The 69,907-nt window shown below is 50.8% G+C and overlaps 1 protein-coding gene and 1 long non-coding RNA gene across 5 annotated transcripts; one reads left to right on the forward strand and one right to left on the reverse strand.

Moving 5' to 3' along the window:
• The first annotated feature begins 6,343 nt into the window (after window positions 1-6,343).
• Window positions 6,344-55,094, forward strand: LOC308178702 (uncharacterized protein). 4 transcript variants are annotated; one of them, XM_080557696.1, is made up of 18 exons: window positions 6,344-6,438; window positions 6,694-6,932; window positions 7,522-7,782; window positions 13,178-13,272; window positions 14,356-14,644; window positions 17,388-17,482; window positions 18,566-18,854; window positions 22,473-22,567; window positions 23,651-23,939; window positions 26,683-26,777; window positions 27,861-28,149; window positions 33,580-33,674; window positions 34,758-35,046; window positions 37,790-37,884; window positions 38,968-39,256; window positions 52,290-52,384; window positions 53,470-53,673; window positions 54,546-55,094. In XM_080557696.1, exons 3-18 carry the CDS (start codon window positions 7,749-7,751, stop codon window positions 55,089-55,091), a joined length of 3,183 nt encoding a protein of 1,060 aa, XP_080413822.1. In that variant the 5' UTR covers window positions 6,344-6,438; window positions 6,694-6,932; window positions 7,522-7,748; the 3' UTR covers window positions 55,092-55,094. The 4 variants fall into 4 exon arrangements, with proteins under 4 accessions (XP_080413822.1, XP_080413823.1, XP_080413824.1 ...); XM_080557697.1 differs by lacking the exon at window positions 54,546-55,094 and having other exon boundaries at window positions 7,522-7,810; window positions 38,968-39,228; window positions 53,470-53,622; XM_080557698.1 differs by lacking the exon at window positions 54,546-55,094 and having other exon boundaries at window positions 7,522-7,810; window positions 38,968-39,210; window positions 53,470-53,622.
• Window positions 35,152-50,630, reverse strand: LOC308178709. Its single transcript, XR_013939933.1, has 4 exons — window positions 48,786-50,630; window positions 42,849-44,596; window positions 40,197-41,101; window positions 35,152-36,862 (listed from the first exon to the last, which is right to left on the reverse strand). It is a non-coding gene; the product is annotated as an uncharacterized lncRNA (long non-coding RNA).
• Window positions 55,095-69,907: the final 14,813 nt, after the last annotated feature.

A 69,907-nucleotide genomic window follows, 5' to 3' on the forward strand; every position in this document is an offset into this window, starting at 1 on the left:
CGTGCAATTTGAGGTAATCCGTGAGAGCTACAGGACATGCAGACACAGGCAGGTAACAAATAAGAGACGGGTATGCTGCTTTTCCAGAACTAACGCAGGTAAGGCAAAATTTTCCCTAAGTACAATGTGGTGGAGGCAAAGGTAGCTAGCGGGCATGTACCAACGTCCAAATTAGCCAGAATTCTCTGTTACCTAGCCTAGAGGGATCCGAGTTTAGTATCCTCAAAGAAAAAATCTCTCTTGGAGGAAGCCAAATCTTTTTTCTAGAAGCATGCCAAGGTGAGAAGGCAAGGGAAGCTACCAGGCATACACTTCCCTCTAAACTTGGCCAAACCTGTGGTGTCCGTACCCTGAAGGGCTTTGCAGCTGGTACCCAGAGCTAAATGTGTCTCAGGCAGAATCCCAAACATCTTGAGCAGCTTTTGTGGAGGAAGCAAAGGTAGCTAGCAGGTATGGAGCTATGTCCAAAGTAGGGCCAAAGTTGAGAGAGATGTAACGTGGAGGGGTCTTCAGCTGGTATTGAGAAGCAGTTGTGTATTTGGAGCTAGCCCCAAAGTTTTGGAAAAGAAGATGAGCGAAGGGAAGTGAAGGTACCCAGGCAGGTACCTCCTTCTCAAATTGGGCAAAGGTGTCAGGTACCTCCCCTGAAGCGATCTGAGGAGAGGATCCCAAAGGAAATCTGTATGTGGAGGTAGGCACAAGGTTTTGGCAAACCAGATCATCCAGAGGCAAGAGAAGCCTCTTGGCATGCACCTCCCTCCAAATTTGGCCCAAGTCCTCAGGTACCTAGCCTGAAGGGTTCTGCGGACCGAATCCACAAGTCCCTCTCTCTCTGGGAGAGGCCAAAACATTTCAGAAAGTATGCCTGGGAGGAGGAATGGGTAGCTACTGGGCATGCGCATAATTCCCAATTTGGCCAAACTTCAGGTAGCTACCCCAGACGGGTACGCTGCTTTTGTCCAGAACTGCCGCAGAGAGGCAAAATGGTTTGAAAAGTACAATGTGGCGGAGGCAAAGGTAGCTAGCGGGCATGTACCAACGTCCAAAGTAGCCCAAATTCTCTGTTACCTAGCCCAGAGGAATCCGAGTTTAGGATCCTCAAAGAAAAAATCTCTCTTGGAGGAAGCCAAATCTTTTGCAGAAGCATGCCGAGGTGAGAAGGCAAGGGTAGCTACCAGGCATACACTTCTGCAGAATGCTGGCCAAACGTGTGGTGTCCCCACCCTGAAGGGCTTTGCAGCTGGTACCCAGAGCTAAATGTTTCTCAGGCAGAATCCCATACATTTTGAGAAGTTTTTGTGGAAGAAGCAAAGGTAGGTAGCAGGCATGCAGCTACCTCCAAAGTAGAGGCAAAATTGTGAGGGACTTAATACGGAGGGGTCTTCAGCTGGTATTGACAAGCAGTTGTGTATTTGGAGCTAGCCCCAAAGTTTTGGAAAAGAAGATGAGCGAAGGGAAGTGAAGGTACCCAGGCAGGTACCTCCATCTCAAATTGGGCAAAGTTGTCAGGAAACCTAACCGGAAGCGATCTGAGGGCAGGATCCCAAAGGAAATCTGTATGTGGAGGTAGGCACAAGGTTTTGGCAAACCAGATCAGCCAGAGGCAAGAGAAGCCTCTTGGCATGCACCTCTGTCGAAAATTGGCCCAAGTTCTCAGGTACCTAGCCTGAAGGGTTCTGCGGACCGAATCCACAAGTCCCTCTCTCTCTGGAAGAGGCCAAAACATTTTACGAAGTATGCCTGGGAGGAGGAACGGGTAGCTACTGGGCATGTGCATAATTCCCAATTTGGCCAAACTTCAGGTAGCTACCCGAGACGGGTACGCTGCTTTTGTCCAGAACTGCTGCAGGGAGGCAAAACTTATTCAAAAGTACAATGTTGCGGAGGCAAAGGTAGCTAGCGGGCATGTACCAACCTCCAAATTAGCCCAAATTCTCTATTACCTAGCCCAGGGGAATCCGAGTTTAGGATCCCCCAAAAAAAAATCTCTGTTGGAGGAAGCCAAAGTTTTGCAGAAGCATGCCAAGGTGAGAAGGCAAGGGTAGCTACCAGGCATACAGTTATGCATAAACGTGGCCAAACTTGTGGTGTCCGTACCCTGAAGGGCTTTGCAGCTGGTTCCCAGAGCTAAATGTGTCTCAGGCAGAATCCCATACATTTTGAGAAGCTTTTGTGGAGGAAGCAAAGGTAGCTAGCAGGCATGCAGCTACGTCCAAAGTAGGGCCAAAGTTGAGAGAGACGTAATGTGGAGGGGTCTTCAGCTGGTATTGAGAAGCAGTTGTTTATTTGGAGCTAGCCCAGAAGTTTTGGAAAACAAGATGAGGGAAGGGAAGTGAAGGTACCCAGGCAGGTACCTCCGTCCCAAATTGGGCAAAGTTGTCAGGTACCTCCCCTGAAGCGATCTGAGGGCAAGATCCCAAAGTAAATCTGTATGTGGAGGTAGCCACAAAGTTTTGGCAACCAAGATAAACGGGAGGCAAGAGAAGCCTCTTGGCATGCCCCTCCGTCGAAAATTGGCCCAAGTTCTCAGGTACCTATCCTGAAGGGTTCTGCGGACCGAATCCACAAGTCCCTCTCTCTCTGGAAGAGGCCAAAACATTTCAGAAAGTATGCCTGGGAGGAGGAACGGGTAGCTACTGGGCATGCGCATAATTCCCAGTTTGGCCAAAATTCCGGTAGCTACCCCAGACGGGTACACTGCTTTTGTCCAGAACTGCTGCAGGTAGGCGAAACGTTTTCAAAAGTACAATCTGGCGGAGGCAAAGGTATGCTACGGGGCATGTACCAACCTCGAAATTAGCCCAAATTCTCTATTACCTAGCCCAGGGGAATCCGAGTTTAGGATCCCCAAAGAAAAAATCTCTCTTGGAGGAAGCCAAATCTTTTTTCTAGAAGCATGCCAAGGTGAGAAGGCAAGGGTAGCTACCAGGCATACAGTTATGCATAAACTTGGCCAAACTTGTGGTGTCCCTACCATGAAGGGCTTTGCAGCTGGTACCCAGAGCTAAATGTATCTCAGGCAGAATCCCATACATTTTGAGAGGCTTTTGTGGAGGAAGCGATCGTTGCTAGCAGGCATGCAGCTACGTCCAAAGTAGGGCCAAAGTTGAGAGAGACGTAACGTGGAGGGGTCTTCAGCTGGTATTGACAAGCAGTTGTGTATTTGGAGCTAGCCCAGAAGTTTTGGAAAACAAGATGAGCAAAGGGAAGTGAAGGTACCCAGGCAGGTACCTCCGTCGGAAATTGGGCAAAGGTGTCAGTTACCTAGCCTGAAGCGATCTGAGGGCAGGATCCCAAAGTAAATCTGCATGTGGAGGTAGCCACAAGGTTTTGGCAAACCAGATCAGCCAGAGGCAAGAGAAGGCTCTTGGCATGCACCTCCGTCGAAAATTGGCCCAAGTTCTCAGATACCTAGCCTGAAGGGTTCTGCGGACCGAATCCACAAGTCCCTCTCTCTCTGGAAGAGGCCAAAACATTTCAGAAAGTATGCCTGGGTGGCGGAACGGGTAGCTACTGGGCATGCAGATAATTCCCAAGTTGGCCAAAATTCCGGTAGCTACCCCAGACGGGTACGCTGCTTTTGTCCAGAACTGCCGCAGGGAGGCAAAACTTTTTCAAAAGTACAATCTGGCGGAGGCAAAGTATTCTACCGGGCATGTACCAACCTCCAAAGTCGCCCAAATTCTCTGTTACCTAGCCCAGGGGAATCCGAGTTTAGGATCCCCAAAGAAAAAATCTCTGTTGGAGGAAGCCAAATCTTTTTTCTAGAAGCATGCCGAGGTGAGGAGGGAAGGGTAGCTACCAGGCATACAGTTATGCATAAACTTGGCCAAACTTGTGGTGTCCCTACCCTGAAGGTCTTTGCAGCTTGTACCCAGAGCTAAATGTATCTCAGGCAGAATCCCATGCATTTTGAGAGGCTTTTGTGGAGGAAGCGATCGTTGCTAGCAGGCATGGAGCTACGTCCAAAGTAGGGCCAAAGTTGAGAGAGACGTAACGTGGAGGGGTCTTCAGCTGGTATTGACAAGCAGTTGTGTATTTGGAGCTAGCCCAGAAGTTTTGGAAAACAAGATGAGCGAAGGGAAGTGAAGGTACCCAGGGAGGTACCCCCGTCGGAAATTGGGAAAGTTGTCAGGTACCTAGCCTGAAGCGATCTGAGGGCAGGATCCCAAAGGAAATCTGTATGTGGAGGTAGCCACAAGGTTTTGGCAAAGCAGATCAGCCAGAGGCAAGAGAAGCCTCTTGGCATGCCCCTCCGTCAAAAATTGGCCCAAGTTCTCGGGTACCTATCCTGAAGGGTTCTGCGGACCGAATCCACAAGTCCCTCTCTCTCTGGAAGAGGCCAAAACATTTCAGAAAGTATGCCTGGGAGGAGGAACGGGTAGCTACGGGGCATGCGCATAATTCCAAATTTGGCCAAAATTCCGGTAGCTACCCCAGACGGGTACGCTGCTTTTGTCCAGAACTGCCGCAGGGAGGCGAAACGTTTTCCGAAGTACAATCTGGCGGAGGCAAAGTATGCTACGGGGCATGTACCAACCTCCAAATTAGCCCAAATTCTCTGTTACCTAGCCCAGAGGTATCCGAGTTTAGGATCCCCAAAGAAAAAATCTCTGTTGGAGGAAGCCAAATCTTTTTTCTAGAAGCATGCCAAGGTGAGAAGGCAAGGGTAGCTACCAGGCATACACTTCCCTGTAAACTTGACCGAACTTGTGGTGTCCCTACCCTGAAGGGCTTTGCAGCTGGTACCCAGAGCTAGATGTATCTCAGGCAGAATCCCATACATAGTGAGAGGCTTTTGTGGAGGAAGCAAAGGTAGCTAGCAGGCATGCAGCTACATCCAAAGTAGGGCCAAAGTTGAGAGAGACGTAACGTGGAGGGGTCTTCAGCTGGTATTGACAAGCAGTTGTGTATTTGGAGCTAGCCCAAAAGTTTTGGAAAACAAGATGAGCGAAGGGTAGTGAAGGTACCCAGGCAGGTACCTCCATCGGAAATTGGGCAAAGTTGTCAGGTACCTAGCCTGAAGCGATCTGAGGGCAGGATCCCAAAGGAAATCTGTATGTGGAGGTAGCCACAAGGTTTTGGCAAAGCAGATCAGCCAGAGGCAAGAGAAGCCTCTTGGCATGCCCCTCCGTCAAAAATTGGCCCAAGTTCTCGGGTACCTATCCTGAAGGGTTCTGCGGACCGAATCCACCAGTCCCTCTCTCTCTGGAAGAGGCCAAAACATTTCAGAAAGTATGCCTGGGAGGAGGAACGGGTAGCTACTGGGCACGCACATAATTCCCAATTTGGCCAAAATTCCGGTTGCTACCCCAGACGGGTACGCTGCTTTTGTCCAGAACTAACGCAGGGAGGCGAAACGTTTTCCTAAGTACAATCTGGCGGAGGCAAAGTATTCTACCGGCCATGTACCAACCTCCAAAGTAGCCCAAATTCTCTGTTACCTAGCCCAGGGGAATCCGAGTTTAGGATCCCCAAAGAAAAAATCTCTGTTGGAGGAAGCCAAATCTTTTTTCTAGAAGCATGCCGAGGTGAGGAGGGAAGGGTAGCTACCAGGCATACAGTTATGCATAAACTTGGCCAAACTTGTGGTGTCCCTACCCTGAAGGGCTTTGCAGCTGGTACCCAGAGCTAAATGTATCTCAGGCAGAATCCCATACATTTTGAGAAGCTTTTGTGGAGGAAGCAAAGGTAGCTAGCAGGCATGCAGCTACGTCCAAAGTAGGGCCAAAGTTGAGAGAGACGTAACGTGGAGGGGTCTTCAGCTGGTATTGACAAGCAGTTGTGTTTTGGAGCTAGCCCAGAAGTTTTGGAAAACAAGATGAGCGAAGGGAAGTGAAGGTACCCAGGCAGGTACCTCGGTCCCTAATTGGGCAAAGTTTTCAGGTACCTCCCCTGAAGCGATCTGAGGGCAGGATCCCAAAGTAAATCTGTATGTGGAGGTAGCCACAAGGTTTTGGCAAACCAGATCTGCCAGCTGTGTGGCATCCAGGGCAGCTGTGTGGCATCCATAGCACAGGCAGTTTGTATGTGGTCTTGGAGACTAGCTACGTGTGTCTTTATGCTGTCTGGGAGGCTACAGATAAGGGGGAGTTAACCTTGCCAGATCAATCAGGGCTAGCCTTGGGGATCTCCGGAAGAGATCCTTCTCCTGCATTGCTTGTATGCATGCTGGTTTTTGAACAGATGCAGCCAAATGGGAGAACCCTGAGGTCTTCATGACAAGGGATTGTCCTCTTTCCTGTGGGTCTATTCCACTGACCTGATAGGCAGCTAAAATGAATCTATGCCCCTAACCTCTAGGCAGTTAATATGTTTATTTAACGTATAAATGCTATCGCAGGTATTCCTCACCAAAGTGAAGGTGAAGGTGCAGAGCTTACCAAGGAGGTGTCCCTGTCTTGGTGGAGAAGGAGCACAGAACATCGCCTGCCTCTTGTAGGTTTTCAATTTTTCTTCTGCCCCCCAACCCCCCAGCTCTCCCTTTTTTCCTCACTCTAGGGTTTTGCTGTCATTAACTTTTTTACCACTACCTCCTAACACTTTTATATCCTAAGCTTATCTGTCCCACCCTGGGATGACAATGAGCATATTTTGGGCAAAATGTTGCGTATTATAGTCTTCTATGTTTAGCATGTACTTCCTTAATCTCATTATCTCCTTAAGAGTTAACTTTAATGTTTATTTTATAAGGAATGAAGAAAAAGGTTTCACTTTGGGCACGGCAGACTTCAAGATTCTGTTCTGATGCGCAAAGAGGGTTTGTCACAGCCTGGGTATGCTGCTTTTGTTCAGAACTAAGGCATGTAGGCCCAACTTTTCCAGTGTGCTCCAGGCACCTGGCAGGACCCCCTGGGGCAGGACAGCCCAGCCGTGAGCTTGAGAGAGCTGGGCCATGGACGTCGTGGGTGTGGAACTTCTCAGGGGCACAGGTATGGTGGAACCAAAAGAGAGTGTTCAGCTCCAGGGGAAGAGAGAGAAGTCCACCCTGTGGCACTTGGGACTCCTGGACTCGCACATCCAGCACCTCGCTCAGGACCAAGCATGGGGACGCAGCTCCTTGGGAAGCCAAGGACAGGGACCGTGACCACATGGCAGCCCTGTGCTGTCAGGGGCAGTGCATATTGTGACCCAGAGTGGTGCTAGGCAACCGCCATGTCCCACTGCAGGGCTGACAGGCACAGCCTCAGTCAGCCCCAAGGCAGAGCTGGCCCCAGCCCAGACGTGCGGCTCCCAACAGGGTCCTGGGGCACCAGTGCAGGTGGGCTCGAGCTGGATGGTCTTTAAGGTCCCTTCCAACCCCAGGCATTGTAGGATTCTATGAGGGAGGCAGTGCACAGGGAAAATGGGGTGGGGTGCTGATGTCTGAAAAAAGCAAAGAAACAACAAAACTAAGAGGAGGATTCAAACTAACAAAAGTGGTAGGACTGAAGGAAAGACCAAAGAAAGAAAAGGTCATAATGAAAAGAAACAACCAGACAAAAGAAAATGAAACAAAGACTGTCTATTCCATTGCTGCAGGGTTGGGAACGTACACCGATGGACACAAAGGAATTAGAGCAACAGCCTTGGAGGAGTTTGAGGCAGCAAGCCGAGGTTTCAGCTGTGTTCGGAGAATGCCAAAAGGAAAGGCTCAAAGAGATGCTTGGAAAGAGCCTTAAGGGTCAAACAGGAGCAGACCTCAACAAATGGAGAAAAAAGTGGGGAACCTCCGTGCAATTTGAGGTAATCCGTGAGAGCTACAGGACATGCAGACACAGGCAGGTAACAAATACCAGACAGGTAAGCTGCTTTTCAAGAACTAACGCAGGTAAGGCAAAATTTTCCCTAAGTACAATGTGGTGGAGGCAAAGGTAGCTAGCGGGCATGTACCAACGTCCAAATTAGCCAGAATTCTCTGTTACCTAGCCTAGAGGATCCGGGTTTAGGATCCTCAAAGAAAAAATCTCTCTTGGAGGAAGCCAAATCTTTTTTCTAGAAGCATGCCGAGGTGAGGAGGGAAGGGTAGCTACCAGACATACAGTTATGCATAAACTTGGCCAAACTTGTGGTGTCCCTACCCTGAAGGGCTTTGCAGCTGGTACCCAGAGCTAAATGTGTGTCAGGCAGAATCCCATACATTTTGAGAAACTTTTGTGGAGGAAGCGATGGTTGCTAGCAGGCATGCAGCTACGTCCAAAGTAGGGCCAAAGTTGAGAGAGACGTAACGTGGAGGGGTCTTCAGCTGGTATTGACAAGCACTTGTTTATTTGGAGCTAGCCCAGAAGTTTTGGAGAACAAGATGAGGGAAGGGAAGTGAAGGTACCCAGGCAGGTACCTCCGTCGGAAATTGGGCAAAGTTGTCAGGTACCTAGCCTGAAGCGATCTGAGGGCAGGATCCCAAAGGAAATCTGTATGTGGAGGTAGGCACAAGGTTTTGGCAAACCAGATCAGCCAGAGGCAAGAGAAGCCTCTTGGCATGCACCTCCGTCGAAAATTGGCCCAAGTTCTCAGGTACCTAGCCTGAAGGGTTCTGCGGACCGAATCCACAAGTCCCTCTCTCTCTGGAAGAGGCCAAAACATTTCAGAAAGTATGCCTGGGAGGAGGAACGGGTAGCTACTGGGCATGCACAAATTCCCAATTTGGCCAAAATTCCTATAGCCACCCCAGACGGGTACGCTGCTTTTGTCCAGAACAGCCGCAGGGAGGCGAAACGTTTTCCTAAGTACAACCTGGCGGAGGCAAAGTATTCTACCGGGCATGTACCAACCTCCAAAGTCGCCCAAATTCTCTGTTACCTAGCCCAGGGGAATCCGAGTTTAGGATCCCCAAAGAAAAAATCTCTCTTGGAGGAAGCCAAATCTTTTTTCTAGAAGCATGCCGAGGTGAGAAGGCAAGGGTAGGTACCAGGCATAGAGTTATGCATAAAGTTGGCCAAACTTGTGGTGTCCCTACCCTGAAGGGCTTTGCAGCTGGTACCCAGAGGTAAATCTCTCCCAGGAATAATCCCAAACATATTGAGAGGCTTTTGTGGAGGAAGCGATGGTTGCTAGCAGGCATGCAGCTAGGTCCAAAGTAGGGCCAAAGTTGAGAGAGACGTAACGTGGAGGGGTCTTCAGCTGGTATTGACAAGCAGTTGTTTATTTGGAGCTAGCCCAGAAGTTTTGGAAAACAAGATGAGCGAAGAGAAGTGAAGGTACCCAGGCAGGTACCTCCGTCGGAAATTGGGCAAAGTTGTCAGGTACCCAGCCTGAAGCGATCTGAGGGCAGGATCCCAAAGGAAATCTGTATGTGGAGGTAGGCACAAGGTTTTGGCAAACCAGATCATCCAGAGGCAAGAGAAGCCTCTTGGCATGCACCTCCGTCGAAAATTGGCCCAAGTTCTCAGGTACCTAGCCTGAAGGGTTCTGCGGACCGAATCCACAAGTCCCTCTCTCTCTGGAAGAGGCTCAAAACATTTCAGAAAGTATGCCTGGGAGGAGGAATGGGTAGCTACTGGGCATGCGTATAATTCCCAATTTGGCCAAAATTCAGGTAGCTACCCCAGACGGGTACGGTGCTTTTATCCAGAACTGCCGCAGGGAGGCGAAACTTTTTCAAAAGTACAATGTGGCGGAGGCAAAGGTAGCTAGCAGGCATGTAAAAACCTCCAAACTATCCCAAATTCTCTGTTACCTAGCCCAGGGGAATCCGAGTTTAGGATCCCCAAAGAAAAAATCTCTGTTGGAGGAAGCCAAATCTTTTGCAGAAGCATGCCGAGGTGAGAAGGCAAGGGTAGCTACCAGGCATACAGTTATGCATAAACTTGGCCAAACTTGTGGTGTCCCTACCCTGAAGGGCTTTGCAGCTGGTACCCAGAGCTAAATCTCTCCCAGGAATAATCCCAAACATTTTGAGAAGCTTTTGTGGAGGAAGCGATGGTTGCTAGCAGGCATGCAGCTAGGTCCAAAGTAGGGCCAAAGTTGAGAGAGACGTAACGTGGAGGGGTCTTCAGCTGGTATTGAGAAGCAGTTGTGTATTTGGAGCTAGCCCAGAAGTTTTGGAAAAAAAGATGAGGGAAGAGAAGTGAAGGTACCCAGGCAGGTACCTTCGTCCCAAATTGGGCAAAGTTGTCAGGTACCTACGCTGAAGCGATCTGAGGGCAGGATCCCAAAGTAAACCTGTATGTGGAGGTAGCCACAAGGTTTTGGCAAAGCAGATCAGCCAGAGGCAAGAGAAGCCTCTTGGCATGCACCTCCGTCGAAAATTGGCCCAAGTTCTCAGGTACCTAGCCTGAAGGGTTCTGCGGACCGAATCCACAAGTCCCTCTCTCTCTGGAAGAGGCCAAAAACATTTCAGAAAGTATGCCTGGGAGGAGGAACGGGTAGCTACTGGGCATGCGCATAATTCCCAATTTGGCCGAAATTTAGGTAGCTACCCTAGACGGGTACGCTGCTTTTATCAAGAACTGCCGCAGGGAGGCGAAACTTTTTCAAAAGTACAATGTGGCGGAGGCAAAGGTTGCTAGCGGGCATGTAAAAACCTCCAAACTATCCCAAATTCTCTGTTACCTAGCTCAGAGGTATCCGAGTTTAGGATCCCCAAAGAAGAAATCTCTGTTGGAGGAAGCCAAATCTTTTGCAGAAGCATGCCGAGGTGAGAAGGCAAGGGTAGCTACCAGGCATACAGTTATGCATAAAGTTGGCCAAACTTGTGGTGTCCCTACCCTGAAGGGCTTTGCAGCTGGTACCCAGAGCTAAATGTGTGTCAGGCAGAATCCCATACATTTTGAGAGGCTTTTGTGGAGGAAGCGATCGTTGCTAGCAGGCATGGAGCTACGTCCAAAGTAGGGCCAAAGTTGAGAGAGACGTAACGTGGAGGGGTCTTCAGCTGGTATTGACAAGCAGTTGTGTATTTGGAGCTAGCCCAAAAGTTTTGGAAAACAAGATGAGCGAAGGGAAGTGAAGGTACCCAGGGAGGTACCCCCGTCGGAAATTGGGAAAGTTGTCAGGTACCTAGCCTGAAGCGATCTGAGGGCAGGATCCCAAAGGAAATCTGTATGTGGAGGTAGCCACAAGGTTTTGGCAAACCAGATCAGCCAGAGGCAAGAGAAGCCTCTTGGCATGCCCCTCCGTCAAAAATTGGCCCAAGTTCTCGGGTACCTATCCTGAAGGGTTCTGCGGACCGAATCCACAAGTCCCTCTCTCTCTGGAAGAGGCCAAAACATTTCAGAAAGTATGCCTGGGAGGAGGAACGGGTAGCTACGGGGCATGCGCATAATTCCAAATTTGGCCAAAATTCCGGTAGCTACCCCAGACGGGTACGCTGCTTTTGTCCAGAACTGCCGCAGGGAGGCGAAACGTTTTCCGAAGTACAATCTGGCGGAGGCAAAGTATGCTACGGGGCATGTACCAACCTCCAAATTAGCCCAAATTCTCTGTTACCTAGCCCAGAGGTATCCGAGTTTAGGATCCCCAAAGAAAAAATCTCTGTTGGAGGAAGCCAAATCTTTTTTCTAGAAGCATGCCAAGGTGAGAAGGCAAGGGTAGCTACCAGGCATACACTTCCCTGTAAACTTGACCGAACTTGTGGTGTCCCTACCCTGAAGGGCTTTGCAGCTGGTACCCAGAGCTAGATGTATCTCAGGCAGAATCCCATACATAGTGAGAGGCTTTTGTGGAGGAAGCAAAGGTAGCTAGCAGGCATGCAGCTACATCCAAAGTAGGGCCAAAGTTGAGAGAGACGTAACGTGGAGGGGTCTTCAGCTGGTATTGACAAGCAGTTGTGTATTTGGAGCTAGCCCAAAAGTTTTGGAAAACAAGATGAGCGAAGGGTAGTGAAGGTACCCAGGCAGGTACCTCCATCGGAAATTGGGCAAAGTTGTCAGGTACCTAGCCTGAAGCGATCTGAGGGCAGGATCCCAAAGGAAATCTGTATGTGGAGGTAGCCACAAGGTTTTGGCAAAGCAGATCAGCCAGAGGCAAGAGAAGCCTCTTGGCATGCCCCTCCGTCAAAAATTGGCCCAAGTTCTCGGGTACCTATCCTGAAGGGTTCTGCGGACCGAATCCACCAGTCCCTCTCTCTCTGGAAGAGGCCAAAACATTTCAGAAAGTATGCCTGGGAGGAGGAACGGGTAGCTACTGGGCACGCACATAATTCCCAATTTGGCCAAAATTCCGGTTGCTACCCCAGACGGGTACGCTGCTTTTGTCCAGAACTAACGCAGGGAGGCGAAACGTTTTCCTAAGTACAATCTGGCGGAGGCAAAGTATTCTACCGGCCATGTACCAACCTCCAAAGTCGCCCAAATTCTCTGTTACCTAGCCCAGGGGAATCCGAGTTTAGGATCCCCAAAGAAAAAATCTCTGTTGGAGGAAGCCAAATCTTTTTCTAGAAGCATGCCGAGGTGAGGAGGGAAGGGTAGCTACCAGGCATACAGTTATGCATAAACTTGGCCAAACTTGTGGTGTCCCTACCCTGAAGGGCTTTGCAGCTGGTACCCAGAGCTAAATGTGTGTCAGGCAGAATCCCATACATTTTGAGAAGCTTTTGTGGAGGAAGCAAAGGTAGCTAGCAGGCATGCAGCTACGTCCAAAGTAGGGCCAAAGTTGAGAGAGACGTAACGTGGAGGGGTCTTCAGCTGGTATTGACAAGCAGTTGTGTTTTGGAGCTAGCCCAGAAGTTTTGGAAAACAAGATGAGCGAAGGGAAGTGAAGGTACCCAGGCAGGTACCTCGGTCCCTAATTGGGCAAAGTTTTCAGGTACCTCCCCTGAAGCGATCTGAGGGCAGGATCCCAAAGTAAATCTGTATGTGGAGGTAGCCACAAGGTTTTGGCAAACCAGATCTGCCAGCTGTGTGGCATCCAGGGCAGCTGTGTGGCATCCATAGCACAGGCAGTTTGTATGTGGTCTTGGAGACTAGCTACGTGTGTCTTTATGCTGTCTGGGAGGCTACAGATAAGGGGGAGTTAACCTTGCCAGATCAATCAGGGCTAGCCTTGGGGATCTCCGGAAGAGATCCTTCTCCTGCATTGCTTGTATGCATGCTGGTTTTTGAACAGATGCAGCCAAATGGGAGAACCCTGAGGTCTTCATGACAAGGGATTGTCCTCTTTCCTGTGGGTCTATTCCACTGACCTGATAGGCAGCTAAAATGAATCTATGCCCCTAACCTCTAGGCAGTTAATATGTTTATTTAACGTATAAATGCTATCGCAGGTATTCCTCACCAAAGTGAAGGTGAAGGTGCAGAGCTTACCAAGGAGGTGTCCCTGTCTTGGTGGAGAAGGAGCACAGAACATCACCTGCCTCTTGTAGGTTTTCAATTTTTCTTCTGCCCCCCAACCCCCCAGCTCTCCCTTTTTTCCTCACTCTAGGGTTTTGCTGTCATTAACTTTTTTACCACTACCTCCTAACACTTTTATATCCTAAGCTTATCTGTCCCACCCTGGGATGACAATGAGCATATTTTGGGCAAAATGTTGCGTATTATAGTCTTCTATGTTTAGCATGTACTTCCTTAATCTCATTATCTCCTTAAGAGTTAACTTTAATGTTTATTTTATAAGGAATGAAGAAAAAGGTTTCACTTTGGGCACGGCAGACTTCAAGATTCTGTTCTGATGCGCAAAGAGGGTTTGTCACAGCCTGGGTATGCTGCTTTTGTTCAGAACTAAGGCATGTAGGCCCAACTTTTCCAGTGTGCTCCAGGCACCTGGCAGGACCCCCTGGGGCAGGACAGCCCAGCCGTGAGCTTGAGAGAGCTGGGCCATGGACGTCGTGGGTGTGGAACTTCTCAGGGGCACAGGTATGGTGGAACCAAAAGAGAGTGTTCAGCTCCAGGGGAAGAGAGAGAAGTCCACCCTGTGGCACTTGGGACTCCTGGACTCGCACATCCAGCACCTCGCTCAGGACCAAGCATGGGGACGCAGCTCCTTGGGAAGCCAAGGACAGGGACCGTGACCACATGGCAGCCCTGTGCTGTCAGGGGCAGTGCATATTGTGACCCAGAGTGGTGCTAGGCAACCGCCATGTCCCACTGCAGGGCTGACAGGCACAGCCTCAGTCAGCCCCAAGGCAGAGCTGGCCCCAGCCCAGACGTGCGGCTCCCAACAGGGTCCTGGGGCACCAGTGCAGGTGGGCTCGAGCTGGATGGTCTTTAAGGTCCCTTCCAACCCCAGGCATTGTAGGATTCTATGAGGGAGGCAGTGCACAGGGAAAATGGGGTGGGGTGCTGATGTCTGAAAAAAGCAAAGAAACAACAAAACTAAGAGGAGGATTCAAACTAACAAAAGTGGTAGGACTGAAGGAAAGACCAAAGAAAGAAAAGGTCATAATGAAAAGAAACAACCAGACAAAAGAAAATGAAACAAAGACTGTCTATTCCATTGCTGCAGGGTTGGGAACGTACACCGATGGACACAAAGGAATTAGAGCAACAGCCTTGGAGGAGTTTGAGGCAGCAAGCCGAGGTTTCAGCTGTGTTCGGAGAATGCCAAAAGGAAAGGCTCAAAGAGATGCTTGGAAAGAGCCTTAAGGGTCAAACAGGAGCAGACCTCAACAAATGGAGAAAAAAGTGGGGAACCTCCGTGCAATTTGAGGTAATCCGTGAGAGCTACAGGACATGCAGACACAGGCAGGTAACAAATACCAGACAGGTAAGCTGCTTTTCAAGAACTAACGCAGGTAAGGCAAAATTTTCCCTAAGTACAATGTGGTGGAGGCAAAGGTAGCTAGCGGGCATGTACCAACGTCCAAATTAGCCAGAATTCTCTGTTACCTAGCCTAGAGGATCCGGGTTTAGGATCCTCAAAGAAAAAATCTCTCTTGGAGGAAGCCAAATCTTTTTTCTAGAAGCATGCCGAGGTGAGGAGGGAAGGGTAGCTACCAGACATACAGTTATGCATAAACTTGGCCAAACTTGTGGTGTCCCTACCCTGAAGGGCTTTGCAGCTGGTACCCAGAGCTAAATGTGTGTCAGGCAGAATCCCATACATTTTGAGAAACTTTTGTGGAGGAAGCGATGGTTGCTAGCAGGCATGCAGCTACGTCCAAAGTAGGGCCAAAGTTGAGAGAGACGTAACGTGGAGGGGTCTTCAGCTGGTATTGACAAGCACTTGTTTATTTGGAGCTAGCCCAGAAGTTTTGGAGAACAAGATGAGGGAAGGGAAGTGAAGGTACCCAGGCAGGTACCTCCGTCGGAAATTGGGCAAAGTTGTCAGGTACCTAGCCTGAAGCGATCTGAGGGCAGGATCCCAAAGGAAATCTGTATGTGGAGGTAGCCACAAGGTTTTGGCAAACCAGATCAGCCAGAGGCAAGAGAAGCCTCTTGGCATGCACCTCCGTCGAAAATTGGCCCAAGTTCTCGGGTACCTAGCCTGAAGGGTTCTGCGGACCGAATCCACAAGTCCCTCTCTCTCTGGAAGAGGCCAAAACATTTCAGAAAGTATGCCTGGGAGGAGGAACGGGTAGCTACTGGGCATGCACAAATTCCCAATTTGGCCAAAATTCCTATAGCCACCCCAGACGGGTACGCTGCTTTTGTCCAGAACAGCCGCAGGGAGGCGAAACGTTTTCCTAAGTACAACCTGGCGGAGGCAAAGTATTCTACCGGGCATGTACCAACCTCCAAAGTCGCCCAAATTCTCTGTTACCTAGCCCAGGGGAATCCGAGTTTAGGATCCCCAAAGAAAAAATCTCTCTTGGAGGAAGCCAAATCTTTTTTCTAGAAGCATGCCGAGGTGAGAAGGCAAGGGTAGGTACCAGGCATAGAGTTATGCATAAAGTTGGCCAAACTTGTGGTGTCCCTACCCTGAAGGGCTTTGCAGCTGGTACCCAGAGGTAAATCTCTCCCAGGAATAATCCCAAACATATTGAGAGGCTTTTGTGGAGGAAGCGATGGTTGCTAGCAGGCATGCAGCTAGGTCCAAAGTAGGGCCAAAGTTGAGAGAGACGTAACGTGGAGGGGTCTTCAGCTGGTATTGACAAGCAGTTGTGTATTTGGAGCTAGCCCAAAAGTTTTGGAAAACAAGATGAGCGAAGGGTAGTGAAGGTACCCAGGCAGGTACCTCCATCGGAAATTGGGCAAAGTTGTCAGGTACCTAGCCTGAAGCGATCTGAGGGCAGGATCCCAAAGGAAATCTGTATGTGGAGGTAGCCACAAGGTTTTGGCAAAGCAGATCAGCCAGAGGCAAGAGAAGCCTCTTGGCATGCCCCTCCGTCAAAAATTGGCCCAAGTTCTCGGGTACCTATCCTGAAGGGTTCTGCGGACCGAATCCACCAGTCCCTCTCTCTCTGGAAGAGGCCAAAACATTTCAGAAAGTATGCCTGGGAGGAGGAACGGGTAGCTACTGGGCACGCACATAATTCCCAATTTGGCCAAAATTCCGGTTGCTACCCCAGACGGGTACGCTGCTTTTGTCCAGAACTAACGCAGGGAGGCGAAACGTTTTCCTAAGTACAATCTGGCGGAGGCAAAGTATTCTACCGGCCATGTACCAACCTCCAAAGTAGCCCAAATTCTCTGTTACCTAGCCCAGGGGAATCCGAGTTTAGGATCCCCAAAGAAAAAATCTCTGTTGGAGGAAGCCAAATCTTTTTTCTAGAAGCATGCCGAGGTGAGGAGGGAAGGGTAGCTACCAGGCATACAGTTATGCATAAACTTGGCCAAACTTGTGGTGTCCCTACCCTGAAGGGCTTTGCAGCTGGTACCCAGAGCTAAATGTATCTCAGGCAGAATCCCATACATTTTGAGAAGCTTTTGTGGAGGAAGCAAAGGTAGCTAGCAGGCATGCAGCTACGTCCAAAGTAGGGCCAAAGTTGAGAGAGACGTAACGTGGAGGGGTCTTCAGCTGGTATTGACAAGCAGTTGTGTTTTGGAGCTAGCCCAGAAGTTTTGGAGAACAAGATGAGCGAAGGGAAGTGAAGGTACCCAGGCAGGTACCTCGGTCCCTAATTGGGCAAAGTTTTCAGGTACCTTCCCTGAAGCGATCTGAGGGCAGGATCCCAAAGTAAATCTGTATGTGGAGGTAGCCACAAGGTTTTGGCAAACCAGATCTGCCAGCTGTGTGGCATCCAGGGCAGCTGTGTGGCATCCATAGCACAGGCAGTTTGTATGTGGTCTTGGAGACTAGCTACGTGTGTCTTTATGCTGTCTGGGAGGCTACAGATAAGGGGGAGTTAACCTTGCCAGATCAATCAGGGCTAGCCTTGGGGATCTCCGGAAGAGATCCTTCTCCTGCATTGCTTGTATGCATGCTGGTTTTTGAACAGATGCAGCCAAATGGGAGAACCCTGAGGTCTTCATGACAAGGGATTGTCCTCTTTCCTGTGGGTCTATTCCACTGACCTGATAGGCAGCTAAAATGAATCTATGCCCCTAACCTCTAGGCAGTTAATATGTTTATTTAACGTATAAATGCTATCGCAGGTATTCCTCACCAAAGTGAAGGTGAAGGTGCAGAGCTTACCAAGGAGGTGTCCCTGTCTTGGTGGAGAAGGAGCACAGAACATCGCCTGCCTCTTGTAGGTTTTCAATTTTTCTTCTGCCCCCCAACCCCCCAGCTCTCCCTTTTTTCCTCACTCTAGGGTTTTGCTGTCATTAACTTTTTTACCACTACCTCCTAACACTTTTATATCCTAAGCTTATCTGTCCCACCCTGGGATGACAATGAGCATATTTTGGGCAAAATGTTGCGTATTATAGTCTTCTATGTTTAGCATGTACTTCCTTAATCTCATTATCTCCTTAAGAGTTAACTTTAATGTTTATTTTATAAGGAATGAAGAAAAAGGTTTCACTTTGGGCACGGCAGACTTCAAGATTCTGTTCTGATGCGCAAAGAGGGTTTGTCACAGCCTGGGTATGCTGCTTTTGTTCAGAACTAAGGCATGTAGGCCCAACTTTTCCAGTGTGCTCCAGGCACCTGGCAGGACCCCCTGGGGCAGGACAGCCCAGCCGTGAGCTTGAGAGAGCTGGGCCATGGACGTCGTGGGTGTGGAACTTCTCAGGGGCACAGGTATGGTGGAACCAAAAGAGAGTGTTCAGCTCCAGGGGAAGAGAGAGAAGTCCACCCTGTGGCACTTGGGACTCCTGGACTCGCACATCCAGCACCTCGCTCAGGACCAAGCATGGGGACGCAGCTCCTTGGGAAGCCAAGGACAGGGACCGTGACCACATGGCAGCCCTGTGCTGTCAGGGGCAGTGCATATTGTGACCCAGAGTGGTGCTAGGCAACCGCCATGTCCCACTGCAGGGCTGACAGGCACAGCCTCAGTCAGCCCCAAGGCAGAGCTGGCCCCAGCCCAGACGTGCGGCTCCCAACAGGGTCCTGGGGCACCAGTGCAGGTGGGCTCGAGCTGGATGGTCTTTAAGGTCCCTTCCAACCCCAGGCATTGTAGGATTCTATGAGGGAGGCAGTGCACAGGGAAAATGGGGTGGGGTGCTGATGTCTGAAAAAAGCAAAGAAACAACAAAACTAAGAGGAGGATTCAAACTAACAAAAGTGGTAGGACTGAAGGAAAGACCAAAGAAAGAAAAGGTCATAATGAAAAGAAACAACCAGACAAAAGAAAATGAAACAAAGACTGTCTATTCCATTGCTGCAGGGTTGGGAACGTACACCGATGGACACAAAGGAATTAGAGCAACAGCCTTGGAGGAGTTTGAGGCAGCAAGCCGAGGTTTCAGCTGTGTTCGGAGAATGCCAAAAGGAAAGGCTCAAAGAGATGCTTGGAAAGAGCCTTAAGGGTCAAACAGGAGCAGACCTCAACAAATGGAGAAAAAAGTGGGGAACCTCCGTGCAATTTGAGGTAATCCGTGAGAGCTACAGGACATGCAGACACAGGCAGGTAACAAATACCAGACAGGTAAGCTGCTTTTCAAGAACTAACGCAGGTAAGGCAAAATTTTCCCTAAGTACAATGTGGTGGAGGCAAAGGTAGCTAGCGGGCATGTACCAACGTCCAAATTAGCCAGAATTCTCTGTTACCTAGCCTAGAGGATCCGGGTTTAGGATCCTCAAAGAAAAAATCTCTCTTGGAGGAAGCCAAATCTTTTTTCTAGAAGCATGCCGAGGTGAGGAGGGAAGGGTAGCTACCAGACATACAGTTATGCATAAACTTGGCCAAACTTGTGGTGTCCCTACCCTGAAGGGCTTTGCAGCTGGTACCCAGAGCTAAATGTGTGTCAGGCAGAATCCCAAACATTTTGAGAAACTTTTGTGGAGGAAGCGATGGTTGCTAGCAGGCATGCAGCTACGTCCAAAGTAGGGCCAAAGTTGAGAGAGACGTAACGTGGAGGGGTCTTCAGCTGGTATTGACAAGCACTTGTTTATTTGGAGCTAGCCCAGAAGTTTTGGAGAACAAGATGAGGGAAGGGAAGTGAAGGTACCCAGGCAGGTACCTCCGTCGGAAATTGGGCAAAGTTGTCAGGTACCTAGCCTGAAGCGATCTGAGGGCAGGATCCCAAAGGAAATCTGTATGTGGAGGTAGGCACAAGGTTTTGGCAAACCAGATCAGCCAGAGGCAAGAGAAGCCTCTTGGCATGCACCTCCGTCGAAAATTGGCCCAAGTTCTCAGGTACCTAGCCTGAAGGGTTCTGCGGACCGAATCCACAAGTCCCTCTCTCTCTGGAAGAGGCCAAAACATTTCAGAAAGTATGCCTGGGAGGAGGAACGGGTAGCTACTGGGCATGCACAAATTCCCAATTTGGCCAAAATTCCTATAGCCACCCCAGACGGGTACGCTGCTTTTGTCCAGAACTAACGCAGGGAGGCGAAACGTTTTCCTAAGTACAACCTGGCGGAGGCAAAGTATTCTACCGGGCATGTACCAACCTCCAAAGTCGCCCAAATTCTCTGTTACCTAGCCCAGGGGAATCCGAGTTTAGGATCCCCAAAGAAAAAATCTCTCTTGGAGGAAGCCAAATCTTTTTTCTAGAAGCATGCCGAGGTGAGAAGGCAAGGGTAGGTACCAGGCATAGAGTTATGCATAAAGTTGGCCAAACTTGTGGTGTCCCTACCCTGAAGGGCTTTGCAGCTGGTACCCAGAGGTAAATCTCTCCCAGGAATAATCCCAAACATATTGAGAGGCTTTTGTGGAGGAAGCGATGGTTGCTAGCAGGCATGCAGCTAGGTCCAAAGTAGGGCCAAAGTTGAGAGAGACGTAACGTGGAGGGGTCTTCAGCTGGTATTGACAAGCAGTTGTTTATTTGGAGCTAGCCCAGAAGTTTTGGAAAACAAGATGAGCGAAGAGAAGTGAAGGTACCCAGGCAGGTACCTCCGTCGGAAATTGGGCAAAGTTGTCAGGTACCTAGCCTGAAGCGATCTGAGGGCAGGATCCCAAAGTAAATCTGTATGTGGAGGTAGCCACAAGGTTTTGGCAAACCAGATCAGCCAGAGGCAAGAGAAGCCTCTTGGCATGCACCTCCGTCGAAAATTGGCCCAAGTTCTCAGGTACCTAGCCTGAAGGGTTCTGCGGACCGAATCCACAAGTCCCTCTCTCTCTGGAAGAGGCTCAAAACATTTCAGAAAGTATGCCTGGGAGGAGGAATGGGTAGCTACTGGGCATGCGTATAATTCCCAATTTGGCCAAAATTCAGGTAGCTACCCCAGACGGGTACGGTGCTTTTATCCAGAACTGCCGCAGGGAGGCGAAACTTTTTCAAAAGTACAATGTGGCGGAGGCAAAGGTAGCTAGCAGGCATGTAAAAACCTCCAAACTATCCCAAATTCTCTGTTACCTAGCCCAGGGGAATCCGAGTTTAGGATCCCCAAAGAAAAAATTTCTGTTGGAGGAAGCCAAATCTTTTGCAGAAGCATGCCGAGGTGAGAAGGCAAGGGTAGCTACCAGGCATACAGTTATGCATAAACTTGGCCAAACTTGTGGTGTCCGTACCCTGAAGGGCTTTGCAGCTGGTACCCAGAGCTAAATCTCTCCCAGGAATAATCCCAAACATTTTGAGAAGCTTTTGTGGAGGAAGCGATGGTTGCTAGCAGGCATGCAGCTACGTCCAAAGTAGGGCCAAAGTTGAGAGAGACGTAACGTGGAGGGGTCTTCAGCTGGTATTGACAAGCAGTTGTGTATTTGGAGCTAGCCCAAAAGTTTTGGAAAACAAGATGAGCGAAGGGTAGTGAAGGTACCCAGGCAGGTACCTCCATCGGAAATTGGGCAAAGTTGTCAGGTACCTAGCCTGAAGCGATCTGAGGGCAGGATCCCAAAGGAAATCTGTATGTGGAGGTAGCCACAAGGTTTTGGCAAAGCAGATCAGCCAGAGGCAAGAGAAGCCTCTTGGCATGCCCCTCCGTCAAAAATTGGCCCAAGTTCTCGGGTACCTATCCTGAAGGGTTCTGCGGACCGAATCCACCAGTCCCTCTCTCTCTGGAAGAGGCCAAAACATTTCAGAAAGTATGACTGGGAGGAGGAACGGGTAGCTACTGGGCACGCACATAATTCCCAATTTGGCCAAAATTCCGGTTGCTACCCCAGACGGGTACGCTGCTTTTGTCCAGAACTAACGCAGGGAGGCGAAACGTTTTCCTAAGTACAATCTGGCGGAGGCAAAGTATTCTACCGGCCATGTACCAACCTCCAAAGTCGCCCAAATTCTCTGTTACCTAGCCCAGGGGAATCCGAGTTTAGGATCCCCAAAGAAAAAATCTCTGTTGGAGGAAGCCAAATCTTTTTTCTAGAAGCATGCCGAGGTGAGGAGGGAAGGGTAGCTACCAGGCATACAGTTATGCATAAACTTGGCCAAACTTGTGGTGTCCCTACCCTGAAGGGCTTTGCAGCTGGTACCCAGAGCTAAATGTGTGTCAGGCAGAATCCCATACATTTTGAGAAGCTTTTGTGGAGGAAGCAAAGGTAGCTAGCAGGCATGCAGCTACGTCCAAAGTAGGGCCAAAGTTGAGAGAGACGTAACGTGGAGGGGTCTTCAGCTGGTATTGACAAGCAGTTGTGTTTTGGAGCTAGCCCAGAAGTTTTGGAAAACAAGATGAGCGAAGGGAAGTGAAGGTACCCAGGCAGGTACCTCGGTCCCTAATTGGGCAAAGTTTTCAGGTACCTCCCCTGAAGCGATCTGAGGGCAGGATCCCAAAGTAAATCTGTATGTGGAGGTAGCCACAAGGTTTTGGCAAACCAGATCTGCCAGCTGTGTGGCATCCAGGGCAGCTGTGTGGCATCCATAGCACAGGCAGTTTGTATGTGGTCTTGGAGACTAGCTACGTGTGTCTTTATGCTGTCTGGGAGGCTACAGATAAGGGGGAGTTAACCTTGCCAGATCAATCAGGGCTAGCCTTGGGGATCTCCGGAAGAGATCCTTCTCCTGCATTGCTTGTATGCATGCTGGTTTTTGAACAGATGCAGCCAAATGGGAGAACCCTGAGGTCTTCATGACAAGGGATTGTCCTCTTTCCTGTGGGTCTATTCCACTGACCTGATAGGCAGCTAAAATGAATCTATGCCCCTAACCTCTAGGCAGTTAATATGTTTATTTAACGTATAAATGCTATCGCAGGTATTCCTCACCAAAGTGAAGGTGAAGGTGCAGAGCTTACCAAGGAGGTGTCCCTGTCTTGGTGGAGAAGGAGCACAGAACATCGCCTGCCTCTTGTAGGTTTTCAATTTTTCTTCTGCCCCCCAACCCCCCAGCTCTCCCTTTTTTCCTCACTCTAGGGTTTTGCTGTCATTAACTTTTTTACCACTACCTCCTAACACTTTTATATCCTAAGCTTATCTGTCCCACCCTGGGATGACAATGAGCATATTTTGGGCAAAATGTTGCGTATTATAGTCTTCTATGTTTAGCATGTACTTCCTTAATCTCATTATCTCCTTAAGAGTTAACTTTAATGTTTATTTTATAAGGAATGAAGAAAAAGGTTTCACTTTGGGCACGGCAGACTTCAAGATTCTGTTCTGATGCGCAAAGAGGGTTTGTCACAGCCTGGGTATGCTGCTTTTGTTCAGAACTAAGGCATGTAGGCCCAACTTTTCCAGTGTGCTCCAGGCACCTGGCAGGACCCCCTGGGGCAGGACAGCCCAGCCGTGAGCTTGAGAGAGCTGGGCCATGGACGTCGTGGGTGTGGAACTTCTCAGGGGCACAGGTATGGTGGAACCAAAAGAGAGTGTTCAGCTCCAGGGGAAGAGAGAGAAGTCCACCCTGTGGCACTTGGGACTCCTGGACTCGCACATCCAGCACCTCGCTCAGGACCAAGCATGGGGACGCAGCTCCTTGGGAAGCCAAGGACAGGGACCGTGACCACATGGCAGCCCTGTGCTGTCAGGGGCAGTGCATATTGTGACCCAGAGTGGTGCTAGGCAACCGCCATGTCCCACTGCAGGGCTGACAGGCACAGCCTCAGTCAGCCCCAAGGCAGAGCTGGCCCCAGCCCAGACGTGCGGCTCCCAACAGGGTCCTGGGGCACCAGTGCAGGTGGGCTCGAGCTAGATGGTCTTTAAGGTCCCTTCCAACCCCAGGCATTGTAGGATTCTATGAGGGAGGCAGTGCACAAGGAAAATGGGGTGGGGTGCTGATGTCTGAAAAAAGCAAAGAAACAACAAAACTAAGAGGAGGATTCAAACTATCAAAAGTGGTAGGATTGAAGGAAAGACCAAAGAAAGAAAAGGTCATAATGAAAAGAAACAACCAGACAAAAGAAAATGAAACAAAGACTGTCTATTCCATTGCTGCAGGGTTGGGAACGTACACCGATGGACACAAAGGAATTAGAGCAACAGCCTTGGAGGAGTTTGAGGCAGCAAGCCGAGGTTTCAGCTGTGTTCGGAGAATGCCAAAAGGAAAGGCTCAAAGAGATGCTTGGAAAGAGCCTTAAGGGTCAAACAGGAGCAGACCTCAACAAATGGAGAAAAAAGTGGGGAACCTCCGTGCAATTTGAGGTAATCCGTGAGAGCTACAGGACATGCAGACACAGGCAGGTAACAAATACCAGACAGGTAAGCTGCTTTTCAAGAACTAACGCAGGTAAGGCAAAATTTTCCCTAAGTACAATGTGGTGGAGGCAAAGGTAGCTAGCGGGCATGTACCAACGTCCAAATTAGCCAGAATTCTCTGTTACCTAGCCTAGAGGATCCGGGTTTAGGATCCTCAAAGAAAAAATCTCTCTTGGAGGAAGCCAAATCTTTTTTCTAGAAGCATGCCGAGGTGAGGAGGGAAGGGTAGCTACCAGACATACAGTTATGCATAAACTTGGCCAAACTTGTGGTGTCCCTACCCTGAAGGGCTTTGCAGCTGGTACCCAGAGCTAAATGTGTGTCAGGCAGAATCCCATACATTTTGAGAAACTTTTGTGGAGTAAGCGATGGTTGCTAGCAGGCATGCAGCTACGTCCAAAGTAGGGCCAAAGTTGAGAGAGACGTAACGTGGAGGGGTCTTCAGCTGGTATTGACAAGCACTTGTTTATTTGGAGCTAGCCCAGAAGTTTTGGAGAACAAGATGAGGGAAGGGAAGTGAAGGTACCCAGGCAGGTACCTCCGTCGGAAATTGGGCAAAGTTGTCAGGTACCTAGCCTGAAGCGATCTGAGGGCAGGATCCCAAAGGAAATCTGTATGTGGAGGTAGCCACAAGGTTTTGGCAAACCAGATCAGCCAGAGGCAAGAGAAGCCTCTTGGCATGCACCTCCGTCGAAAATTGGCCCAAGTTCTCGGGTACCTAGCCTGAAGGGTTCTGCGGACCGAATCCACAAGTCCCTCTCTCTCTGGAAGAGGCCAAAACATTTCAGAAAGTATGCCTGGGAGGAGGAACGGGTAGCTACTGGGCATGCACAAATTCCCAATTTGGCCAAAATTCCTATAGCCACCCCAGACGGGTACGCTGCTTTTGTCCAGAACAGCCGCAGGGAGGCGAAACGTTTTCCTAAGTACAACCTGGCGGAGGCAAAGTATTCTACCGGGCATGTACCAACCTCCAAAGTCGCCCAAATTCTCTGTTACCTAGCCCAGGGGAATCCGAGTTTAGGATCCCCAAAGAAAAAATCTCTCTTGGAGGAAGCCAAATCTTTTTTCTAGAAGCATGCCGAGGTGAGAAGGCAAGGGTAGGTACCAGGCATAGAGTTATGCATAAAGTTGGCCAAACTTGTGGTGTCCCTACCCTGAAGGGCTTTGCAGCTGGTACCCAGAGGTAAATCTCTCCCAGGAATAATCCCAAACATATTGAGAGGCTTTTGTGGAGGAAGCGATGGTTGCTAGCAGGCATGCAGCTAGGTCCAAAGTAGGGCCAAAGTTGAGAGAGACGTAACGTGGAGGGGTCTTCAGCTGGTATTGACAAGCAGTTGTGTATTTGGAGCTAGCCCAAAAGTTTTGGAAAACAAGATGAGCGAAGGGTAGTGAAGGTACCCAGGCAGGTACCTCCATCGGAAATTGGGCAAAGTTGTCAGGTACCTAGCCTGAAGCGATCTGAGGGCAGGATCCCAAAGGAAATCTGTATGTGGAGGTAGCCACAAGGTTTTGGCAAAGCAGATCAGCCAGAGGCAAGAGAAGCCTCTTGGCATGCCCCTCCGTCAAAAATTGGCCCAAGTTCTCGGGTACCTATCCTGAAGGGTTCTGCGGACCGAATCCACCAGTCCCTCTCTCTCTGGAAGAGGCCAAAACATTTCAGAAAGTATGCCTGGGAGGAGGAACGGGTAGCTACTGGGCACGCACATAATTCCCAATTTGGCCAAAATTCCGGTTGCTACCCCAGACGGGTACGCTGCTTTTGTCCAGAACTAACGCAGGGAGGCGAAACGTTTTCCTAAGTACAATCTGGCGGAGGCAAAGTATTCTACCGGCCATGTACCAACCTCCAAAGTAGCCCAAATTCTCTGTTACCTAGCCCAGGGGAATCCGAGTTTAGGATCCCCAAAGAAAAAATCTCTGTTGGAGGAAGCCAAATCTTTTTTCTAGAAGCATGCCGAGGTGAGGAGGGAAGGGTAGCTACCAGGCATACAGTTATGCATAAACTTGGCCAAACTTGTGGTGTCCCTACCCTGAAGGGCTTTGCAGCTGGTACCCAGAGCTAAATGTATCTCAGGCAGAATCCCATACATTTTGAGAAGCTTTTGTGGAGGAAGCAAAGGTAGCTAGCAGGCATGCAGCTACGTCCAAAGTAGGGCCAAAGTTGAGAGAGACGTAACGTGGAGGGGTCTTCAGCTGGTATTGACAAGCAGTTGTGTTTTGGAGCTAGCCCAGAAGTTTTGGAGAACAAGATGAGCGAAGGGAAGTGAAGGTACCCAGGCAGGTACCTCGGTCCCTAATTGGGCAAAGTTTTCAGGTACCTTCCCTGAAGCGATCTGAGGGCAGGATCCCAAAGTAAATCTGTATGTGGAGGTAGCCACAAGGTTTTGGCAAACCAGATCTGCCAGCTGTGTGGCATCCAGGGCAGCTGTGTGGCATCCATAGCACAGGCAGTTTGTATGTGGTCTTGGAGACTAGCTACGTGTGTCTTTATGCTGTCTGGGAGGCTACAGATAAGGGGGAGTTAACCTTGCCAGATCAATCAGGGCTAGCCTTGGGGATCTCCGGAAGAGATCCTTCTCCTGCATTGCTTGTATGCATGCTGGTTTTTGAACAGATGCAGCCAAATGGGAGAACCCTGAGGTCTTCATGACAAGGGATTGTCCTCTTTCCTGTGGGTCTATTCCACTGACCTGATAGGCAGCTAAAATGAATCTATGCCCCTAACCTCTAGGCAGTTAATATGTTTATTTAACGTATAAATGCTATCGCAGGTATTCCTCACCAAAGTGAAGGTGAAGGTGCAGAGCTTACCAAGGAGGTGTCCCTGTCTTGGTGGAGAAGGAGCACAGAACATCGCCTGCCTCTTGTAGGTTTTCAATTTTTCTTCTGCCCCCCAACCCCCCAGCTCTCCCTTTTTTCCTCACTCTAGGGTTTTGCTGTCATTAACTTTTTTACCACTACCTCCTAACACTTTTATATCCTAAGCTTATCTGTCCCACCCTGGGATGACAATGAGCATATTTTGGGCAAAATGTTGCGTATTATAGTCTTCTATGTTTAGCATGTACTTCCTTAATCTCATTATCTCCTTAAGAGTTAACTTTAATGTTTATTTTATAAGGAATGAAGAAAAAGGTTTCACTTTGGGCACGGCAGACTTCAAGATTCTGTTCTGATGCGCAAAGAGGGTTTGTCACAGCCTGGGTATGCTGCTTTTGTTCAGAACTAAGGCATGTAGGCCCAACTTTTCCAGTGTGCTCCAGGCACCTGGCAGGACCCCCTGGGGCAGGACAGCCCAGCCGTGAGCTTGAGAGAGCTGGGCCATGGACGTCGTGGGTGTGGAACTTCTCAGGGGCACAGGTATGGTGGAACCAAAAGAGAGTGTTCAGCTCCAGGGGAAGAGAGAGAAGTCCACCCTGTGGCACTTGGGACTCCTGGACTCGCACATCCAGCACCTCGCTCAGGACCAAGCATGGGGACGCAGCTCCTTGGGAAGCCAAGGACAGGGACCGTGACCACATGGCAGCCCTGTGCTGTCAGGGGCAGTGCATATTGTGACCCAGAGTGGTGCTAGGCAACCGCCATGTCCCACTGCAGGGCTGACAGGCACAGCCTCAGTCAGCCCCAAGGCAGAGCTGGCCCCAGCCCAGACGTGCGGCTCCCAACAGGGTCCTGGGGCACCAGTGCAGGTGGGCTCGAGCTGGATGGTCTTTAAGGTCCCTTCCAACCCCAGGCATTGTAGGATTCTATGAGGGAGGCAGTGCACAGGGAAAATGGGGTGGGGTGCTGATGTCTGAAAAAAGCAAAGAAACAACAAAACTAAGAGGAGGATTCAAACTAACAAAAGTGGTAGGACTGAAGGAAAGACCAAAGAAAGAAAAGGTCATAATGAAAAGAAACAACCAGACAAAAGAAAATGAAACAAAGACTGTCTATTCCATTGCTGCAGGGTTGGGAACGTACACCGATGGACACAAAGGAATTAGAGCAACAGCCTTGGAGGAGTTTGAGGCAGCAAGCCGAGGTTTCAGCTGTGTTCGGAGAATGCCAAAAGGAAAGGCTCAAAGAGATGCTTGGAAAGAGCCTTAAGGGTCAAACAGGAGCAGACCTCAACAAATGGAGAAAAAAGTGGGGAACCTCCGTGCAATTTGAGGTAATCCGTGAGAGCTACAGGACATGCAGACACAGGCAGGTAACAAATACCAGACAGGTAAGCTGCTTTTCAAGAACTAACGCAGGTAAGGCAAAATTTTCCCTAAGTACAATGTGGTGGAGGCAAAGGTAGCTAGCGGGCATGTACCAACGTCCAAATTAGCCAGAATTCTCTGTTACCTAGCCTAGAGGATCCGGGTTTAGGATCCTCAAAGAAAAAATCTCTCTTGGAGGAAGCCAAATCTTTTTTCTAGAAGCATGCCGAGGTGAGGAGGGAAGGGTAGCTACCAGACATACAGTTATGCATAAACTTGGCCAAACTTGTGGTGTCCCTACCCTGAAGGGCTTTGCAGCTGGTACCCAGAGCTAAATGTGTGTCAGGCAGAATCCCATACATTTTGAGAAACTTTTGTGGAGGAAGCGATGGTTGCTAGCAGGCATGCAGCTACGTCCAAAGTAGGGCCAAAGTTGAGAGAGACGTAACGTGGAGGGGTCTTCAGCTGGTATTGACAAGCACTTGTTTATTTGGAGCTAGCCCAGAAGTTTTGGAGAACAAGATGAGGGAAGGGAAGTGAAGGTACCCAGGCAGGTACCTCCGTCGGAAATTGGGCAAAGTTGTCAGGTACCTAGCCTGAAGCGATCTGAGGGCAGGATCCCAAAGGAAATCTGTATGTGGAGGTAGCCACAAGGTTTTGGCAAACCAGATCAGCCAGAGGCAAGAGAAGCCTCTTGGCATGCACCTCCGTCGAAAATTGGCCCAAGTTCTCAGGTACCTAGCCTGAAGGGTTCTGCGGACCGAATCCACAAGTCCCTCTCTCTCTGGAAGAGGCCAAAACATTTCAGAAAGTATGCCTGGGAGGAGGAACGGGTAGCTACTGGGCATGCACAAATTCCCAATTTGGCCAAAATTCCTATAGCCACCCCAGACGGGTACGCTGCTTTTGTCCAGAACTAACGCAGGGAGGCGAAACGTTTTCCTAAGTACAACCTGGCGGAGGCAAAGTATTCTACCGGGCATGTACCAACCTCCAAAGTCGCCCAAATTCTCTGTTACCTAGCCCAGGGGAATCCGAGTTTAGGATCCCCAAAGAAAAAATCTCTCTTGGAGGAAGCCAAATCTTTTTTCTAGAAGCATGCCGAGGTGAGAAGGCAAGGGTAGGTACCAGGCATAGAGTTATGCATAAAGTTGGCCAAACTTGTGGTGTCCCTACCCTGAAGGGCTTTGCAGCTGGTACCCAGAGGTAAATCTCTCCCAGGAATAATCCCAAACATATTGAGAGGCTTTTGTGGAGGAAGCGATGGTTGCTAGCAGGCATGCAGCTAGGTCCAAAGTAGGGCCAAAGTTGAGAGAGACGTAACGTGGAGGGGTCTTCAGCTGGTATTGACAAGCAGTTGTTTATTTGGAGCTAGCCCAGAAGTTTTGGAAAACAAGATGAGCGAAGAGAAGTGAAGGTACCCAGGCAGGTACCTCCGTCGGAAATTGGGCAAAGTTGTCAGGTACCTAGCCTGAAGCGATCTGAGGGCAGGATCCCAAAGTAAATCTGTATGTGGAGGTAGCCACAAGGTTTTGGCAAACCAGATCAGCCAGAGGCAAGAGAAGCCTCTTGGCATGCACCTCTGTCGAAAATTGGCCCAAGTTCTCAGGTACCTAGCCTGAAGGGTTCTGCGGACCGAATCCACAAGTCCCTCTCTCTCTGGAAGAGGCTCAAAACATTTCAGAAAGTATGCCTGGGAGGAGGAATGGGTAGCTACTGGGCATGCGTATAATTCCCAATTTGGCCAAAATTCAGGTAGCTACCCCAGACGGGTACGGTGCTTTTATCCAGAACTGCCGCAGGGAGGCGAAACTTTTTCAAAAGTACAATGTGGCGGAGGCAAAGGTAGCTAGCAGGCATGTAAAAACCTCCAAACTATCCCAAATTCTCTGTTACCTAGCCCAGGGGAATCCGAGTTTAGGATCCCCAAAGAAAAAATTTCTGTTGGAGGAAGCCAAATCTTTTGCAGAAGCATGCCGAGGTGAGAAGGCAAGGGTAGCTACCAGGCATACAGTTATGCATAAACTTGGCCAAACTTGTGGTGTCCGTACCCTGAAGGGCTTTGCAGCTGGTACCCAGAGCTAAATCTCTCCCAGGAATAATCCCAAACATTTTGAGAAGCTTTTGTGGAGGAAGCGATGGTTGCTAGCAGGCATGCAGCTACGTCCAAAGTAGGGCCAAAGTTGAGAGAGACGTAACGTGGAGGGGTCTTCAGCTGGTATTGAGAAGCAGTTGTGTATTTGGAGCTAGCCCAGAAGTTTTGGAAAAAAAGATGAGGGAAGAGAAGTGAAGGTACCCAGGCAGGTACCTTCGTCCCAAATTGGGCAAAGTTGTCAGGTACCTACGCTGAAGCGATCTGAGGGCAGGATCCCAAAGTAAACCTGTATGTGGAGGTAGCCACAAGGTTTTGGCAAAGCAGATCAGCCAGAGGCAAGAGAAGCCTCTTGGCATGCACCTCCGTCGAAAATTGGCCCAAGTTCTCAGGTACCTAGCCTGAAGGGTTCTGCGGACCGAATCCACAAGTCCCTCTCTCTCTGGAAGAGGCCAAAAACATTTCAGAAAGTATGCCTGGGAGGAGGAACGGGTAGCTACTGGGCATGCGCATAATTCCCAATTTGGCCGAAATTTAGGTAGCTACCCTAGACGGGTACGCTGCTTTTATCAAGAACTGCCGCAGGGAGGCGAAACTTTTTCAAAAGTACAATGTGGCGGAGGCAAAGGTTGCTAGCGGGCATGTAAAAACCTCCAAACTATCCCAAATTCTCTGTTACCTAGCTCAGAGGTATCCGAGTTTAGGATCCCCAAAGAAGAAATCTCTGTTGGAGGAAGCCAAATCTTTTGCAGAAGCATGCCGAGGTGAGAAGGCAAGGGTAGCTACCAGGCATACAGTTATGCATAAAGTTGGCCAAACTTGTGGTGTCCCTACCCTGAAGGGCTTTGCAGCTGGTACCCAGAGCTAAATGTGTGTCAGGCAGAATCCCATACATTTTGAGAGGCTTTTGTGGAGGAAGCGATCGTTGCTAGCAGGCATGGAGCTACGTCCAAAGTAGGGCCAAAGTTGAGAGAGACGTAACGTGGAGGGGTCTTCAGCTGGTATTGACAAGCAGTTGTGTATTTGGAGCTAGCCCAAAAGTTTTGGAAAACAAGATGAGCGAAGGGAAGTGAAGGTACCCAGGGAGGTACCCCCGTCGGAAATTGGGAAAGTTGTCAGGTACCTAGCCTGAAGCGATCTGAGGGCAGGATCCCAAAGGAAATCTGTATGTGGAGGTAGCCACAAGGTTTTGGCAAACCAGATCAGCCAGAGGCAAGAGAAGCCTCTTGGCATGCCCCTCCGTCAAAAATTGGCCCAAGTTCTCGGGTACCTATCCTGAAGGGTTCTGCGGACCGAATCCACAAGTCCCTCTCTCTCTGGAAGAGGCCAAAACATTTCAGAAAGTATGCCTGGGAGGAGGAACGGGTAGCTACGGGGCATGCGCATAATTCCAAATTTGGCCAAAATTCCGGTAGCTACCCCAGACGGGTACGCTGCTTTTGTCCAGAACTGCCGCAGGGAGGCGAAACGTTTTCCGAAGTACAATCTGGCGGAGGCAAAGTATGCTACGGGGCATGTACCAACCTCCAAATTAGCCCAAATTCTCTGTTACCTAGCCCAGAGGTATCCGAGTTTAGGATCCCCAAAGAAAAAATCTCTGTTGGAGGAAGCCAAATCTTTTTTCTAGAAGCATGCCAAGGTGAGAAGGCAAGGGTAGCTACCAGGCATACACTTCCCTGTAAACTTGACCGAACTTGTGGTGTCCCTACCCTGAAGGGCTTTGCAGCTGGTACCCAGAGCTAGATGTATCTCAGGCAGAATCCCATACATATTGAGAGGCTTTTGTGGAGGAAGCAAAGGTAGCTAGCAGGCATGCAGCTACGTCCAAAGTAGGGCCAAAGTTGAGAGAGACGTAACGTGGAGGGGTCTTCAGCTGGTATTGACAAGCAGTTGTGTATTTGGAGCTAGCCCAAAAGTTTTGGAAAACAAGATGAGCGAAGGCTAGTGAAGGTACCCAGGCAGGTACCTCCATCGGAAATTGGGCAAAGTTGTCAGGTACCTAGCCTGAAGCGATCTGAGGGCAGGATCCCAAAGGAAATCTGTATGTGGAGGTAGCCACAAGGTTTTGGCAAAGCAGATCAGCCAGAGGCAAGAGAAGCCTCTTGGCATGCCCCTCCGTCAAAAATTGGCCCAAGTTCTCGGGTACCTATCCTGAAGGGTTCTGCGGACCGAATCCACCAGTCCCTCTCTCTCTGGAAGAGGCCAAAACATTTCAGAAAGTATGCCTGGGAGGAGGAACGGGTAGCTACTGGGCACGCACATAATTCCCAATTTGGCCAAAATTCCGGTTGCTACCCCAGACGGGTACGCTGCTTTTGTCCAGAACTAACGCAGGGAGGCGAAACGTTTTCCTAAGTACAATCTTAAGTACAGTTTCCTTAAGTACAATCCTTACAGTTCCTTACAGTTTCCTTAAGTACAATCTTGGCGGAGGCAAAGTATTCTACCGGCCATGTACCAACCTCCAAAGTAGCCCAAATTCTCTGTTACCTAGCCCAGGGGAATCCGAGTTTAGGATCCCCAAAGAAAAAATCTCTCTTGGAGGAAGCCAAATCTTTTTTCTAGAAGCATGCCGAGGTGAGGAGGGAAGGGTAGCTACCAGGCATACAGTTATGCATAAACTTGGCCAAACTTGTGGTGTCCCTACCCTGAAGGGCTTTGCAGCTGGTACCCAGAGCTAAATGTGTGTCAGGCAGAATCCCATACATTTTGAGAAGCTTTTGTGGAGGAAGCAAAGGTAGCTAGCAGGCATGCAGCTACGTCCAAAGTAGGGCCAAAGTTGAGAGAGACGTAACGTGGAGGGGTCTTCAGCTGGTATTGACAAGCAGTTGTGTTTTGGAGCTAGCCCAAAAGTTTTGGAAAACAAGATGAGCGAAGGGAAGTGAAGGTACCCAGGCAGGTACCTCGGTCCCTAATTGGGCAAAGTTTTCAGGTACCTCCCCTGAAGCGATCTGAGGGCAGGATCCCAAAGTAAATCTGTATGTGGAGGTAGCCACAAGGTTTTGGCAAACCAGATCTTCCAGCTGTGTGGCATCCAGGGCAGCTGTGTGGCATCCATAGCACAGGCAGTTTGTATGTGGTCTTGGAGACTAGCTACGTGTGTCTTTATGCTGTCTGGGAGGCTACAGATAAGGGGGAGTTAACCTTGCCAGATCAATCAGGGCTAGCCTTGGGGATCTCCGGAAGAGATCCTTCTCCTGCATTGCTTGTATGCATGCTGGTTTTTGAACAGATGCAGCCAAATGGGAGAACCCTGAGGTCTTCATGACAAGGGATTGTCCTCTTTCCTGTGGGTCTATTCCACTGACCTGATAGGCAGCTAAAATGAATCTATGCCCCTAACCTCTAGGCAGTTAATATGTTTATTTAACGTATAAATGCTATCGCAGGTATTCCTCACCAAAGTGAAGGTGAAGGTGCAGAGCTTACCAAGGAGGTGTCCCTGTCTTGGTGGAGAAGGAGCACAGAACATCGCCTGCCTCTTGTAGGTTTTCAATTTTTCTTCTGCCCCCCAACCCCCCAGCTCTCCCTTTTTTCCTCACTCTAGGGTTTTGCTGTCATTAACTTTTTTACCACTACCTCCTAACACTTTTATATCCTAAGCTTATCTGTCCCACCCTGGGATGACAATGAGCATATTTTGGGCAAAATGTTGCGTATTATAGTCTTCTATGTTTAGCATGTACTTCCTTAATCTCATTATCTCCTTAAGAGTTAACTTTAATGTTTATTTTATAAGGAATGAAGAAAAAGGTTTCACTTTGGGCACGGCAGACTTCAAGATTCTGTTCTGATGCGCAAAGAGGGTTTGTCACAGCCTGGGTATGCTGCTTTTGTTCAGAACTAAGGCATGTAGGCCCAACTTTTCCAGTGTGCTCCAGGCACCTGGCAGGACCCCCTGGGGCAGGACAGCCCAGCCGTGAGCTTGAGAGAGCTGGGCCATGGACGTCGTGGGTGTGGAACTTCTCAGGGGCACAGGTATGGTGGAACCAAAAGAGAGTGTTCAGCTCCAGGGGAAGAGAGAGAAGTCCACCCTGTGGCACTTGGGACTCCTGGACTCGCACATCCAGCACCTCGCTCAGGACCAAGCATGGGGACGCAGCTCCTTGGGAAGCCAAGGACAGGGACCGTGACCACATGGCAGCCCTGTGCTGTCAGGGGCAGTGCATATTGTGACCCAGAGTGGTGCTAGGCAACCGCCATGTCCCACTGCAGGGCTGACAGGCACAGCCTCAGTCAGCCCCAAGGCAGAGCTGGCCCCAGCCCAGACGTGCGGCTCCCAACAGGGTCCTGGGGCACCAGTGCAGGTGGGCTCGAGCTGGATGGTCTTTAAGGTCCCTTCCAACCCCAGGCATTGTAGGATTCTATGAGGGAGGCAGTGCACAGGGAAAATGGGGTGGGGTGCTGATGTCTGAAAAAAGCAAAGAAACAACAAAACTAAGAGGAGGATTCAAACTAACAAAAGTGGTAGGACTGAAGGAAAGACCAAAGAAAGAAAAGGTCATAATGAAAAGAAACAACCAGACAAAAGAAAATGAAACAAAGACTGTCTATTCCATTGCTGCAGGGTTGGGAACGTACACCGATGGACACAAAGGAATTAGAGCAACAGCCTTGGAGGAGTTTGAGGCAGCAAGCCGAGGTTTCAGCTGTGTTCGGAGAATGCCAAAAGGAAAGGCTCAAAGAGATGCTTGGAAAGAGCCTTAAGGGTCAAACAGGAGCAGACCTCAACAAATGGAGAAAAAAGTGGGGAACCTCCGTGCAATTTGAGGTAATCCGTGAGAGCTACAGGACATGCAGACACAGGCAGGTAACAAATACCAGACAGGTAAGCTGCTTTTCAAGAACTAACGCAGGTAAGGCAAAATTTTCCCTAAGTACAATGTGGTGGAGGCAAAGGTAGCTAGCGGGCATGTACCAACGTCCAAATTAGCCAGAATTCTCTGTTACCTAGCCTAGAGGATCCGGGTTTAGGATCCTCAAAGAAAAAATCTCTCTTGGAGGAAGCCAAATCTTTTTTCTAGAAGCATGCCGAGGTGAGGAGGGAAGGGTAGCTACCAGACATACAGTTATGCATAAACTTGGCCAAACTTGTGGTGTCCCTACCCTGAAGGGCTTTGCAGCTGGTACCCAGAGCTAAATGTGTGTCAGGCAGAATCCCATACATTTTGAGAAACTTTTGTGGAGGAAGCGATGGTTGCTAGCAGGCATGCAGCTACGTCCAAAGTAGGGCCAAAGTTGAGAGAGACGTAACGTGGAGGGGTCTTCAGCTGGTATTGACAAGCACTTGTTTATTTGGAGCTAGCCCAGAAGTTTTGGAGAACAAGATGAGGGAAGGGAAGTGAAGGTACCCAGGCAGGTACCTCCGTCGGAAATTGGGCAAAGTTGTCAGGTACCTAGCCTGAAGCGATCTGAGGGCAGGATCCCAAAGGAAATCTGTATGTGGAGGTAGCCACAAGGTTTTGGCAAACCAGATCAGCCAGAGGCAAGAGAAGCCTCTTGGCATGCACCTCCGTCGAAAATTGGCCCAAGTTCTCAGGTACCTAGCCTGAAGGGTTCTGCGGACCGAATCCACAAGTCCCTCTCTCTCTGGAAGAGGCCAAAACATTTCAGAAAGTATGCCTGGGAGGAGGAACGGGTAGCTACTGGGCATGCACAAATTCCCAATTTGGCCAAAATTCCTATAGCCACCCCAGACGGGTACGCTGCTTTTGTCCAGAACAGCCGCAGGGAGGCGAAACGTTTTCCTAAGTACAACCTGGCGGAGGCAAAGTATTCTACCGGGCATGTACCAACCTCCAAAGTCGCCCAAATTCTCTGTTACCTAGCCCAGGGGAATCCGAGTTTAGGATCCCCAAAGAAAAAATCTCTCTTGGAGGAAGCCAAATCTTTTTTCTAGAAGCATGCCGAGGTGAGAAGGCAAGGGTAGGTACCAGGCATAGAGTTATGCATAAACTTGGCCAAACTTGTGGTGTCCCTACCCTGAAGGGCTTTGCAGCTGGTACCCAGAGGTAAATCTCTCCCAGGAATAATCCCAAACATATTGAGAGGCTTTTGTGGAGGAAGCGATGGTTGCTAGCAGGCATGCAGCTAGGTCCAAAGTAGGGCCAAAGTTGAGAGAGACGTAACGTGGAGGGGTCTTCAGCTGGTATTGACAAGCAGTTGTGTATTTGGAGCTAGCCCAAAAGTTTTGGAAAACAAGATGAGCGAAGGGTAGTGAAGGTACCCAGGCAGGTACCTCCATCGGAAATTGGGCAAAGTTGTCAGGTACCTAGCCTGAAGCGATCTGAGGGCAGGATCCCAAAGGAAATCTGTATGTGGAGGTAGCCACAAGGTTTTGGCAAAGCAGATCAGCCAGAGGCAAGAGAAGCCTCTTGGCATGCCCCTCCGTCAAAAATTGGCCCAAGTTCTCGGGTACCTATCCTGAAGGGTTCTGCGGACCGAATCCACCAGTCCCTCTCTCTCTGGAAGAGGCCAAAACATTTCAGAAAGTATGCCTGGGAGGAGGAACGGGTAGCTACTGGGCACGCACATAATTCCCAATTTGGCCAAAATTCCGGTTGCTACCCCAGACGGGTACGCTGCTTTTGTCCAGAACTAACGCAGGGAGGCGAAACGTTTTCCTAAGTACAATCTGGCGGAGGCAAAGTATTCTACCGGCCATGTACCAACCTCCAAAGTCGCCCAAATTCTCTGTTACCTAGCCCAGGGGAATCCGAGTTTAGGATCCCCAAAGAAAAAATCTCTGTTGGAGGAAGCCAAATCTTTTTTCTAGAAGCATGCCGAGGTGAGGAGGGAAGGGTAGCTACCAGGCATACAGTTATGCATAAACTTGGCCAAACTTGTGGTGTCCCTACCCTGAAGGGCTTTGCAGCTGGTACCCAGAGCTAAATGTGTGTCAGGCAGAATCCCATACATTTTGAGAAGCTTTTGTGGAGGAAGCAAAGGTAGCTAGCAGGCATGCAGCTACGTCCAAAGTAGGGCCAAAGTTGAGAGAGACGTAACGTGGAGGGGTCTTCAGCTGGTATTGACAAGCAGTTGTGTTTTGGAGCTAGCCCAGAAGTTTTGGAAAACAAGATGAGCGAAGGGAAGTGAAGGTACCCAGGCAGGTACCTCGGTCCCTAATTGGGCAAAGTTTTCAGGTACCTCCCCTGAAGCGATCTGAGGGCAGGATCCCAAAGTAAATCTGTATGTGGAGGTAGCCACAAGGTTTTGGCAAACCAGATCTGCCAGCTGTGTGGCATCCAGGGCAGCTGTGTGGCATCCATAGCACAGGCAGTTTGTATGTGGTCTTGGAGACTAGCTACGTGTGTCTTTATGCTGTCTGGGAGGCTACAGATAAGGGGGAGTTAACCTTGCCAGATCAATCAGGGCTAGCCTTGGGGATCTCCGGAAGAGATCCTTCTCCTGCATTGCTTGTATGCATGCTGGTTTTTGAACAGATGCAGCCAAATGGGAGAACCCTGAGGTCTTCATGACAAGGGATTGTCCTCTTTCCTGTGGGTCTATTCCACTGACCTGATAGGCAGCTAAAATGAATCTATGCCCCTAACCTCTAGGCAGTTAATATGTTTATTTAACGTATAAATGCTATCGCAGGTATTCCTCACCAAAGTGAAGGTGAAGGTGCAGAGCTTACCAAGGAGGTGTCCCTGTCTTGGTGGAGAAGGAGCACAGAACATCGCCTGCCTCTTGTAGGTTTTCAATTTTTCTTCTGCCCCCCAACCCCCCAGCTCTCCCTTTTTTCCTCACTCTAGGGTTTTGCTGTCATTAACTTTTTTACCACTACCTCCTAACACTTTTATATCCTAAGCTTATCTGTCCCACCCTGGGATGACAATGAGCATATTTTGGGCAAAATGTTGCGTATTATAGTCTTCTATGTTTAGCATGTACTTCCTTAATCTCATTATCTCCTTAAGAGTTAACTTTAATGTTTATTTTATAAGGAATGAAGAAAAAGGTTTCACTTTGGGCACGGCAGACTTCAAGATTCTGTTCTGATGCGCAAAGAGGGTTTGTCACAGCCTGGGTATGCTGCTTTTGTTCAGAACTAAGGCATGTAGGCCCAACTTTTCCAGTGTGCTCCAGGCACCTGGCAGGACCCCCTGGGGCAGGACAGCCCAGCCGTGAGCTTGAGAGAGCTGGGCCATGGACGTCGTGGGTGTGGAACTTCTCAGGGGCACAGGTATGGTGGAACCAAAAGAGAGTGTTCAGCTCCAGGGGAAGAGAGAGAAGTCCACCCTGTGGCACTTGGGACTCCTGGACTCGCACATCCAGCACCTCGCTCAGGACCAAGCATGGGGACGCAGCTCCTTGGGAAGCCAAGGACAGGGACCGTGACCACATGGCAGCCCTGTGCTGTCAGGGGCAGTGCATATTGTGACCCAGAGTGGTGCTAGGCAACCGCCATGTCCCACTGCAGGGCTGACAGGCACAGCCTCAGTCAGCCCCAAGGCAGAGCTGGCCCCAGCCCAGACGTGCGGCTCCCAACAGGGTCCTGGGGCACCAGTGCAGGTGGGCTCGAGCTGGATGGTCTTTAAGGTCCCTTCCAACCCCAGGCATTGTAGGATTCTATGAGGGAGGCAGTGCACAGGGAAAATGGGGTGGGGTGCTGATGTCTGAAAAAAGCAAAGAAACAACAAAACTAAGAGGAGGATTCAAACTAACAAAAGTGGTAGGACTGAAGGAAAGACCAAAGAAAGAAAAGGTCATAATGAAAAGAAACAACCAGACAAAAGAAAATGAAACAAAGACTGTCTATTCCATTGCTGCAGGGTTGGGAACGTACACCGATGGACACAAAGGAATTAGAGCAACAGCCTTGGAGGAGTTTGAGGCAGCAAGCCGAGGTTTCAGCTGTGTTCGGAGAATGCCAAAAGGAAAGGCTCAAAGAGATGCTTGGAAAGAGCCTTAAGGGTCAAACAGGAGCAGACCTCAACAAATGGAGAAAAAAGTGGGGAACCTCCGTGCAATTTGAGGTAATCCGTGAGAGCTACAGGACATGCAGACACAGGCAGGTAACAAATACCAGACAGGTAAGCTGCTTTTCAAGAACTAACGCAGGTAAGGCAAAATTTTCCCTAAGTACAATGTGGTGGAGGCAAAGGTAGCTAGCGGGCATGTACCAACGTCCAAATAAGCCAGAATTCTCTGTTACCTAGCCTAGAGGATCCGGGTTTAGGATCCTCAAAGAAAAAATCTCTCTTGGAGGAAGCCAAATCTTTTTTCTAGAAGCATGCCGAGGTGAGGAGGGAAGGGTAGCTACCAGACATACAGTTATGCATAAACTTGGCCAAACTTGTGGTGTCCCTACCCTGAAGGGCTTTGCAGCTGGTACCCAGAGCTAAATGTGTGTCAGGCAGAATCCCATACATTTTGAGAAACTTTTGTGGAGGAAGCGATGGTTGCTAGCAGGCATGCAGCTACGTCCAAAGTAGGGCCAAAGTTGAGAGAGACGTAACGTGGAGGGGTCTTCAGCTGGTATTGACAAGCACTTGTTTATTTGGAGCTAGCCCAGAAGTTTTGGAGAACAAGATGAGGGAAGGGAAGTGAAGGTACCCAGGCAGGTACCTCCGTCGGAAATTGGGCAAAGTTGTCAGGTACCTAGCCTGAAGCGATCTGAGGGCAGGATCCCAAAGGAAATCTGTATGTGGAGGTAGCCACAAGGTTTTGGCAAACCAGATCAGCCAGAGGCAAGAGAAGCCTCTTGGCATGCACCTCCGTCGAAAATTGGCCCAAGTTCTCAGGTACCTAGCCTGAAGGGTTCTGCGGACCGAATCCACAAGTCCCTCTCTCTCTGGAAGAGGCCAAAACATTTCAGAAAGTATGCCTGGGAGGAGGAACGGGTAGCTACTGGGCATGCACAAATTCCCAATTTGGCCAAAATTCCTATAGCCACCCCAGACGGGTACGCTGCTTTTGTCCAGAACAGCCGCAGGGAGGCGAAACGTTTTCCTAAGTACAACCTGGCGGAGGCAAAGTATTCTACCGGGCATGTACCAACCTCCAAAGTCGCCCAAATTCTCTGTTACCTAGCCCAGGGGAATCCGAGTTTAGGATCCCCAAAGAAAAAATCTCTCTTGGAGGAAGCCAAATCTTTTTTCTAGAAGCATGCCGAGGTGAGAAGGCAAGGGTAGGTACCAGGCATAGAGTTATGCATAAAGTTGGCCAAACTTGTGGTGTCCCTACCCTGAAGGGCTTTGCAGCTGGTACCCAGAGGTAAATCTCTCCCAGGAATAATCCCAAACATATTGAGAGGCTTTTGTGGAGGAAGCGATGGTTGCTAGCAGGCATGCAGCTAGGTCCAAAGTAGGGCCAAAGTTGAGAGAGACGTAACGTGGAGGGGTCTTCAGCTGGTATTGACAAGCAGTTGTTTATTTGGAGCTAGCCCAGAAGTTTTGGAAAACAAGATGAGCGAAGAGAAGTGAAGGTACCCAGGCAGGTACCTCCGTCGGAAATTGGGCAAAGTTGTCAGGTACCTAGCCTGAAGCGATCTGAGGGCAGGATCCCAAAGTAAATCTGTATGTGGAGGTAGCCACAAGGTTTTGGCAAACCAGATCAGCCAGAGGCAAGAGAAGCCTCTTGGCATGCACCTCCGTCGAAAATTGGCCCAAGTTCTCAGGTACCTAGCCTGAAGGGTTCTGCGGACCGAATCCACAAGTCCCTCTCTCTCTGGAAGAGGCTCAAAACATTTCAGAAAGTATGCCTGGGAGGAGGAATGGGTAGCTACTGGGCATGCGTATAATTCCCAATTTGGCCAAAATTCAGGTAGCTACCCCAGACGGGTACGGTGCTTTTATCCAGAACTGCCGCAGGGAGGCAAAACTTTTTCAAAAGTACAATGTGGCGGAGGCAAAGGTAGCTAGCAGGCATGTAAAAACCTCCAAACTATCCCAAATTCTCTGTTACCTAGCCCAGGGGAATCCGAGTTTAGGATCCCCAAAGAAAAAATCTCTCTTGGAGGAAGCCAAATCTTTTGCAGAAGCATGCCGAGGTGAGAAGGCAAGGGTAGCTACCAGGCATACAGTTATGCATAAACTTGGCCAAACTTGTGGTGTCCGTACCCTGAAGGGCTTTGCAGCTGGTACCCAGAGGTAAATCTCTCCCAGGAATAATCCCAAACATTTTGAGAAGCTTTTGTGGAGGAAGCGATGGTTGCTAGCAGGCATGCAGCTAGGTCCAAAGTAGGGCCAAAGTTGAGAGAGACGTAACGTGGAGGGGTCTTCAGCTGGTATTGAGAAGCAGTTGTGTATTTGGAGCTAGCCCAGAAGTTTTGGAAAAAAAGATGAGGGAAGAGAAGTGAAGGTACCCAGGCAGGTACCTCCGTCGGAAATTGGGCAAAGTTGTCAGGTACCTAGCCTGAAGCGATCTGAGGGCAGGATCCCAAAGTAAACCTGTATGTGGAGGTAGCCACAAGGTTTTGGCAAAGCAGATCAGCCAGAGGCAAGAGAAGCCTCTTGGCATGCACCTCCGTCGAAAATTGGCCCAAGTTCTCAGGTACCTATCCTGAAGGGTTCTGCGGACCGAATCCACAAGTCCCTCTCTCTCTGGAAGAGGCCAAAAACATTTCAGAAAGTATGCCTGGGAGGAGGAACGGGTAGCTACTGGGCATGCGCATAATTCCCAATTTGGCCGAAATTTAGGTAGCTACCCTAGACGGGTACGCTGCTTTTATCAAGAACTGCCGCAGGGAGGCGAAACTTTTTCAAAAGTACAATGTGGCGGAGGCAAAGGTTGCTAGCGGGCATGTAAAAACCTCCAAACTATCCCAAATTCTCTGTTACCTAGCTCAGAGGTATCCGAGTTTAGGATCCCCAAAGAAGAAATCTCTGTTGGAGGAAGCCAAATCTTTTGCAGAAGCATGCCGAGGTGAGAAGGCAAGGGTAGCTACGAGGCATACAGTTATGCATAAAGTTGGGCAAACTTGTGGTGTCCCTACCCTGAAGGGCGTTGCAGCTGGTACCCAGAGGTAAATCTCTCCCAGGAATAATCCCAAACATTTTGAGAAGCTTTTGTGGAGGAAGCGATGGTTGATAGCAGGCATGCAGCTACGTCCAAAGTAGGGCCAAAGTTGAGAGAGACGTAACGTGGAGGGGTCTTCAGCTGGTATTGACAAGCAGTTGTGTATTTGGAGCTAGCCCAGAAGTTTTGGAAAACAAGATGAGCGAAGGGAAGTGAAGGTACCCAGGCAGGTACCTCCGTCGGAAATTGGGCAAAGTTGTCAGGTACCTACGCTGAAGCGATCTGAGGGCAGGATCCCAAAGGAAATCTGTATGTGGAGGTAGCCACAAAGTTTTATCAACCAAGATAAGCGGGAGGCAAGAGAAGCCTTTTCGCATGCATCTCCATCGAAAATTGGCCCAAGTTCTCCAGTACCTACCCTGAAGGGTTCTGCGGACCGAATCCACAAGTCCCTCTCTCTCTGGAAGAGGCCAAAACATTTCAGAAAGTATGCCTGGGAGGAGGAACGGGTAGCTGCTGGGCATGCACATAATTCCCAATTTGTCCAAACTTCAGGTAGCTACCCCAGGTGGGTATGCTGCTTTTGTCCAGAACTTCTGCAGGGAGGCAAAACTTTTTCAAAAGTACAATCTGGCGGAGGCAAAGTATGCTACCGGGCATGTACCAACGTCCAAAATAGCCAAAATTCTGTTACCTAGCCCAGGGGAATCCGAGTTTAGGATCCCCAAAGAAAAAATCTCTGTTGGAGGAAGCCAAATCTTTTTTCTAGAAGCATGCCAAGGTGAGAAGACAAGGGTAGCTACCAGGCATACAGTTATGCATAAACTTGGCCAAACTTGTGGTGTCCCTACCCTGAAGGGCTTTGCAGCTGGTACCCAGAGCTAAATGTGTGTCAGGCAGAATCCCATACATTTTGAGAAACTCTCGTGGAGGAAGGAGAGGTAGCTAGCAGGCATGCAGCTACGTCCAAAGTAGGGCCAAAGTTGAGAGAGACGTAACGTGGAGGGGTCTTCAGCTGGTATTGACAAGCAGTTGTGTATTCGGAGCTAGCCCAGAAGTTTTGGAAAACAAGATGAGCGAAGGGAAGTGAAGGTACCCAGGCAGGTACCTCCGTCGGAAACTGGGTAAAGTTGTCAGGTACCTCCCCTGAAGCGATCTGAGGGCAGGATCCCAAAGTAAATCTGTATGTGGAGGTAGCCACAAGGGTTTGGCAAACCAGATCAGCCAGAGGCAAGAGAAGCCTCTTGGCATGCACCTCCGTCGAAAATTGGCCCAAGTTCTCAGGTACCTATCCTGAAGGGTTCTGCGGACCGAATCCACAAGTCCCTCTCTCTCTGGAAGAGGCCAAAACATTTCAGAAAGTATGCCTGGGAGGAGGAACGGGTAGCTACTGGGCATGCATATAATTCCCAAGTTGGCCAAAATTCCGGTTGCTACCCCAGACGGGTACGCTGCTTTTATCAAGAACTGCCGCAGGGAGGCGAAACTTTTTCAAAAGTACAATCTGGCGGAGGCAAAGTATGCTACCGGGCATGTACCAACGTCCAAAATAGCCAAAATTCTGTTACCTAGCCCAGGGGAATCCGAGTTTAGGATCCCCAAAGAAAAAATCTCTGTTGGAGGAAGCCAAATCTTTTTTCTAGAAGCATGCCAAGGTGAGAAGACAAGGGTAGCTACCAGGCATACAGTTATGCATAAACTTGGCCAAACTTGTGGTGTCCCTACCCTGAAGGGCTTTGCAGCTGGTACCCAGAGGTAAATCTCTCCCAGGAATAATCCCAAACATATTGAGAGGCTTTTGTGGAGGAAGCGATGGTTGCTAGCAGGCATGCAGCTACGTCCAAAGTAGGGCCAAAGTTGAGAGAGACGTAACGTGGAGGGGTCTTCAGCTGGTATTGAGAAGCAGTTGTGTATTTGGAGCTAGCCCAGAAGTTTTGGAAAACAAGATGAGCGAAGGGAAGTGAAGGTACCCAGGCAGGTACCTCCGTCGGAAATTGGGCAAAGTTGTCAGGTACCTCCCCTGAAGCGATCTGAGGGCAGGATCCCAAAGGAAATCTGTATGTGGAGGTAGCCACAAGGGTTTGGCAAACCAGATCAGCCAGAGGCAAGAGAAGCCTCTTGGCATGCACCTCCGTCGAAAATTGGCCCAAGTTCTTGGGTACCAATCCTGAAGGGTTCTGCGGACCGAATCCACAAGTCCCTCTCTCTCTGGAAGAGGCCAAAACATTTCAGAAAGTATGCCTGGGAGGAGGAACGGGTAGCTACTGGGCATGCAGATAATTCCCAAGTTGGCCAAAATTCCGGTTGCTACCCCAGACGGGTACGCTGCTTTTATCAAGAACTGCCGCAGGGAGGCGAAACTTTTTCAAAAGTACAATCTGGCGGAGGCAAAGTATGCTACCGGGCATGTACCAACGTCCAAAATAGCCCAAATTCTGTTACCTAGCCCAGGGGAATCCGAGTTTAGGATCCCCAAAGAAAAAATTTCTGTTGGAGGAAGCCAAATCTTTTGCAGAAGCATGCCGAGGTGAGAAGGCAAGGGTAGCTACCAGGCATACAGTTATGCATAAACTTGGCCAAACTTGTGGTGTCCCTACCCTGAAGGGCTTTGCAGCTGGTAAATCTCTCCCAGGAATAATCCCAAACATTTTGAGAAGCTTTTGTGGAGGAAGCGATGGTTGCTAGCAGGCATGCAGCTACGTCCAAAGTAGGGCCAAAGTTGAGAGAGACGTAACGTGGAGGGGTCTTCAGCTGGTATTGACAAGCAGTTGTGTATTTTGAGCTAGCCCAGAAGTTTTGGAAAACAAGATGAGCGAAGGGAAGTGAAGGTACCCAGGCAGGTACCTCGATCCCAAATTGGGCAAAGTTGTCAGGTACCTAGCCTGAAGCGATCTGAGGGCAGGATCCCAAAGTAAATCTGTATGTGGAGGTAGCCACAAAGTTTTGGCAACCAAGATAAGCGGGAGGCAAGAGAAGCCTCTTGGCATGCACCTCCGTCGAAAATTGGCCCAAGTTCTCAGGTACCTATCCTGAAGGGTTCTGCGGACCGAATCCACAAGTCCCTCTCTCTCTGGAAGAGGCCAAAACATTTCAGAAAGTATGCCTGGGAGGAGGAACAGGTAGCTACTGGGCATGCGCATAATTCCCAATTTGGCCAAAATTCAGGTAGCTACCCTAGACGGGTACGCTGCTTTTATCAAGAACTGCCGCAGGGAGGCGAAACTTTTTCAAAAGTACAATGTGGCGGAGGCAAAGTATGCTAGCGGGCATGTACCAACCTCCAAAGTAGCCCAAATTCTCTGTTACCTAGCCCAGGGGAATCCGAGTTTAGGATCCCCAAAGGAAAAATCTCTGTTGGAGGAAGCCAAATCTTTTTTCTAGAAGCATGCCAAGGTGAGAAGACAAGGTTAGCTACCAGGCATACAGTTATGCATAAAGTTGGCCAAACTTGTGGTGTCCCTACCCTGAAGGGCTTTGCAGCTGGTACCCAGAGCTAAATCTCTCCCAGGAATAATCCCAAACATTTTGAGAAGCTTTTGTGGAGGAAGCGATGGTTGCTAGCAGGCATGCAGCTACGTCCAAAGTAGGGCCAAAGTTGAGAGAGACGTAACGTGGAGGGGTCTTCAGCTGGTATTGACAAGCATTTGTGTATTTGGAGCTAGCCCAGAGGTTTTGGAAAACAAGATGAGCGAAGGGAAGTGAAGGTACCCAGGCAGGTACCTCCGTCGGAAATTGGGCAAAGTTGTCAGGTACCTAGCCTGAAGCGATCTGAGGGCAGGATCCCAAAGTAAATCTGTATGTGGAGGTAGCCACAAGGTTTTGGCAAACCAGATCTGCCAGCTGTGTGGCATCCAGGGCAGCATTGATAGCACATGCAGTTTGTATGTGGTCTTGGAGACTAGCTACGTGTGTCTTTATGCAGTCTGGGAGGCTACAGATAAGGGGGAGTTAACCTTGCCAGATCAATCAGGGCTAGCCTTGGGGATCTCCGTGAGATCCTTCTCCTGCATCGCTTGTATGCAGGCTGGTTTTTGAACAGATGCAGCCAAATGGGAGAACCCTGAGGTCTTCATGACAAGGGATTGTCCTCTTTCTTGTGGGTCTATTCCACTGACCTGATAGGCAGCTAAAATGAATCTATGCCCCTAACCCAATAGGCAGTTAATATGTTTATTTAACGTATAAATGCTATCGCAGGTATTCCTCACCATAGTGAAGGTGAAGGTGCAGAGCTTACCAAGGAGGTGTCCCTGTCTTGGTGGAGAAGGAGCACAGAACATCGCCTGCCTCTTGTAGGTTTTCAATTTTTCTTCTCCCCCCCAACCCCCAGCTCTCCCTTTTTTCCTCACTCTAGGGTTTTGCTGTCATTAACTTTTTTACCACTACCTCCTAACACTTTTATATCCTAAGCTTATCTGTCCCACCCTGGGATGACAATGAGCATATTTTGGGCAAAAAGTTGCGTATTATAGTCTTCTGTTTAGCATGTACTTCCTTAATCTCATTATCTCCTTAAGAGTTAACTTTAATGTTTATTTTATAAGGAATGAAGAAAAAGGTTTCACTTTGGGCACCGCAGACTTCAAGATTCTGTTCTGATGCCCAGAGAGGGTTTGTCACAGCCTGGGTATGCTGCTTTTGTTCAGAACTAAGGCATGTAGGCCCAACTTTTCCAGTGTGCTCCAGGCACCTGGCAGGACCCCCTGGGGCAGGACAGCCCAGCCGTGAGCTCGAGGGAGCTGGGCCATGGACGTCGTGGGTGTGGAGCTTCTCAGGGGCACAGGTATGGTGGAACCAAAAGAGAGTGTTCATCTCCAGGGGAAAGAGTGAGAAGTCCGCACTGTGGCACTTGGGGGCTCATGGACTCGCACATGCACCACCTTGCTCAGGACCAAGCATGGGGACCCAGCTCCTTGGGAAGCCAAGGACAGGGACCGTGACCACATGGCAGCCCTGTGCTGTCAGGGGCAGTGCATATTGTGACCCAGAGTGGTGCTAGGCAACCGCCATGTCCCACTGCAGGGCTGACAGGCACAGCCTCAGTCAGCCCCAAGGCATAGCTGGCCCCAGCCCAGACGTGCGGCTCCCAACAGGGTCCTGGGGCACCAGTGCAGGTGGGCTCGAGCTGGATGGTCTTTAAGGTCTCTTCCAACCCCAGCCATTGTAGGATTCTGTGAGGGAGGCAGTGCACAAGGAAAATGGGGTGGGGTGCTGATGTCTGAAGAAAGCAAAGAAACAACAAAACTAAGAGGAGGATTCAAACTAACAAAAGTGGTAGGACTGAAGGAAAGACCAAAGAAAGAAAAGGTCATAATGAAAAGAAACAACCAGACAAAACAAAATCAAACAAAAACTGTCTATTCCATTGTTGCAGGGTTGGGAACGTACACCGATGGACACAAAGGAATTAGAGCAACAGCCTTGGAGGAGTTTGAGGCAGCAAGCCGAGGTTTCAGCTGTGTTCGGAGAATGCCAAAAGGAAAGGCTGAAAGAGATGCTTGGAAAGAGCCTTAAGGGTCAAACAGGAGCAGACCTCAACAAATGGAGAAAAACCTGGGGAACCTCCGTACAATTTGAGGTAATCCGTGAGAGCTACAGGACATGCAGACACAGGTAGGTAACAAATACCAGACAGGTAAGCTGCTTTTCCAGAACTAACGCAGGTAAGGCAAAATTTTCCCTAAGTACAATGTGGTGGAGGCAAAGGTAGCTAGCGGGCATGTACCAACGTCCAAATAAGCCAGAATTCTCTGTTACCTAGCCTAGAGGATCCGGGTTTAGGATCCTCAAAGAAAAAATCTCTCTTGGAGGAAGCCAAATCTTTTTTCTAGAAGCATGCCGAGGTGAGGAGGGAAGGGTAGCTACCAGGCATACAGTTATGCATAAACTTGGCCAAACTTGTGGTGTCCCTACCCTGAAGGGCTTTGCAGCTGGTACCCAGAGCTAAATGTGTCTCAGGCAGAATCCCATACATTTTGAGAAACTTTTGTGGAGGAAGCGATGGTTGCTAGCAGGCATGCAGCTACGTCCAAAGTAGGGCCAAAGTTGAGAGAGACGTAACGTGGAGGGGTCTTCAGCTGGTATTGACAAGCACTTGTTTATTTGGAGCTAGCCCAGAAGTTTTGGAGAACAAGATGAGCGAAGGGAAGTGAAGGTACCCAGGCAGGTACCTCCGTCGGAAATTGGGCAAAGTTGTCAGGTACCTACGCTGAAGCGATCTGAGGGCAGGATCCCAAAGTAAATCTGTATGTGGAGGTAGCCACAAGGTTTTGGCAAACCAGATCAGCCAGAGGCAAGAGAAGCCTCTTGGCATGCACCTCCGTCGAAAATTGGCCCAAGTTCTCAGGTACCTAGCCTGAAGGGTTCTGCGGACCGAATCCACAAGTCCCTCTCTCTCTGGAAGAGGCCAAAACATTTCAGAAAGTATGCCTGGGAGGAGGAACGGGTAGCTACTGGGCATGCACAAATTCCCAATTTGGCCAAAATTCCTATAGCCACCCCAGACGGGTACGCTGCTTTTGTCCAGAACAGCCGCAGGGAGGCGAAACGTTTTCCTAAGTACAACCTGGCGGAGGCAAAGTATTCTACCGGGCATGTACCAACCTCCAAAGTCGCCCAAATTCTCTGTTACCTAGCCCAGGGGAATCCGAGTTTAGGATCCCCAAAGAAAAAATCTCTGTTGGAGGAAGCCAAATCTTTTTTCTAGAAGCATGCCGAGGTGAGAAGGCAAGGGTAGCTACCAGGCATACAGTTATGCATAAAGTTGGCCAAACTTGTGGTGTCCCTACCCTGAAGGGCTTTGCAGCTGGTACCCAGAGGTAAATCTCTCCCAGGAATAATCCCAAACATATTGAGAGGCTTTTGTGGAGGAAGCGATGGTTGCTAGCAGGCATGCAGCTACGTCCAAAGTAGGGCCAAAGTTGAGAGAGACGTAACGTGGAGGGGTCTTCAGCTGGTATTGACAAGCAGTTGTTTATTTGGAGCTAGCCCAGAAGTTTTGGAAAACAAGATGAGCGAAGGGAAGTGAAGGTACCCAGGCAGGTACCTCCGTCGGAAATTGGGCAAAGTTGTCAGGTACCTAGCCTGAAGCGATCTGAGGGCAGGATCCCAAAGGAAATCTGTATGTGGAGGTAGCCACAAGGTTTTGGCAAAGCAGATCAGCCAGAGGCAAGAGAAGCCTCTTGGCATGCACCTCCGTCGAAAATTGGCCCAAGTTCTCAGGTACCTAGCCTGAAGGGTTCTGCGGTCCGAATCCACAAGTCCCTCTCTCTCTGGAAGAGGCCAAAACATTTCAGAAAGTATGCCTGGGAGGAGGAATGGGTAGCTACTGGGCATGCATATAATTCCCAATTTGGCCAAACTTCAGGTAGCTACCCCAGACGGGTACGGTGCTTTTATCCAGAACTGCCGCAGGGAGGCGAAACTTTTTCAAAAGTACAATGTGGCGGAGGGAAAGGTAGCTAGCGGGCATGTAAAAACCTCCAAACTATCCCAAATTCTCTGTTACCTAGCCCAGGGGAATCCGAGTTTAGGATCCCCAAAGAAAAAATGTCTGTTGGAGGAAGCCAAATCTTTTGCAGAAGCATGCCGAGGTGAGAAGGCAAGGGTGGCTACCAGGCATACAGTTATGCATAAACTTGGCCAAACTTGTGGTGTCCCTACCCTGAAGGGCTTTGCAGCTGGTACCCAGAGCTAAATCTCTCCCAGGAATAATCCCAAACATTTTGAGAAGCTTTTGTGGAGGAAGCGATGGTTGCTAGCAGGCATGCAGCTACGTCCAAAGTAGGGCCAAAGTTGAGAGAGACGTAACGTGGAGGGGTCTTCAGCTGGTATTGAGAAGCAGTTGTGTATTTCGAGCTAGCCCAGAAGTTTTGGAAAAAAAGATGAGGGAAGAGAAGTGAAGGTACCCAGGCAGGTACCTCCGTCGGAAATTGGGCAAAGTTGTCAGGTACCTAGCCTGAAGCGATCTGAGGGCAGGATCCCAAAGTAAACCTGTATGTGGAGGTAGCCACAAGGTTTTGGCAAAGCAGATCAGCCAGAGGCAAGAGAAGCCTCTTGGCATGCACCTCCGTCGAAAATTGGCCCAAGTTCTCAGGTACCTAGCCTGAAGGGTTCTGCGGACCGAATCCACAAGTCCCTCTCTCTCTGGAAGAGGCCAAAAACATTTCAGAAAGTATGCCTGGGAGGAGGAACGGGTAGCTACTGGGCATGCGCATAATTCCCAATTTGGCCGAAATTCAGGTAGCTACCCTAGACGGGTACGCTGCTTTTATCAAGAACTGCCGCAGGGAGGCGAAACTTTTTCAAAAGTACAATGTGGCGGAGGCAAAGGTTGCTAGCGGGCATGTAAAAACCTCCAAACTATCCCAAATTCTCTGTTACCTAGCTCAGAGGTATCCGAGTTTAGGATCCCCAAAGAAGAAATCTCTGTTGGAGGAAGCCAAATCTTTTGCAGAAGCATGCCGAGGTGAGAAGGCAAGGGTAGCTACCAGGCATACAGTTATGCATAAACTTGGCCAAACTTGTGGTGTCCCTACCCTGAAGGGCGTTGCAGCTGGTACCCAGAGCTAAATCTCTCCCAGGAATAATCCCAAACATTTTGAGAAGCTTTTGTGGAGGAAGCGATGGTTGCTAGCAGGCATGCAGCTACGTCCAAAGTAGGGCCAAAGTTGAGAGAGACGTAACGTGGAGGGGTCTTCAGCTGGTATTGACAAGCATTTGTGTATTTGGAGCTAGCCCAGAAGTTTTGGAAAACAAGATGAGCGAAGGGAAGTGAAGGTACCCAGGCAGGTACCTCCGTCGGAAATTGGGCAAAGTTGTCAGGTACCTACGCTGAAGCGATCTGAGGGCAGGATCCCAAAGTAAATCTGTATGTGGAGGTAGCCACAAAGTTTTATCAACCAAGATAAGCGGGAGGCAAGAGAAGCCTTTTCGCATGCATCTCCATCGAAAATTGGCCCAAGTTCTCCAGTACCTAGCCTGAAGGGTTCTGCGGACCGAATCCACAAGTCCCTCTCTCTCTGGAAGAGGCCAAAACATTTCAGAAAGTATGCCTGGGAGGAGGAATGGGTAGCTGCTGGGCATGCACATAATTCCCAATTTGTCCAAACTTCAGGTAGCTACCCCAGGTGGGTATGCTGCTTTTGTCCAGAACTTCTGCAGGGAGGCAAAACTTTTTCAAAAGTACAATCTGGCGGAGGCAAAGTATGCTACCGGGCATGTACCAACGTCCAAAATAGCCCAAATTCTTTTACCTAGCCCAGGGGAATCCGAGTTTAGGATCCCCAAAGAAAAAATCTCTGTTGGAGGAAGCCAAATCTTTTTTCTAGAAGCATGCCAAGGTGAGAAGACAAGGGTAGCTACCAGGCATACAGTTATGCATAAACTTGGCCAAACTTGTGGTGTCCCTACCCTGAAGGGTTTTGCAGCTGGTAAATCTCTCCCAGGAATAATCCCAAACATTTTGAGAAGCTTTTGTGGAGGAAGCGATGGTTGCTAGCAGGCATGCAGCTACGTCCAAAGTAGGGCCAAAGTTGAGAGAGACATAACGTGGAGGGGTCTTCAGCTGGTTATGACAAGCATTTGTGTATTTGGAGCTAGCCCCAAAGTTTTGGAAAACAAGATGAGCGAAGGGAAGTGAAGGTACCCAGGCAGGTACCTCCGTCGGAAATGGGGCAAAGTTGTCAGGTACCTAGCCTGAAGCGATCTGAGGGCAGGATCCCAAAGTAAATCTGTATGTGGAGGTAGCCACAAGGTTTTGGCAAACCAGATCTGCCAGCTGTGTGGCATCCAGGGCAGCATTGATAGCACATGCAGTTTGTATGTGGTCTTGGAGACTAGCTACGTGTGTCTTTATGCAGTCTGGGAGGCTACAGATAAGGGGGAGTTAACCTTGCCAGATCAATCAGGGCTAGCCTTGGGGATCTCCGTGAGATCCTTCTCCTGCATCGCTTGTATGCAGGCTGGTTTTTGAACAGATGCAGCCAAATGGGAGAACCCTGAGGTCTTCATGACAAGGGATTGTCCTCTTTCTTGTGGGTCTATTCCACTGACCTGATAGGCAGCTAAAATGAATCTATGCCCCTAACCCAATAGGCAGTTAATATGTTTATTTAACGTATAAATGCTATCGCAGGTATTCCTCACCAAAGTGAAGGTGAAGGTGCAGAGCTTACCAAGGAGGTGTCCCTGTCTTGGTGGAGAAGGAGCACAGAACATCGACTGCCTCTTGTAGGTTTTCAATTTTTCTTCTGCCCCCCAACCCCCCAGCTCTCCCTTTTTTCCTCACTCTAGGGTTTTGCTGTCATTAACTTTTTTACCACTACCTCCTAACACTTTTATATCCTAAGCTTATCTGTCCCACCCTGGGATGACAATGAGCATATTTTGGGCAAAAAGTTGCGTATTATAGTCTTCTATGTTTAGCATGTACTTCCTTAATCTCATTATCTCCTTAAGAGTTAACTTTAATGTTTATTTTATAAGGAGTGAAGCAAAAGGTTTCACTTTGGGCACCGCAGACTTCAAGATTCTGTTCTGATGCGCAAAGAGGGTTTGTCACAGCCTGGGTATGCTGCTTTTGTTCAGAACTAAGGCATGTAGGCCCAACTTTTCCAGTGTGCTCCAGGCACCTGTCAGGACCTCCTGGGGCAGGACAGCCCAGCCGTGAGCTTGAGAGAGCTGGGCCATGGACGTCCTGGCTGTGGAGCTTCTCAGGGGCACAGGTATGGTGGAACCAAAAGAGAGTGTTCATCTCCAGGGGAAAGAGAGAGAAGTCCACCCTGTGGCACTTGGGGACTCCTGGACTCGCACATGCACCACCTCACTCAGGACCAAGCATGGGGACCCAGCTCCTTGGGAAGCCAAGGACAGGGACCGTGACCACATGGCAGCCCTGTGCTGTCAGGGGCAGTGCATATTGTGACCCAGAGTGGTGCTAGGCAACCGCCATGTCCCACTGCAGGGCTGACAGGCACAGCCTCAGTCACCCCCAAGGCAGAGCTGGCCCCAGCCCAGACGTGCGGCTCCCAACAGGGTCCTGGGGCACCAGTGCAGGTGGGCTCGAGCTGGATGGTCTTTAAGGTCCCTTCCAACCCCAGGCATTGTAGGATTCTATGAGGGAGGCAGTGCACAAGGAAAATGGGGTGGGGTGCTGATGTCTGAAAAAAGCAAAGAAACAACAAAACTAAGAGGAGGATTCAAACTATCAAAAGTGGTAGGATTGAAGGAAAGACCAAAGAAAGAAAAGGTCATAATGAAAAGAAACAACCAGACAAAACAAAATCAAAGAAAAACTGTCTATTCCATTGCTGCAGGGTTGGGAACGTACACCGATGGACACAAAGGAATTAGAGCAACAGCCTTGGAGGAGTTTGAGGCAGCAAGCCGAGGTTTCAGCTGTGTTCAGAGAATGCCAAAAGGAAAGGCTCAAAGAGATGCTTGGAAAGAGCCTTAAGGGTCAAACAGGAGCAGACCTCAACAAATGGAGAAAAAAGTGGGGAACCTCCGTACAATTTGAGGTAATCCGTGAGAGCTACAGGACATGCAGACACAGGCAGGTAACAAATACCAGACAGGTAAGCTGCTTTTCCAGAACTAACGCAGGTAAGGCAAAATTTTCCCTAAGTACAATGTGGTGGCGTCTGGGTCAGAGAAACGAACTGTAGCAGTGCAAGTTGACCCTGTAGACAAGGTGAAGAAATGGTATAGAGGCTCAGGTCGTTTAGAACGCAAACAGTCTTCTGCTAAGTCTGGGCATAGTGAAGACGAGGCTGGGCCATCAAAGGTGCAGGAGACTGAAGATGAGGATGGGGATGTCGAAAAATCAACAGTAACTACCCGTACTCTATACCAGTGTGAGCTACGAGATGTGCGAAAAGATTTTGGTTGCTGTATAGGTGAGCAGCTTGTCACCTGGCTGCTCCAGTGCTGGGACACTGGAGCCGATTATGTGGAATTAGAGGGCAAGAAAGCCAGGCGGCTGGGATCCCTTGCTAGGGACGCATGCATTGACAAAGCAATTGGAGATGGAGCACGATCTCGCAGTCTCTGGAGGCGTCTCCTGTCAGCTGTGCAGGAAAGGTATCCCTTCAAGGAAGAACTTGTATGTCTACCAGGCAAGTGGACCACCATGGAGAAGGGAATTCAGTACCTGAGGGAATTGGCCGTACGGGAAGTAATTTATAAGGCCCTAGACGACGCACAAACATCCGCAGAGCCAGATGCAGTCCAGTGTACACCACCTATGTGGTGGAAGTTTGTACGGAGTGCACCATCATCATATGCCAGTTCATTGGCAATAATAGCCTGGAAAGCGGAGGAGAATCCCCCAGTGAATGAAGTGGCTAAATTACTCCGGCAGTACGAAGGAAATCTCTCTTCTTCCCTACAGGCCTGTGTCTCGGCTGTGGAGAAACTCTCTGAAGAGGTCCACCAACTTAAAGAGAATTTATCTTCCCCTCCACCTGAACGAACCAGTGTCCACCAGCTAAAAGAGAATGCTTTGGAGAAACTTTCTGAAAAGATCCACCAACTTGAAGAAAGATTATCTTCCCTTCCACCTGAACGAACCAGTGTCCACCAGCTAAAAGAGAATACTTTGGAGAAACTTTCTGAAAAGATCCACCAACTTGAAGAGAGATTATTTTCCTCCCCACCTGTACAAACCAGTGTCTCAGCTATTAGGGCTAAACGTTCATCTATGCAAGGAAGACAATATGGTGGGCACACACACCGCGCCACCCTGTGGTTTTACGTACGTGACCATGGAGAGGACATGAGAAAATGGGATGGAAAATCTACTGCGACCCTAGAGGCACGGGTACGTGAATTGCAAAGGAAAACAATTGGGAAAAAGGAATTCTCTGAAAAGTTTGCTGCTCCAACTTCCAGCAGGCAGTCCTTTAGACACAGAAACGAAGATTCTGACCAGGACTAGAGGGGCCCTGCCTCCAGCCAGGGGGAGGAAAGGGACAATCGAGTTTATTGGACTGTGTGGATTCGATGGCCTGGCACGTCAGACGCACAGAAGTATAAGGCTTTGATAGACAGTGGTGCACAATGTACTCTAATGCCATCAAGCTATACAGGGCCAGAGCCCATCTGTATTTATGGTGTGACGGAGGGATCCCAGCAGTTAACTGTATTGGAGGCTGAAGTGAGTCTAACCGGCAATGAGTGGCAAAAGCACCGTATTGTGACTGGCCCGGATGCTCCGTGCATCCTTGGCATAGACTATCTTAGAAGAGGATATTTCAAGGACCCAAAAGGGTTCCGCTGGGCTTTTGGCATAGCTGCCTTGGAGACAGAGGACATTAAACAGTTGTCTACCTTGCCGGGTCTCTCAGAGGACCCTTCTGTTGTGGGGTTGCTGAGGGTTGAAGAACAGCAAGTGCCGATCGCTACCACAACTGTGCACCGGCGGCAATATCGCACCAACCGAGACTCCCTGAGTCCCATCCATACGCTAATTCGTCAACTGGAGAGCCAAGGAGTGATCAGCAAGACTCATTCACCTTTTAATAGTCCCATATGGCCAGTGCGAAAGTCTAATGGTGAGTGGAGACTAACAGTGGACTATCGTGGCCTGAACGAAGTCACGCCACCACTGAGTGCTGCAGTGCCAGACATGCTAGAACTCCAGTATGAACTGGAATCAAAGGCAGCCAAGTGGTATGCCACAATTGATATCGCTAATGCATTTTTCTAATGCATTTTTCTCCATCCCTCTAGCAGCACAATGCAGGCCACAGTTTGCTTTCACTTGGAGGGGAGTCCAATATACTTGGAATCGGCTGCCCCAGGGGTGGAAACACAGCCCTACCATTTGCGATGGACTGATCCAGTCTGTGCTGGAGCAGGGGGAAGCTCCTGAACACCTGCAGTACATCGATGACATCATTGTGTGGGGTGACACTGCAGAAGAAGTTTTCGAGAAAGGGAAGAAAACAGTCCAAATCCTTCTGAAGGCCGGTTTTGCCATAAAACAGAATAAAGTTAAAGGACCTGCACGAGAGATCCAGTTTTTAGGAATAAAATGGCAAGATGGACGTCGTCAAATCCCAATGGATGTGATCAACAAAATAACAGCTATGTCTCCACCAACTAGCAAAAAAGAAACACAAACTTTCCTAGGTGTCGTGGGGTTTTGGAGAATGCATATTCCAAATTACAGTCTGATTGTAAACCCGCTCTACCAAGTAACCCGTAAGAAGAATGCTTTTGAATGGGGCCCTGAGCAACGACAAGCCTTTGAACAAATTAAGCAGGAAATAGTTCATGCAGTAGCCCTCGGGCCAGTCCGAACAGGACCAGATGTAAAGAATGTGCTCTACACCGCAGCCGGGGAGAATGGCCCCACCTGGAGCCTCTGGCAGAAAGAACCTGGGGAAACTCGAGGTCGACCCCTGGGGTTTTGGAGTCGGGGATACAGAGGATCTGAAGCCCGCTATACTCCAGCTGAAAAGGAGATATTGGCAGCATATGAAGGAGTTCGATCTGCTTCGGAAGTGGTCGGTACTGAAGCGCAGCTCCTCCTGGCACCCCGACTGCCGGTACTAGGCTGGATGTTCAAAGGAAGGGTCCCCTCTACACATCATGCAACTGATGCTACATGGAGCAAGTGGGTTGCACTGATTACTCAGCGGGCTCGAATAGGAAACCCCAGTCGCCCAGGAATCTTGGAGATGATTATGGACTGGCCAGAAGGCAAATACTTTGGGATATCATCAGAGGAGGAGGTGGTTCGTGCTGAAGAAGCCCCACTGTACAACAAGCTACCGGAAAATGAGAAGAAATATGCCTTGTTCACTGACGGGTCCTGTCGTATTGTGGGAAAGCATCGGAGATGGAAAGCTGCTGTATGGAGTCCTACACGACGAGTTGCAGAAGCTGCTGAGGGAGAAGGTGAATCGAGTCAGTTTGCAGAAGTGAAAGCCATTCAGCTGGCTTTAGATATTGCTGAACGAGAAAAGTGGCCAGTTCTCTATCTCTATACTGATTCATGGATGGTAGCAAATGCCCTGTGGGGGTGGTTACAGCAATGGAAGCAGAACAACTGGCAGCGCAGGGGCAAGCCCATCTGGGCTGTGGCATTGTGGCAAGATATTGCTGCCCGGGTAGAGAACCAGGTTGTAAAGGTACGCCATGTAGATGCTCATGTGCCCAAGAATCGGGCTACTGAAGAACATCAAAACAACCAGCAGGTGGATCAGGCTGCTAAGACTGAAGTGGCTCAGGTGGACCTGGACTGGCAACATAAAGGTGAATTATTTATAGCCCGATGGGCCCATGACACTTCAGGCCATCAAGGTAGAGATGCAACATACAGATGGGCTCGTGATCGAGGGGTGGACCTGACCATGGACACTATAGCACAGGTTATTCATGACTGTGAAACATGTGCTGCAATCAAGAAAGCCAAACGGTCAAAGCCTCTTTGGTATGGAGGACGATGGCTGAAATATAAATATGGAGAGGCCTGGCAGATTGATTACATCACACTCTCTCAAACCCGTGGCGGCAAGCGCCACGTACTTACAATGGTGGAAGCAACCACCGGATGGCTGGAAACATATCCGGTGCCCCATGCCACCACCCGGAACACTATCCTGGGCCTTGAAAAGCAAGTCCTATGGCGACATGGCACCCCAGAGAGAATTGAGTCAGACAACGGGACTCATTTCCGAAATAACCTTATAGACACTTGGGCCAAAGAACATGGTATTGAGTGGGTATATCACATCCCCTATCATGCACCAGCCTCTGGAAAAGTTGAACGATGCAATGGACTGTTAAAGACTACACTGAAAGCAATGGGTGCTGGGACATTCAAAAACTGGGATACACATTTGGCAAAGGCCACCTGGTTAGTCAATACCAGGGGATCTGCCAACCGAGCTGGACCTGCCCAATCAAACCTGTTACGCACTGTAGAAGGGGATAAAGCTCCTGTAGTGCACGTAAGAAACATGTTGGGTAAAACAGTCTGGGCTACTCCTGCCTCAGGAAAAGGCAAACCCATTCATGGAATTGCTTTTGCTCAGGGACCTGGATGCACTTGGTGGGTAATGCAAAAGAATGGGGAGGTCCGATGTGTACCTCAAGGGGATTTGATACCGGGTGAGAATAGCCTATGAGTTGAATTGTAGTATGTTAATTATTATATAATACTGTATGTCATCACTACCATGATTGCTATATATCATACGTGAAAATGGTGATTAATCAGAATGTATTGGAAAGAGTGTAACCTGAGCATGACATAAATGGTATGGAATAAGGGGTGGATATCTGTCCTGGTTCCAGTTAGGACAGAGATAATTTTCCCTCATAGTAGCTGGTAGGGTGCTATGTTTTGGATTAGGGTGAGAAGAATGCTGATAACATGCTGATGTTTTAATTGTTGCAGAGCAGTGTTTACACCAGGCCAAGGACTTTTCGGCTTCTCGCTCTGTCCTGCCAGCGAGCAGGCTGGCGGTGCAGCAGGAGCTGGGAGAGGACAGACCCAGGACAGCTGACCCAAACTGGCCAAAGGGGTATTCCATACCATCTGACGTCATGCTAAACAATATATAGGGGTGGCTGGCCGGGGTGGGTGGCCGGCTGCTCGGGGATAGGCTGGGCATCGGTCAGCGGGTGGTGAGCAATTGCTTTGTGCATCACTTGTTTTCTTACACATTATTATTATTAATACTATTATCGTTATCACTATTATTATTATTGTTATTATATTCCTGTCTTAATAAACTGTCTTTATCTCAACTCACCGGCTTCAATTTCCCCTTTCTCTCCCCCATCCCAGAGAGGGAGGGGGGACGGTGAGCGAACGGCTGTGCGGTGTTTAGCTGCCAGCCGGGTTAAACCACAACAGGACTCACTGCAGTGCATCCCCAGTGGTGCCAGTGCACTCTCTGGACTCACTGCACTGCATCCCCAATGGTGCCAGTGCACTCTCTGGACTCACTGAACTGCATCCCCAGTGGTGCCAGTGCACTCTCTGGACTCACTGCACTGCATCCCCAGTGGTGCCAGTGCACTCTCTGGACTCACTGCAGTGCATCTCCCGTGGTGCCAGTGCACTCTCTGGATTCACTGCAGTGCATCCCCAGTGGTGCCAGTGCACTCTCTGGACTCACTGCACTGCATCCCCCGTGGTGCCAGTGCCCTCTCTGGACTCACTGCACTGCATCCCCAGTGGTGCCAGTGCACTCTCTAGAGTCACTGCAGTGCATCCACAGTGGTGCCAGTGCACTCTCTGCACTCACTGCACTGCATCCGCAGTGGTGCCAGTGCACTCTCTGGACTCACTGCACTGCATCCCCAGTGGTGACAGTGCACTCTCTGGACTCACTGCGCTGCAACCGCAGTTATGCCAGTGCACTCTCTGGACTCACTGCAGTGCATCCAGTGTGGTGACAGTGCACTCTCTGGACTCACTGCACTGCATCCGCAGTGGTGCCAGTGCACTCTCTGGACTCACTGCAGTGCATCCCCAGAGGTGCCAGTGCACTCTCTGGAGTCACTGAAGTGCATCCCCAGTGGTGCCAGTGCACTCTCTGGGCTCACTGCACTGCATTCCCAGTGGTGCCAGTGCACTCTCTGCACTCACTGCAGTGCATCCCCAGTGGTGCCAGTGCACTCTCTGAAATCACTGCAGTGCATCCTCAGTAGTACCAATGCACTCTCTGGACTCACTGCACTTCATCCCCAGTGGTGCCAGTGCACTCTCTGGACTCACTGAACTGCATTCCCAGTGGTGCCAGTGCACTCTCTGGACTCACTGTAGTGCATCCAGTGTGGTGCCAGTGCACTCTCTGCACTCACTGCAGTGCATCCCCAGTGGTGCCAGTGCACTCTCTGGACTCACTGCACTGCATCCCCAGTGGTGCCAGTGCACTCTCTGCACTCACTGCACTAAAATCCCATGGTGCCAGTGCACTCTCTGGACTCACTGCAGTGCATCCCCAGTGGTGCCAGTGCACTCTTTGGACTCACTGCACTGAATCCCCAGTGGTGCCAGTGCACTCTCTGGACTCACTGCAGTGCATCCCCAGTGGTGCCAGTGCACTCTCTGGACTCACTGCAGTGCATTCCCAGTGGTGCCAGTGCACTCTCTGGACTCACTGCGCTGCATCCCCATTGGTGCCAGTGCATTCTCTGCACTCACTGCACTGCATCCCAAGTGGTGCCAGTGCACTCTCTGGACTCACTGCACTGCATCCCCAGTGGTGCCAGTGCACTCTCTGCACTCACTGCAGTGCATCCCCAGTGGTGCCAGTGCACTCTCTGGACTCACTGCACTGCATCCTCACTAGTGCCAGTGCACTCTCTGGACTCACTGCACTGCATCCCCGGTGGTGCCAGTGCAGTCTCTGGAGTAACTGCACTGCATCCCCAGTGGTGCCAGTGCAGTCTGTGGACTCACTGTACTGCATCCCCAGTGGTGCCAGTGCACTCACTGGACTCACTGGACACATCCCCAGTGGTGCCAGTGCACTCTCTGGACTCACTGCAGTGCATCCCCAGTGGTGCCAGTGCACTCTCTGGACTCACTGCAGTGCATCCCCAGTGGTGCCAGTGTACTCTCTGGACTCACTGCACTGCATCCCCAGTAGTGACAGTGCACTCTCTGGACTCACTGCAGTGCATCCCCAGTGGTGCCAGTGCACTCTCTGGACTTACTGCACTGCATCCCCAGTGGTGCCAGTGCACTCTCTGGACTCACTGCACTGCATCCCCAGTGGTGCCAGTGCACTCACTGGATTCACTGCACTGCATCCCCAGTGGTGCCAGTGCACTCTCTGGACTCACTGCACTGCATCCCCAGTGGTGCCAGTGCAGTCTGTGGACTCACTGTACTGCATCCCCAGTGGTGACAGTGCACTCTCTGAACTCACTGCACTGCATCCCCAGTGGTGCCAGTGCACTCTCTGGACTCACTGCAGTGCATCCCCACTGGTGCCAGTGCACTCTCTGGACTCACTGCACTGCATCCCCAGTGGTGCCAGTGCAGTCTCTGGAGTAACTGCAGTGCATCCCCACTGGTGCCAAAGCACTCTCTGGACTCACTGCAGTGCATCCCCAGTGGTGCCACTGCACTCTCTGGACTCACTGCAGTGCATCCCCAGTGGTGCCAGTGCACTCTCTGGACTCATTGAAGTGCATTCTCAGTGGTGCCAGTGCACTCTCTGGACTCACTGCAGTGCATCCCCAGTGGTGCCAGTGCACTCTCTGGACTCACTAAACTGCATCACCAGTGGTGCCACTGCACTCTCTGGACTCACTGCACTGCATCCCCACTGGTGCCAGTGTACTCACTGGACTCACTGCACTGCATCCCCAGTGGTGCCAGTGCACTCTCTGGACTCACTAAACTGCATCACCAGTGGTGCCACTGCACTCTCTGGACTCACTGCAGTGCATCACCAGTGGTGCCAGTGCACTCACTGGACTCACTGCAGTGCATCCCCGCTGGTGCCAGTGCACTCTCTGGGCTCACTGCACTGCATCCCCAGTGGTGCCAGTGCACTCTCTGGACTCACTGCACTGCATCCCCAGTGGTGCCAGTGCGCTCTCTGGAGTCACAGCACTGCATCCCCAGTGGTGCCAGTGCAAATATCTGGACTCACTGCACTGCATCCCCAGTGGTGCCAGTGCACTCTCTGGACTCACTGCACTGCATCCCCGGTGGTGCCAGTGCACTCTCTGGACTCACGGCACTGCATCCCCAGTGGTGCCAGTGCACTCTGTGGACTCACTGTACTGCATCCCCAGTGGTGACAGTGCACTCTCTGGACTCACTGCAGTGCATCCCCAGTGGTGCCAGTGCACTCTCTGGACTCACTGCACTGCATCCCCACTGGTGCCAGTGCACTCTCTGGACTCACTGCACTGCATCCCCAGTGGTGCCAGTGCAGTCTCTGGAGTAACTGCAGTGCATCCCCACTGGTGCCAAAGCACTCTCTGGACTCACTGCAGTGCATCCCCAGTGGTGCCACTGCACTCTCTGGACTCACTGCAGTGCATCCCCAGTGGTGCCAGTGCACTCTCTAGACTCATTGAAGTGCATTCTCAGTGGTGCCAGTGCACTCTCTGGACTCACAGCAGTGCATCCCCAGTGGTGCCAGTACACTCACTGGACTCACTGCACTGCATCCCCAGTGGTGCCAGTGCACTCTCTGGACTCACTAAACTGCATCACCAGTGGTGCCTCTGAACTCTCTGGACTCACTGCACTGCTTCTCCAGTGGTGCCAGTGCACTCACTGGACTCACTGCAGTGCATCCCCGCTGGTGCCAGTGCACTCTCTGGGCTCACTGCAGTGCATCCCCAGTGGTGCCAGTGCACTCTCTGGACTCACTGCACTGCATCCCCAGTGGTGCCAGTGCGCTCTCTGGAGTCACAGCACTGCATCCCCAGTGGTGCCAGTGCAAATCTCTGGACTCACTGCACTGCATCCCCAGTGGTGCCAGTGCACTCTCTGGACTCACTGCACTGCATCCCCAGTGGTGCCAGTGCAGTCTCTGGAGTAACTGCACTGCATCCCCACTGGTGCCAAAGCACTCTCTGGACTCCCAGCACCGCATCCCCCGTGGTGCCAGTGCACTCTCTGGACTCACTGCACTGCATGCCCCAGTGGTGCCAGTGCACTCTCTGGACTCACTGTACTGCATACCCACTGGTGCCAGTGCACTCTGTGGACTCACTGTACTGCATCCCCAGTGGTGACAGTGCACTCTCTGGACTCACTGCAGTGCATCCCCAGTGGTGCCAGTGCACTCTCTGGACTCACTGCAGTGCATCCCCAGTGGTGCCAGTGCACTCTCTTGACTCACTGCACTGAAGCCCCAGTGTTGCCAGTGCACTCTCTGGACTCACTGCAGTGCATCCCCAGTGGTGCCAGTGCACTCTCTGAACTCACTGCACTGCATCCCCAGTGGTGCCAGTGCACTCTCTGGACTCACTGCAGGGCATCCCCAGTGGTGCCAGTGCACTGTCTGGACTCACAGCACTGCATCCCCAGTGGTGCCAGTGCACTCACTGGACTCACTGGACACATCCCCAGTGGTGCCAGTGCACTCTCTGGACTCACTGCAGTGCATCCCCAGTGGTGACAGTGCACTCTCTGGACTCACTGCAGTGCATCCCCAGTGGTGACAGTGCACTCTCTGGACTCACTGCAGTGCATCCCCAGTGGTGCCAGTGCACTCTCTGGACTCACTGCACTGCATCCCCAGTGGTGCCAGTGCAGTCTCTGGAGTAACTGCAGTGCATCCCCACTGGTGCCAAAGCACTCTCTGGACTCCCGGCACCGCATCCCCAGTGGTGCCAGTGCACTCTCTGGACTCACTAAACTGCATCCCCAGTGGTGCCAGTGCACTCTCTGGAGTCACAGCACTGCATCCCCAGTGGTGCCAGTGCACTCTCTGGACTCACTGAAGTGCATCCCCAGTGGTGCCAGTGCACTCTCTGGACTCACTGAAGTGCATTCTCAGTGGTGCTAGTGCACTCTCCGGAGTCACAGCACTGCATCCCCAGTGGTGCCAGTGCACTCTCTGGACTCACTGCACTGCATCCCCAGTGGTGACAGTGCACTCTCTGGACTCACTGCAGTGCATCCCCAGTGGTGACAGTGCACTCTCTGGACTCACTGCAGTGCATCCCCAGTGGTGCCAGTGCACTCTCTGAACTCACTGCACTGCATCCCCAGTGGTGCCAGGGCAGTCTCTGGAGTAACTGCAGTGCATCCCCACTGGTGCCAAAGCACTCTCTGGACTCCCGGCACCGCATCCCCAGTGGTGCCAGTGCACTCTCTGGACTCACTGCACTGCATCCCCAGTGGTGCCAGTGCACTCTCTGGAGTCACAGCACTGCATCCCCAGTGGTGCCAGTGCACTCTCTGGACTCTCTGCAGTGCATCCCCAGTGCTGCCAGTGCACTCTCTTGAGTCACTGCACTGCATCCCCTGTGGTGCAAGAGCACTCTCTGGACTCACAGCAGTGCATCACCAGTGGTGCCAGTGCACTCTCTGGACTCACTGCACTGCATCCCCAGTGGTGCCAGTGCACTCTCTGGACTCACTGCACTGCATCCCCAGTGGTGCTAGTGCACTGTGTGGACTCACTGTACTGCATCCCCAGTGGTGCCAGTGCAATCTCTGGACTCACTGCACTGCATCCCCAGTGCTGCCAGTGCACTCTCAGGACTCACTGCACTGCATCCCCAGTGGTGCCAGTGCACTCTCTGGACTCACTGCACTGCATCCCCAGTAGTGACAGTGCACTCTCTGGACTCACTGCAGTGCATCCCCAGTGGTGCCAGTGCAATCTCTGGACTCACTGCACTGCATCCCCAGTGGTGCCAGTGCACTCTCTGGACTCACTGCACTGCATCCCCGGTGGTGCCAGTGCAGTCTCTGGAGTAACTGCACTGCATCCCCACTGGTACCAAAGCACTCTCTGAACTCCCAGCACCGCATCCCCAGTGGTGCCAGTGCACTCTCTGGACTCACTGCACTGCATCCCCAGTGGTGCCAGTGCACTCTCTGGACTCACTGCACTGCATCCCCAGTGGTGCCAGTGCACTCTCTGGACTCACTGCAGTGCATCCCCAGTGGTGCCAGTGCACTCTCTGGACTCACTGAAGTGCATTCTCAGTGGTGCCAGTACACTCACTGGACCCACTGCACTGCATCCCCAGTGGTGCCAGTGCACTCACTGGACTTACTGCAGTGCATCCCCACTGGTGCCAGTGCACTCTCTGGGCTCACTGCAGTGCATCCCCAGTGGTGCCAGTGCACTCTCTGGACTCACTGAAGTGCATCCCCAGTGGTGCCAGTGCACTCTCTGGACTCACTGCACTGCATCCCCAGTGCTGCCAGTGCACTCTCTGGACTCACTGCACTGCATCCCCAGTAGTGCTAGTGCACTCTGTGGACTCACTGCAGTGCATCCCCAGTGGTGCCAGTGCACTCTCTGGACTCACTGCAGTGCATCCCCAGTGGTGCCAGTGCACTCTCTGGACTCACTGCAGTGCATCCCCAGTGGTGCCAGTACACTCTCTGGACTCACTGCAGTGCATCCCCAGTGGTGCCAGTGCACTCTCTGGACTCACTGCAGTGCATCCCCAGTGGTGCCAGTGCACTCTCTGGACTCACTGCACTGCATCCCCAGTGGTGCCAGTGCAGTCTCTGGAGTAACTGCAGTGCATCCCCACTGGTGCCAAAGCACTCTCTGGACTCCCGGCACCGCATCCCCAGTGGTGCCAGTGCACTCTCTGGACTCACTGCACTGCATCCCCAGTGGTGCCAGTGCACTCTCTGGAGTCACAGCACTGCATCCCCAGTGGTGCCAGTGCAGTCTCTGGACTCACTGAAGTGCATCCCCAGTGGTGCCAGTGCACTCTCTGGACTCACTGAAGTGCATTCTCAGTGGTGCCAGTGCACTCTCTGGACTCACTTCAGTGCATCCCCAGTGGTGCCAGTGCAATCTCTGGACTCACTGCAGTGCATCCCCAGTGGTGCCAGTGCACTCTCTGGAGTCACTGCAGTGCATCCCCAGTGGAGCCAGTGCACTCTCTGGACTCACTGCAGTGCATCACCAGTGGTGCCAGTGCACTCTCTGGACTCACTGCACTGCATCCCCAGTGGTGCCAGTGCACTCTCTGGACTCACTGCACTTCATCCCCAGTGTATAAATAACGGCTGGGAAGTAACGGGACTTGAAGCCAGATTTGGGCACCTGCCCCGGCTTCCAGCGCTGAATAAAGCACCTTCATATAATCACTTGGTGATTATGTGGTTGCTAGGCTAACATCTGGAGTCACTGCAGTGCATCCCCAGTGGTGCCAGTGCACTCTCTGGAGTCACTGCAGTGCATCCCCAGTGGTGCCAATGCACTCTCTGGACTCACTGCACTGCATCCCCAGTGGTGCCGGGGCACTCTCTGGACTCACTGCACTGCATCCCCAGTGGTGCCAGTGCACTCTCCGGACTCACTGCACTGCATCCCCTGTGGTGCCAGTACACTTTCTGGAGTCACTGCAGTGCATCCCCTGTTGTGCCAGTGCACTCTCTGGACCCACTGCAGTGCATCCCCAGAAGTGCCAGTGCACTCTCTGGACTCACTGCAGTGCATCCCCAGAAGTGCCAGTGCACTCTCTGGACTCACTGCACTGCATCCCCAGTGGTGCCAGTGCACTCTCTGGACCCACTGCAGTGCATCCCCAGTGGTGCCAGTGCACTCTCTGCACTCACTGCACTGCATCCCCAGTGGTGCCAGTGCACTCTCTGGACTCACTGCAGTGCATACCCAGTGGTGCCAGTGCACTCTCTGGACTCACTGCAGTGCATCCCCAGTGGTACCAGTGCACTCTCTGGACTCACTGCACTGCATCCCCAGTGGTGCCAGTGCACTCTCTGGACTCACTGCACTGCATCCCCAGTGGTGCCAGTGCACTCTCTGGACTCACTGCACTGCATCCCCAGTGGTGACAGTGCACTCTCTGGACTTGCCTGGGTGCATCCCCAGTGGTGCCAGTGCACTCTCTGGAGTCACCGGGGTGCATCCCCAGAGGTGCCAGTGCACTCTCTGGACTCACTGCACTACATCCCCAGTGGTGCCAGTTCACTCTCTGGACTCACTGATCTGAATCCCCAGTGGTGCCAGTGCACTCTCTGGACTCACTGCACTACATCCCCAAGGTGCCAGTGCACTCTCTGGACTCACTGCACTGCATCCCCAGTGGTGCCACTGCAACCTCTGGTCTCACTGCACTGCATCCCCAGTGGTGCCAGTGCACTCTCTGGACTCACTGCAGTGCATCCCCAGTGGTACCAGTGCACTCTCTGGACTCACTGCACTGCATCCCCATTGGTGCCAGTGCACTCTCTGCACTCACTGCACTGCATCCCCAGTGGTGCCACTGCAACCTCTGGTCTCACTGCACTGCATCCCCAGTGGTGCCAGTGCACTCTCTGGACTCACTGCAGTGCATCCCCAGTGGTACCAGTGCACTCTCTGGACTCACTGCACTGCATCCCCATTGGTGCCAGTGCACTCTCTGCACTCACTGCACTGCATCCCCAGTGGTGCCAGTGCACTCTCTGGACTCACTGCACTGCATCCCCAGTGCTGACAGTGCACTCTGGACTCACTGCAATACTTCCCCAATGGTGCCAGTTCACTCTCTGGACTCACTGAACTGAATCCCCAGTAGTGCCAGTGTACTCTCTGGACTCACTGTACTGCATCGCCATTGGTGCCTGTGAAATCTCTGGACTCACTGCAGTGCATCCCCAGTTGTGCCAGTGCAATCTCAGGACTCACAGCAGTGCAGCTCCATTTGGTGCCAGTGCACTCTCTGCACTCACTGCAGTGCATCCCCAGTGGTGCCAGTGCACTCTCTGGACTCACTGCACTGCATCCCCAGAGGTGCCAGTGCACTCTCTGGACTCACTGCACTGCATCCCCTGTGGTGCCATTGCACTCTCAGGACTCACTGCACTGCATCCCCAGTGGTGCCAGTGCACTCTCTGGTCTCACAGCAGTGCATCCCCAGTGGTGCCAGTGGCTCTCTGGACTCATTGCACTGCATCACCAGTGGTGCCAGTGCACTCTCTGGACTCACTGCAGTGCATCCACAGTGGTGCCAGTGCACTCTCTTAACACACTTCACTGCATCCCCAGTGGTGCCAGTGCACTCTCTGGACTCACTGCACTGCAACCCCAGTGGTGCCAGTGCACTCTCTGGACTCACTGCACTGCATCCCCAGTGGTGCCAGTGCACTCTCTGGACTCACTGCAGTGCATCCCCAGTGGTGCCAGTGCACTCTGTGGACTCACTGCACTGCATCCCCAGTGGTGCCAGTGCACTCTCTGGACTCACTGCACTGCATCCCCAGTGGTGCCAGTGCACTCTCTGGACTCACTGCACTGCATCCCCATTGGTGCCAGTGCACTCTCTGGACTCACTGCACTGCATCCCCAAGGTGCCAGTGCACTCTCTGGACTCACTGCACTGCATCCCCAGTGGTGCCACTGCACTCTCTGAAAACACCGGGGTGCAAACGCAGCGTTGCCAGTGCACTCTCTGCACTCACGGCAGTGCATCCCCAGTGGTGCCAGTGCACTCTCTGGACTAACTGCACTTCATCCCGAAGGTGCCAGTGCACTTACTAGAGTCACTGCAGTGCATCCCCAGTGGTGCCAGTGCACTCTCTGGACTCAGTGCACTGCATCCCAGTGGTGCCAGGGCACTCTCTGGACTCACTGCACTGCATCCCCAGTGGTGCCAGTGCACTCTCTGGACTCACTGAACTGCATCCCCAGTGGTGCTAGTGCACTCTCTGGACTCACTGCACTGCATCCCCTGTGGTGCCAAGGCACTCTCTGGACTCACTGCACTGCGTTGCCATTGGTGCCAGTGCACTCTCTGGACTCATTGCAGTGCATCCCAAGTGGTGCCAATGCACTCTCTGGACTCACGGCACTGCATCCCCTGTGGTGCCAGTGCACTCTCTGGACTCACTGCAGTGCATCCCCAGTGGTGCCAGTGCAATCTCAGGACTCACTGCGCTGCATCCCCAGTGGTTCCAGTGCACTCTCTTGACTCACTGCACTTCAACTCCTGTGGTGCCAGTGCACTCTCTGGACTCACTGCACTGCATCCCCAGTGGTGCCAGTGCATTCTCTGGACTCACTGCACTGCATCCCAGGTGGTGCCAGTGCACTCTCTGGACTCACTGCACTGCATCCCCAGTGGTGCCAGTGCACTCTCTGGACTCACTGCAGTGCATCCCCAGTGGTGCCAGTGCACTCTCTGGACTCACTGCACTGCATCCCCAGTGGTGCCAGTGCAGTCTCTGTGTTAGTGTTGGGGAGAATCGAATGGATGTTTTACTAATGTCTCTTAGGTAGTGGGACCTACAGTATAATTAAGCATTGCCAAATGTACTTACATTATCAATTAATCTATGTATACTGGATACTTAGGGAGTACATTGAACAATCAAAAGAGTCATTGAAGGGGAACCTTGGGAGGGAACAGGTACAACCTGACCTTAGATAAGGGCCTGGAAATAATGAAATGAGTTGAAGCAGAACCAAGAAGCGGAGGGAGCATGCGTCGAGTAAGAAAGGTGAAAGGTTTAGCGGAGAGGAAGACTCCTTACTTCATCTGGACGACCACCTGGACGACCACCAGAGTGCGCCACGCATGTGCAAAGGGGAGGGGAGCTAATTAGAATGAAAAGCGAGGCTGCTGTTGCAACCTGTAATGAATATGTATACCTGACGCAATATTGTATGTATAAATAACGGCTGGGAAGTAACGGGACTTGAAGCCAGATTTGGGCACCTGCCCCGGCTTCCAGCGCTGAATAAAGCACCTTCATATAATCACTTGGTGATTATGTGGTTGCTAGGCTAACATCTGGAGTCACTGCAGTGCATCCCCAGTGGTGCCAGTGCACTCTCTGGAGTCACTGCAGTGCATCCCCAGTGGTGCCAATGCACTCTCTGGACTCACTGCACTGCATCCCCAGTGGTGCCGGGGCACTCTCTGGACTCACTGCACTGCATCCCCAGTGGTGCCAGTGCACTCTCCGGACTCACTGCACTGCATCCCCAGTGGTGCCAGTGCAGTGTCTGGACTCACTGCACTGCATCCCCAGTGGTGCCAGTGCACTCTCTGGACTCACTGCACTGCATCCCCTGTGGTGCCAGTACACTCTCTGGACTCACTGCAGTGCATCCC

The sequence above is a fragment of the Anser brachyrhynchus genome, assembly GCF_964034855.1.
Source record: "Anser brachyrhynchus genome assembly, chromosome: 16".
NCBI lineage: Eukaryota > Metazoa > Chordata > Aves > Anseriformes > Anatidae > Anser > Anser brachyrhynchus.

What these genes read in the sequence shown, in the direction of transcription:
- LOC308178702 (XM_080557696.1), top strand. Translation starts at nt 7,749, where the DNA reads ATGCAGACACAGGCAGGTAACAAATACCAGACAG. An exon ending in AGGTAACAAATACCAGACAG is followed by an intron (nt 7,783 to 13,177) that starts GTAAGCTGCTTT and finishes ATGCTATCGCAG; the next exon opens with GTATTCCTCACCAAAGTGAA. An exon ending in CAGAACATCGACTGCCTCTT is followed by an intron (nt 52,385 to 53,469) that starts GTAGGTTTTCAA and finishes CCATTGCTGCAG; the next exon opens with GGTTGGGAACGTACACCGAT.